Consider the following 72,089-nt stretch of genomic DNA (forward strand, 5'->3'; position numbering starts at 1 on the left):
GTAGTGATCACTGAGGTATGAGGATTACCTATTCATATATATATATATATGAATCACTAAGCTTCCTTCTCCACATCCCAGCTTATGCAATAAGACAAGAATGACATGCTTATAGTAATTACATGACATTCATATAATACAGAAATCAAATTACTTTTGATACATATGATATCCGAATAAAAGATATCAAATTAAAGAAATCAACGAGCAAAATCAACATACTCGATTAAAGTCAATATTGATAATGATCAACTTCAATCAAAATCAATGATTGTAGCAGGACATATTTTACTTAAGAGGATCACAGGGAGTAGTGGTTACTGGTTTTTGTTAGTTTTTTTGTTGGTGGCTCTTTCGTGAAAGTAGGGTAACAGAAGTTATATGACCTTAGCATGAAAGGAAATTGATGAAATATTTATTTATAGATTCTACTCTTCGCTTTGCTCATTTCCCCCTTGAACATATCAAATCACAGATGCTCTTAAAAAGTTGCTTAGAGAAAAAAACAAATGGAGCAAAAGCTACACGTATTCAAAATGATTAGACATATCACAAGACAAGTTAAATTCATGAAGAGAAATAGTGATTGAAATGACAAGAATAGCATTATTTTCAATGAAATAATCCATTATTATGCATGCACCATAACCAAACTCAGGGTCCCATTTCGCACATCAAATCCAAAGTCTCAACTTTATTTTATGCTCCACAACCTATACATTTTTTTAATTTGTAAAAGAAAGAACACGAGTATTGGTGTAAATTGCATATTTCCCCCGAAAATAAAGGCATTGTCTTATCCTAAGATTGGAGTCATTGCCTTGTATTCCTTTGGAATTTTCCACCATTCACCCCCTTCATTCTCTAGGGGTCTTGTCTACCCTTTCTGGATTTATTAGAAATATTTGACAATCATGAGCTTTGCATAAAGTGTTACTGTTCCAAACCCCATTTGCATAATTGCAAGACAAATTAAAGTGGAAACTTGACCATAAACTATACTTTTGTCTGGTGGTTTTTTTACTAGACATGTTTATTAAATGTTTTATCTTCCACCACATTTTATCATTTTGAGGAATTTTATCTCAAACCGTTCAAGAAGTCTAATAACAAATGGTTCATACGATATAACGGATCTAAACATTAGGTCATAGAACGGAGTATTTTGGTACTGTTTTAAGTCCAATCTACGCAATTTTATATCCAACTTAATCACATAATAACCACGTTGTCATTAAATATTCAGACATCCCACGGAAAAAAAAGGAAAAAAGATCTTACCCTATAGTTTTACAAGATAACTGATGAGTAATTCTCTATCTACATCAAAAGAAATGAACCGAAAACCGTCAACTTAATTACTTCTTTTTCAAACGTAAATATCAACTCATTTGTTGCGCATCAACAAGAGATTCTTCTACCCATTCTCTAAAAACGTTTAAAGCATAACAAAAATAATACTTAATTCTTCATGCTTTTGATTTCAGATTATCTGTAAATTCAGGTCCATTGGCATTAAGAGTTATTTATTGACTAGTTGGTTGTCAATGATAGTTGCTGCAAATATTCATGGTTGGTTCATGAATGTTGATGGGATTTTTGGGTTAAATTTAATCTGAACTGTTGTAAGATTGGATAAATACAAGATCGTTCATGCCACCTGTAAAGGAAAAGAAATTCAAATAATCATATAGCCATAGTTGTTTCTTAAATCTGGAGTGGAGTTTTCAATTTTGCGGGTCATTCAGATTCAGAAGATTGATTGAATATATCTGATATTTGTAGTCATGCATTAACTTTACACTGCAGATATACCGTGTTCAATTTTAAAATATGGGTAAATTATAAATTCCACTACTTAACGTTGATTATATTTCTGTTTTAGATGCTAAACTTTAAAACTTTTTAATTTAATCACTTTTTAATTTAATCACTTAATTTTATCAAAATAATTTTTTTTATTTTGTCGTTCATTATTTAACAACATTACCAAGGTCATATATCATTAAAAAAATATGAAAACCAACAATTTATTTAGTTTAAGAAATTACCCTTAAAATCTTCATTCCCAAAATTTTAACTTTATTTTTTAGGGTTCCTTTAATTTTCTAATGTTAGAGCATCTTCTTCCGAATCCTAACATTGGGAAGGTGGAAATTAAAGGAGAAGAACAACATATCTTGATTCTATAATGACGAGAATTATAGATATAATTGTTTTTCTTCGAGGTTTGGGTTGAAGTTATACAAGTTTTAAAAGAGATTTTGGAAAAATCTAAACTGATAAAGTGATACGAGACGATGAGACAAGTTCATCGATGTCTTGAATGATTGGAGAATGACCAGGTAGACAATGATGTGAGATGGGGTGAAACTTAAAGAGGTTGAAAGTTGTTGGGAATATGATTAAATGAAAAAATAAGATGATTTCCACATCAACAGAAGACAACTTAGGTCAGCAATAAAGCATGCCACGTCACCCCTTTTTTATTATTATTTAACACCTTAGTGAAAAAAATAGAATAATTCAAAAGTTAAGTGATTAAATTAATTCTATTAAAATATAATGGCCGAAATAAAAGTATTGTCCAAATTGAGTGATGAAAAATATAAACTACCTTAAAAATTTATGTTCTACGTTTATATCCAATACATATTCAAGTATATGTACGGTGATATGATTTCTATATATATATATATATATGCTAAATTCAAGGAAATCAAACTAATGAACAAATATATATTCATATAGCCGCACATCGATCTCCAGTCGAGTTTCTCAAGTTTATTTAATATATAGCAGATAGATAAGACATTATATCTCTTAATTAAAGTTAAATTTTAATATTATAAATAAAATAAACTGATTTAAAGTTGTCACTTTTATAATAAAATTTTACAAGATTTAATTTTAATTAATCGATCAATAAATTAAATATCAATACTTAAATAAAAAATCAATGTATTTTTCTTTCTTTAATAGTCAAATTCAATTACTACACGACTCGAAGAGCTTCTTGCTTCTCCTATTCTTGGGTGGAACCATGGACGTGTTCCTCCACATTGGAGACAAAGTATGCATAACAAATGTGACACATATAGCAAGAGATATAGTGCTTGCTTTGGTTCTCATTATTGTTTTATTATTATTTCTTGTAATTGATTCAGGGAAGAAAGTGAAGTGCACAGTTCCACTTTGATTTTTTTTTTTTAATTTAGAAACATTTTTCAACACAATATATATTTTTATGAACTGCAAATCTAGTTTTTTATTAATTAATTATAATACCAAAACAGAAACTAAAAGTATTATTAAAAATCTTTCTAATCTTAATAAAGGAAAAGAGTATTCTCAACTCGATGTACAATAAAAAAAAATTCAACAACAAGCCAAAACAAAAATAAAATATCACCAAAATATTATATTTAAAATAGTCAGCATTAGATGAAAACATATAAAACTAAATTATATTTAAAGAAGATAACATTTAACATAGTATGACCATTCTAATTTATCTCCACAATTCTTAAACAATAAAATATTATTCTACCGAACTTAATAATTTATGCAAAAATAAAGCTATAAACCCTCCTCACAACATCGTGTAACTTTTGCACAAATGTTGTAGTCCTGCTAAAGGTCTTCCGCACACATCATTCTTCTACTTCACATCCACAGGAGGAGCTTAAAATATATTTGACTCTCTAACACCAAGGAAACTCCGGAAGACGTCAAGAGAAAAAAGATCTCGACCTAACGTCTCTAAAAAAGTCACAAACCCGATAACATGATCTCTGACAGATTCACGTAATCTACTAGAGCTAGATCCACCGTCACTTAATTGTATCCACTTAGCTTTATAGCTTACGAGTAGTCATGATGACTCTACGACTGACACTAGCACTAAAGACCGCTAAAAAATTCTCGAACAAGACCAAGAGACAAGATGCATTTTGTATGAAACTTTCTCATCCTTATTCGTCTCTATCCGACCCCTGTATAGGGAGAAAGTACTTTGATACCGACCAACAAATTATCCATTAACAATTATAAATCTTCGTCCAAATCAAAAGAGATGAATTGCCTACAACCGTCTCAACTTATTTTATCTCATCAAGGCATTAACAATAAAGAAAGATACAATTTTCTCACGTAAAAATCACCAAGGGACCCTATCTCTTAAATCCATTAATTGTAAAGGTTAAATCTTAATCCCTATTTGTAGGATATATTAAAGAAAACTAAAGTTGTAATACCTAAGAATGTATTGTGAGCCAAGCATGGCTTAAGAAAATTCTTTGAAAGGTACAGCCGACTTATCACTTCCTCGCATAAAGGGCAGTAAATTAATCAATAGTCTTAAAATGGACAATTAATTTTGGAGATGAAAATGGAAAAAAATGGGGCCGTGCCGACAACTTCATCAAATTAATAATTAGTCCTTGTCAGCTTCAATGAAGAGTCATCATCCATTCTGCTGGACATGCATTGCATGTAGCAACTTAAAGGTTTATGCATTTCTGGTGCACACTTGCATAAGCTAGAAGAAAACAATATAGAGCTAAAATCATGAAGAAAAAAATATGCACTTATCCTCTTAAAATCAGACGGTAGCTAGCTAAGAACCCAACGATAAGGATTTGGAGAAGATCTTCAACATGTATATTATAACAGTATATTAATGAATCATGGGCATTCATATTTGTCTGAACAGAAGCAAGTTGAAACATATATATATTATCTTTTGATAAATTCAAATTCTTGTGCCAAATTCATGGAATTGTTCGCTGGGTTGCGTCTTGTTGTTGCATTGATCAAGTTCGTCATACCTATATAGCAAAGAAGTTTGTAATGATTAATCTAATTTGTCAAGTATACCAAACGATTCCTTAATTCTTTACCATTTTTAGGCTTCATAAATTGAATATATATATATATATATAATGTAGGATTTACTTATATAAAAAAATTAGTTTTATATTATTGATTTAGGTCTATTTGATGAATGAAAATCAATGATTATAATACTTTATACATGCTCATTATCCAACTCTTGTTATACGTAAAAATCTCTTAATTGTTAAATATTTAATTCAATCATTGATTTATATTCATCCCATCCAATGATCATAGGTCTATACATAGGGTTAGAGAAGGGACCAGTTCAAGTAATGAAGATTTGGTTAAGTGAATTATCTAATGGGGCATGAGCCAACAAAGTATGGAAAGGGTCCTTGAGTTATCACTTTCATTGAAAGTTTTGCATGAATTCTCAATTGAAAGATATTGTGCCTTGCACTTGTCTGTTGTCTATGTTGGAGAAGGATAAATTTGGGTCTATCATGATTTTAGTCTTTCTACTATACAAAAATTTGAGTTAATTCTCTCGATTTTAATTTAACACTATACTTAAGATTCCTTGTTAATAATCTTCGATGTTTTCCGAAATTAGCTAATTTACCATTTGTTCTTGAGCAAAAGAAGCGCATGATTTTGTCTTTTCGATTAACAACAATAGATAGAAAGGAACAAGATGGTCCAAAATGTGAAGCTGGCTAATCTTTTGGTATTTCCTTAATTTACTAAGAAATATTTGAAAATGTTAAGCTTGAAATAAGATTTTGGAATGTTGAAAAAGAGAAGCATCTTTTTTTTAGATGAAGCAAGAGATCATGTTGAATTGGAATGTGAATTTTTATATGAAATTATTGAATCTAAAATGTGATCCGAAATATACTTGATCTAAAATAATAGAGAGAATAATAAGACAGAAAACTATTACACAAGGAAGTAATTTATATTTTCACTTGCTTAAAATAGTTAATGAGTGTACTAGGAAAAGAAATTCTTCACCAAAATCTTGTAATTATTAAGTTGCATTTCATAAAATATTTTGATAAATCCAATATATTGTGGAATTCCAGTTGCTAAAGGCTGTAATGTGATTGTGATAATAATGATTTATTACATTTTTAAAGTGAAAATTGATATAACTTTGCAATTGAAATTACTCAAAAAAAATCCATTAAAAATGAAAAATGTTTGGGTTTAAGATTTTTATTCACTAGTGTTATAATTAATGTTGTATTTTTCATTCACAAAAAAAAAATGTTTTAATTTAAAAAAAAAATCTATTTCTAAAAAAAGGAAACAAGAGGTACATTAACTTGAACTTTTATATGTTTATATACTGTTATCGTTTTGAGTTTTTTATTTATTTATTTTAGTTATTGTATTTTATAATATATTTTTAACGATATTTATATGGTTTACTTAAAATAATATATGAATAGCGACGGGAGTCGACCATATTCAGGCAATCAAGATTTGTGTCAAATATTTAATTAACATAAAAATTATTGCAAACGAGAAGAGTCACTAAGATCTCATTATATTGGAATTAAATATAATGAAATGCGTATTAAAAAAATAAAATATAATATAAAGACAGACATTAAACTATACTAAAATATTATTTTTAGTCACTAAAATTTTAAAAATTATAAAATAATCATTATACATATCAAATTATTATACGATGACTATTACATGTTACAAAATAATGAATAGCATTGCTGACAACGATTAAAATAGCTTTGGAGATTCTCATCAAGGCCAAGTGGTCAGAGAAAAGTACGCTAAAGGTTATATTGCCCTCAAAGACGGTGTGGAAGTGGTTAGTAGACGTGGAATCAAGGCCGTGGAATCGGTAGCAATGCTTTAATAGAGATCAATTGGTTGGTGAGTTTCATTGAAGATGTCCATTTCTCCGATTTCAACTGGCAACTTATTTGTAACATCCTCAATACCGGGTTAGTGATCAAATTGTAAAGTTTCAGAATTTGATGACTAAAGTAGAAGAAGGAAATAATTCAATGATTATTTGAATATATGATGAAGGTTATTTTGTAATTGTTAAAGGAAATGAAGGGTAAAATGGTCATTTGACCATTTAAGGAATTATATACACGTGAAAAGGGAACTCTCCAGAGTGCTCTTCTCCTTTCTTCTTCTTCATACGTGGGAGAGCAAGCCAAAGGTAAGTTTCTTTGTTTATAAATGAATTGTTGATTTTAAGGTTGAGTTTTGATTATTAGATGATAACTAAGCTTAAGGAAAGCTTAAATCATCTTAAAAACAAAGGATGGAGGGGTTAAGAGATATTAAAGATTTGGAGTTTTTATATGAAATTTTGGAAAGGAATTGATAAGTAGAATTTGAAGTTAAATTTGACTTGTCAATAGTTAAATTAAGAGATTTGAAGTGATATAATTGGATTTAGAACATATAGAAAATTTGGTATGATTCTTGAATTACATATGGAAGATAGGATTTTGAGGTTTAAGATGAAATAAATGATATAGATTGGTTTAAGTATGTACTAGAGTTAAGAATGAAAAGGGGATGATATATGAAGTGTTTGAGAGAAAATGAAGTAATTTTCGGGATGAAAATATGATTTCTGGGCAAGGGGAATCGGTACCCATTCAAGGGGAACCGATACCCCTTCAAACGACAGAATTCCAGAATGTTCAGGGGGTATCGATTCCCCTGGGGGGGTATCGATTCCCCCCTAAATAAAAATATAGAATTTGATTCATTAAACCGGTTTAAGTTATTAACATCAAGTTTAAAGTTTAGGCTTCTGATAGTTATTTTGAAATGATATATTTATGTAGATATTGAGCCTAAACAAGTTCCGGAATAATCAAAGGATTATAATCGAATCAAAGCAAGGCTAAGGTGAGTGCATATTAATTAGTTTATGGTGCTAAATGGAAACAAGACTTGCGACAAGTCTAATTCCTCTGTTAGAATGCATGAATATATGATTATATGTATATGAATGACATGAATTGTATGTATGCATGATTATATGTGTTAACATGCTTTTGAATGTAATGTTATGAGAAGTATATGCTATGTAATGTATATATATGAACATATGTGAAACTGAACTATGTGACTGCATGAGAAAGATATGAGCCATATGACATGATCTATGTGAATATGAGAAAACAAAGTATAAGACAAGATCTATGTGATTACATGCAACATATGATATTAGATATATGTTTACCCATACATGTGGTATGTGACAGAAAAGAAGGAACATGTGATTATGAGATCAATGATTACACGTACATGTGATACGTGACTGAAAAGAAAAGATATGTGTTTATAAGAGAAAGAATATGAATAAGTAATGTGAACTGTTATAAATGATAATGCCCATGTTATGTGATATGAGAGCTAGGGGTATAGTTGGCATGCCAAGGGTCGAGGGTTTACCTATGTTCTTCGGGACATATGGACTGTTTACCTATGTTCTTCGGAACATATGGACTGTTTACCTATGTTCTTCGGAACATATGGACTGTTTACCTATGTCCTTCGGGACATATGGACTGATTACCTAGGTTCTTCGGAATCTATGGACTGGTCCTTCGGGACATTGATCGAGCTGTGGTGACAGCATATGTGTGCACAACCTCAATGTACTCACATACCTTAAGTTCTCACTAGTGTACATGGGCTAATAAGTGATTAAACAAGCATACTGAATGTGATATGTATACGATGGGTTTATAAGTGGTTTGAAATGTGTTCCGTGAACCATATGATGTTGTGTGTGTATAATGTTTGATTGAAAAGGTTAACAATAAAAGTATGTGATTACATGATAAACTGTTAATGATGAATTATGAGTATGTATGTATTTACTGTAATTAATCTGATATGATTTTATATGATACTAAGAATGTATGGAATTGGTATAACATGATAGAACAGAACATGCATGTATTGATATATGTTATGAAATGCATTATAATTCGTTATGCCTCACTAAGTCTTCGACTTAGCGTGTGATTGTTTCACACGTAGGTATGGAAAGCGAAAAGAGAAAGAAATAGGAACAAGACAGGTCAGTTACTTCTTACCGAAGATCAGATCAGAAAAGATCTCTTGAATTAGATGTATTATGTACATCGTAAATAGTTGGCATGTAATTAATGTTTTTGAATTGTATATGCTCTGATCGGTTTTGTCAAAAACATGTAAGCTCTGAATAGTTCTGGAAATATTTTGAATAAGTTACATGTACAAAAGTTTTAAATTACTCACTATTTTTATACGAATAAATGTTTGAAAAGTCAATGTGACACTTCGGACTCGTATCTGGGTCGGATACGGGTTGGGGGTATTACATTTTTTCTTTGGCTCATCATCTGCCAATGGAAGGAATGTATCGGAGTATTATGTTTAAAGCATGGTGGTAACTTATTTGAACGTTGCGGAATCGGGATTGACTTAGAGATCTTTATGCCTTTGGCTTTGGTGATTGTTTGTTCTTTTTTTTATTGCGATGATCTATAGTGATGTCCTGTTTGTAGCAACCTAGTTCTTCACTCTTTTCTGCGTGGGAGGCCTTCTGTGGCTAATGTGTGAACTGTTTTGTTGCATTCTAATGTTATGTAGATAGGGGGTCTTTTCTTCTTTGTTGGCGGGATCGGAGGACTTCATATAGGCTGTTGTGGTTTAGATGGGGATTATATTTCAATGCAGCGTAATGTTAGTAATATTGTGGTGGCTTGCGTGTATCCTAATTTTATGTTTGTATGGCCTCAGGGGATATGGTGTATCTATGTGGCTGAATCTTTGTCGTTGTTTGTTTCTCTGCCCCGAGTCAAGAGTACTCTTTTCCTCCTTTTAGGTTTAGGGAGGTTTTTAAAGAGGCTTTTGACTTAGACTCGATTAATAAAAATCATTTTGCTGAGCAAAAAAAAAATAATAATGAAAAACTTATCAAGGATCATTGTATAACAGTTCGATATATTTTATGACTATTTATAATAGTTTGATAAAGTTTAATAATCATATTGTATCTGTTTGAAAAGTGTAATAATCATTTTATAATTTTTAAAATTTCAGTGACTAAAAATATTATTTTAGAATATTTTAATCACCATTTATCTATTTTACTCTAAAAGATATTATGAATGCTCGACAAAAATCAAGTATATATATATATATATATATATATATATATATATATATATATATAACTGAAATTAGATAAATTAATACTTCTAAAAATAAAAAGAGTAATTTAATTCTTATTTATTCAAAAATGAATAAACAATAACAATTAATGGAAAACGCATGTGTCAATTTTTAATCAAACATGTAAATTATTCTTTTTATTTTTAAAATAATTTATTTATTTAATTTATTTTTGATAAATTTAAAGTGATTACAAAACAATGTATATTTTAAAAAAAATTACTCAATCGTTGGACGTGCACATACTATGCATATATCATTGCTCAAATCTAAGACTTATAAGAAGAAATAATATTTTTTAATACTAAAATCATTTGATGAATTTTCAATTTGTTTAATATCAAATTGAAATGACCAAAAATAAATTATTATTATTATTATTTGTATTGTTTGATGAAAAGAAGCCATCCATGCACATATCATTTTTAATCATCTTAAATTGAAGAGACAAAAAATTTACATCATCAAAATCGTCGTTATTGTTTGCCTTTGCCCCATATAATATGTACAAATCTTTTTAGACCAAATGAATTCTAAAAAGTACATGTCTTTGTTCATTTCATCATTTGTAGGTGGGCAAGTCAACAAAATTTCAATCATCAATATATTTATATAATAATGTCAAACTCAACAATTATATAACGCTTAATATTTGTTTTGTCCTTATACTATAGAAAAAAATTTCAGTTTGGTCCCTCAAGAATTTTCTCCATCAGTTTTTATTGTCATGTTATCTCATCATATTCTCCCGTAAAAAATCATGCGTGACCTAACCCCACGTTATCATGTGTAATAAATATTAAAAAAATAAAATACGAAAAGAAATCTTAAAATTTCTTTATAGACTCGAAAAAATAGTTTCTTTCTTATTTTCAAATATTTTTAAGAATAAAAATTAAATTGATAAAATTAATAAATATTAAGGATTAAGTTTTTAGAATAATGTTGATGATTAAAGTTTTTGTTATATTAATTAAACTTATGTAAAATTGATAGAAAATATTAACCTTTATGTTAAATTGTTATAATTTTCCAAGCGTCCTATTTACTCAACATCAAAATTAAAAGAAACATGAGATGTCCTCATCATATACAATGTATTAGAAGAGGACTAAAAAATATATATTTGTGAACTTATGAAAACTTGCGATTACATCCTCATCATAGTGTGTTCACTTATTTTACAATCTAAAAGAATAGATCTGAATCAAATATACATATGATAAAAAGATGTGAACTTATGAAAACTTGAGATTAAATTGTAAAGAAAAATCCCAAACTGTAACATTTTGTTGTCAAAATACATCGATACAAATACGTGTACGTATCTCCAATGAAGGCCATTATTAACCATTGACTGATTGCGTTTGAAATGTGCATTCCGCAAACGTTTTAGTTGTTTGAATGATGCTGATGGTCATACAAATGGGAACCCACTCAAATTGATGCTCATGCTCGATTATTTATGAAACTATAAAAATACAAAATACAAATTTTATGTTTTATTCATTTTTATAGTTAGATGAGTAGAAATACATATTTGATATAATGATTAAAAAAAACAAAATGTAATTATATTAAAATTGATTTTTTTTTATTTCAATTATTAAATTTAATTAATTAGTTCAACGATTCAAAACCCTTATAAAATTGAAAAAAATTATTCTATGTAACTGGCTCTTAATTAAAGAGAAATAAAATTCAATTACATAAGTAAAATTAAAAAGTTTTTACATTAGTTTATGATAATTAAATGAGCAAGTAACTTTTACGGAAAAATAAATAATTTCAATCATTAATTTATTTTAATAATTTGGGGTGATCACAAGATAATATATGTTCATATTCTTTTTTAGCCATTAACAACGTACACACACCTTGTAGAGACAGTTATTATAACTCAGAGCATTTAGAGAGAATAACTATTACTTTAACTTCTGAAATCGGTAGATAAATTCATTTCAATCATCAATTTATGTTCGTTTAATGTTTTAGATTAGCATGAACCAACTTACTTAGGTGATTAAATGAATAATTGTTGTTGCTAGATGTCATTGATTCGAACATCAATGCCAGTAAGAGTGATTGAGAGCATTTAAAATAGATATTACTTTGTAATCCTTTTAACTCAATAAAAAAATGAAATTAGTATAAAACTTTTTGATTTCCTCATTATATAAATGAATCCTACTATATACAAAGAAAGTAAAATGATAGAAATCCTGGTTCATTTGATCTTGTTGTTCCACTAAAGGTTGGTGGCCTGAATCAACACCAGGGCGGGGCCGACCAATCCCTTGTTCAAAGAACGTAAAAAAGGATTCAACGTCACTGTGTTGGTACCCTCAACAAATAACTTCATTTCCCTTTATTTTTTTCAATAACGAGTTCACCGTCTCTTTTGCTTGTCAACTTCTAACGGGGCACACTTATTTTCTCTTTAAATTAATTAGGCCCATCGGTGTTAGTTTTTAGAGTAAATTACATTATATAACACTGGACTTTAAGTATTATATTGTTTATACCACTAAACCCTCAATTATTTGAATTATAACAATTATATTTCAGTTTTCATTTCAATTATACTACTAAACCGCTAAATTGATAAACCTTGAGATTGTTCCATGACAACCTACTTTTCATCTACAAGGGTTTGGAAGGTTTGATGACATATATGAGTTTGGTGACTGTTCGATCTTCTATATGAGTTTGGATTTTAATCGGTATATTAACATCTATTAATGTAGATTTCATAAACAAAACGATGATGTTGGACAAGTGAAGAATATCATATATGAGAAGTAAATCAAGGTTATGAAAACGGTTACAAGATAATATATATTTTTAAAAAAAATTATTGATAATATATTTTCCTTTATTATTGAATATAACAAATGTAATGAAAGGTGGTTTAAATAAATGGAAGAAAACCGAATTTTTGGCAAATTTATTGAATATGGTTGGTCTTGATCTGTCATCTGCGAGTAAATTCAAGGTTCACTGCAACACAACTCAACTCTCTCGCTCCATTAATTAATCCCCACCCTCTTGGACATAGTGATTAATTAATTAAAATCCATTTTAATATCTCAGAACCAGTGAATCAAAGCAAGTGAAATGCTTCATGGGTTGGTCTTGAACTGTCACACACGTGGCATCCGTCAACCACGAGTCTTATAATACAAAAATTTTATTTATGTAATCTGGTAACGAGTAAATTACACTAATAGAAATAAATTAATTCCGGCATGTGACAAATAAAAAATGGGTTAATGAACCGACCTTTTTGTAAGTACAAGGGATTAGTACTATAAAACAATGGATAATAATTAAAGACCAAACTAAATCTGACGAGACAGTTCAAGATTAGCTAAAACAGTTGAGATTCTTCGCCGACTTTGCTTGGGATTAGGGATGACAACCAATTCAACATTTTAAACTTTTATTTAGTGGGATTCTTAATTTTTCTTTTAATGAAAAGAAATTGATTTGCCACGAATATGGAACCTATTTGAAATTTGTGGATATATAGCTTATGGAATATATTTTTTAAAAAGTTAGTGGAGTAATGAGCATGATTGTAAATATTAGGATAGACAAATCGATTAAAATAAATTTAATTCACTTGTTTTGATTAAATCAGTTTTATTAGATTAATTATTATAATAGTGAGATTTATTAATGTAGTACACTTGGATTATAATTAGTGGCGGGATATGCATTTGGATTCAAATGCATATGTGACAAGGAACTATTGAATCGAGTCAAGTCGAATTTTGATTTATCTAAATTTGATTTGAGTATATTTCTTTTATTTGATTCAATCCGAGTTTAGAAAAGGTTCATTCGACTTGAAATTAGACTCAATTTTTAAGGTAAAATTATGGACCTAATTTGATATAATTATATATATAAATTGCACGAACTAAGCGATCATAATAATTAAAAAATTTGTTGTTATCCTTTGATATCTCAACTTCAAGCACCACATACGCCAGAGGTTTAGACGTTAATTGTCAAATGATTGAGTCTTTAAATATATATTATATTATATTTACCTCATATTTATCAAAAAAATATTATATACATAAATTTCATTTTTATTAGGTGAAATAGAAACTTAATCAGGAAAAAATATAATGAAAGAGGCATTATAGTAATTGTCTTATAAATATATAATGATCAATTGTATTATTATTCTCATGTCAAAATGAATAGAATACTTTTATCCTAAACTCGAAGCAAACTTGATCTTTTTATTCAAAAAAAATCTGACACAACAAAAATGGTCTTATCCTTAAGAAAATTGACAATAAAAGTTAATTATTAAGAATATTAAACCAAAAATTATATATGATAAAAAATATAAATTATTTTATTTTTATACAATTATAAAAATATAGGAAATTATAGTCATAATATTCTTATTTAAAATGTTTATTGCAATTAATTGAGATTTGACTTGAAAGCTCAAGTTGCTTGCCAACTCACCTTATAAAATATTCTTTTGTTCTCCTGTCAAATTAAAAAAATAAATAAAATAATCCATGACTCAAATCTGCCGTATTCATGCACCCAAAAACCCTATATATAGCCGCCTCAAATCCCAAATCCAAAAGCAGTGAAGTGAAAGAGATAACAAAACCCAGAAATTTCGAACAAAAATGCCTTCATCTCCTTTGATTCTGGTCTCAAAAACCATGACTTTTCCAGACCAAAAATCAAACCTTGGAGACCTCAAGCTTTCAATCTCAGATCTCCCCATGTTGTCTTGCCATTACATCCAGAAAGGTTGTCTCTTCACTCGCCCTTCCATCCCCACCAACTCACTCGTTTCTCTCCTCAAACAATCCCTCTCCAAAACGTTGTCGTTTTTCCCTCCTCTCGCCGGCCGTCTTCACACCGACGAAAAGGGTTACATTTACATAACATGCAACGATGATGGAGTCGAGTTCCACCATGCCCAATGCACCTCCCGGTTCATCCGTGACGTCATTGGGCCGGTTCATGTCCCGGAGTTGGTGAAGGAGTTTTTCACCTTTGATAAGACGGTTAGTTATCAGGGACATTACAAGCCCATCATGGCCGTCAAAGTCACCGAGCTGGCCGATGGAGTCTTCATCGGATGCTCGGTTAACCATGCGGTGACTGACGGGACGTCGTTCTGGAATTTCTTCAACACTTTCGCAGAAATTTGCAGAAAAACTAGTAACAACAATAATGAGATTATTGAGAAAATCTCAAGGCGACCGGATTTTTCACGTGACTCGGTTTTGATTTCATCGGCGATTTTGAAAGTCCCCAAAGGTGGCCCCAAAGTTACGTTCAACGAAAACGAGCCGTTAAAGGAGAGGATTTTCAGTTTCAGCAGAGAAGCCATTTTGGAACTCAAAGCCAAAGTTAACAACAGCAACGTTAATGGAGATTTTAACGCCGTTGAAATCATGGGGAAGCTAAGTAACGATAAGTTCCATACTGAAATGGTTCCGGTTTCAAAAACGGCGGAGATTTCATCGTTTCAGTCACTTTCAGCTCTTCTCTGGCGGGCGGCAACGCGTGCTAGGAGGCTTTCGGCTTCCAAAACGACGACGTTTAGAATGGCAGTGAATTGTCGTCACAGGCTGAACCCAAAGATGGATCCTTTATACTTCGGAAACGCAATTCAAAGCATCCCGACGTGTGCATCGGCCGGTGACGTCACATCGCGAAGCATACGTTGGTGTGCTGAGCAGTTGAATGCAAGCGTAAAAGCTCACGACGACGAAACGGTGCGTCGTTTTATTCATAACTGGGAGATGGATCCACGGTGTTTTCCGTTAGGAAACTTTGACGGCGCGTCGATGACGATGGGGAGTTCTCCGAGATTCCCAATGTTCGACAACGATTTCGGTTGGGGACGGCCGTTGGCGGTTAGGAGCGGCGGAGCCAACAAATTCGACGGGAAGATCTCGGCTTTTCCGGGGCGGGAAGGGAACGGTAGCGTTGATTTGGAGGTGGTTTTGGCGCCAGAAACGATGGCCGGAATTGAGTCGGATCACGAGTTCATGCAATATGTTACTGTTTAAAACGGACGGTGTAGATGTATTTTCATTTTATCACGTGTTCTATTTTAAGCTGTTGGATGAGTGATCCTAAGCGAAGGTTGGCCCCAGGATCTTGGTTTGGATGGGTTGTTTCGTAACGGGTATCATCTTGTTATCTAATATATGTGACATACTAATTATTAGTAAATTAAATAATAATCTTGGATTTAAGTATTGTTTTCATGATTTTAAGTTCTAATTTATCAGACGTGTGTGTGTGCGCGCGCTTTTTTACATCCTTCTTTATTCGATAATCACATTAATTTTTAACTATATTTAAAATTAAATTAAACTTTTAAATAAAATAAAACTCTTTTAATGTAATTCTCTTTATCCATAAAACTAAAGCTCATTTTATTATTTAAGAAATTTTTAAATAGGATTAGAATATAAGATTTTAAATTTTTGCATCTTAAAATGGGTTAGAATATAAGATTATGTACAGTTAATATCAAATAAATTTAATCCTAATTCAATTCAGATTAAACTATATCACTAAAATTTAAAAGATCATCAAATTCATACCAAATAGATAAATTTCTGTTAGCATATCGTATCACATTAAAATTCTACTAATAACACTCTAATAAGACAAAACACCTATAGAACAAATGAACAATCGATTTGTATAGAACTATGTTGTGGTACCATTGTACTACTAAATGGACTTCCTTAAATGGTTAATAAGAATGAATATATGATTCGAATTTGACATATTTTTAATATGATTCAATATTATAAGTTTAGTCTTAAAAAGGAAAATCAGATTCAAGCATGATTGAGGTTTTTTGAAGGATCATATCAAATTTAAATTTAGGTTGAAAAAAATATGATACGACTCGAGATAATAGTATAATCATATTTCATATATTCAAGAATTATTGTAATAATACTGACATTTTAATATTGTTTAATTATGTCCCAAATTTTCTAATAAAAATGATATATATATATATATATATATATATAATTATGTTAGGTCAAGTCAGATGTGAGTTTTTATCTTAAAAATTAGATCGAGTTTTGAATGGAATAGAGTCTCTCTAAACATGTATTGAGTTAAGTGCAATAAAAAATATATATTATTTAGATTTGATTTGAATATGCCAAAAAACAGACCTGATACAACTCATAACCATCTTAATTACAACGGCCGCTAGATGGATGATCGAGACTCTCTTTTTACTGACTTTTAATTTCAATATCTCCGATTAATTTATGATTTTAGGGATTAAATTTTTTTAGTTAGCTTTGTGTGTATTATCCAAATAAGTAAGAGTCTGCGACTACAAAACTAGAGTATCCACAAAAAATAAGGACAGCATAAAAAATACCCCATTTTACACAAAATTGACTATTTATACAATCCAATCTATCAATATCCTTACACCTAAGTTTAATTTAGCCAATGTCCCTACCCTAATAATATTTAAAATTTCCTCCTTGCCTTTATATAAACCCTTGAATAGCTTGCTGCTTTTCTCCTCCCATGTACAATAGATATATACGTTCCAAGCTAACTTAAGGATATAGGTAAGAAAAGATTTACCTTTAAGGTATCGAACAACTCATTTCACTTTCTTCTCCTAACACAACACCCTTTTGGATAGATTACACAGTCTGTGGACCGTCTCTCAAATGCTTTTTGAGAGATTGCATTCAAAGAAAAGATGATCTCTGCTGTTCAGCTCATTGTCACAAATGACACATTGTCCATCCACCTCCAAACCCATATGCAATAACCTATCCTTTGTAGGAAGTCTCCCTAAGATAGCCGTCCAGCAAATAATAGCATGCTTTGGAATGTAGAGAAGATGTCATAGAATCTTATGTCATGGTACTTTTCCACCATTACTTGGAATAGAGGACCATATCTAATTAATCTTTACCAACCTTAGATCAACTACTGCAAAAAGAGGTCGAGCTTCCCTCCTTGTTTTTTTAGAATCCAACTAGCGTTTATATTACTTTCCACTTGTCAAAAATTAACACATCTAAAGACATAAGAATTGATCCATGCACCCAAAGTGAACCCTCCCCAACTGAAATATTTCTAATAAGCATACAAGCCTTATTCCATGTGAGTATATCCTTCAAAATCAAGACCACCTTTTGTTTTCAAGGTGCAAATATACTTCCAAGCGGCCCTTCCACTCATGACAACTGAATTACAACCCTTACAAAAGAATCTAGCACAAAGCTACTTAATTCGTCTAATAATAGCTTAAGGCAAAATCGATTCCTTACACCAGTAATTAACAATGCTAAATAAGACAGCTCTAATAAACTATAATCTGCCAGCATAATTAAGATGTCTATTTGTCCACTGACCTAATCTAGATTTAATCCTCTCAATAATAACCATATAATTAATCTCACTCAATTTCCTTATTACATTAGGAACACCAAGATATCGAACAAGAAGCCTACCAAGTGTGAATCTAGAAATTTTTTGAATGGCCTCCCTTTGACTAGCTTCAATCTTCAAGACAAACAACTCACTTTCTGCAACATTGAGTCCACGATCAAACCACCTATAAAAATGATTAAGAACACAATAAAATCCGATAATAGAGTCAAAGGATTCTTTACAAAAAGATCAGAAGATCATCGCCAAGTACAAATTGGTCAAGCTACCTAGGATGAAATCCAGACACACCCTTTACAGCAACTAAATCCAGGAGTTTGGAGAAAACATTCATGAGAAAAACAAATAGATAGGAGGATCCCTTATGCCTTAAGCTCCATTGAAAAATCCCACTAAGCTCTCATTCAGAGAAATAGAATTCACATATTATATGTTCTATGTTAGTATTAAATAAAACTCAAGTACATTTAAATAATAGTATTCGAATTCAAATTATCTTATAAAACCACGACTTGTTTCATTATTAGAACCACACATTAATTTAATAATTACAAATAATTTTTATTTTAACATTTTAAAATTGCCATGAAGAGAAACATTTAAAATTTCTTACATGAACCTTAACTAAAAATTCCAGCAGATACCTGAATGTACCCAGATTTATTGTTCACCGACCAGGGTTGTTATTGAACTGTATTGCCATTAGGTTCACTGCAACAACACTCGCTTACATGCACTGAAACAATAAATTTAACAAAAAAAACCAATTAATTAAAAGAATATAATTCTCCATGGTCTGTATATATATTGAACTGTCATACATGTGGCAAATTATCAGGTCATTTTTGTTTGTAATCAGAATTTAACTAATCTTTAAAATAATATTTCATCTAAGTCAAACAATTAAGTAAGCTACAAACATGCAATTGAACACAAATTAAACAATTATTAAAAAAATTATAATAAAAATATTAAATAATAATCTCAGACGCCGACAAATCAGAAATGTCGGTTTTTAGAGATTCTTTCCTAACTTAACAACCGACTTTCAACGGTATATCAAATAATAATTAGAGTACAAGATATCGTTATTATTAATTTTTTTATTAAAATCAAAGAGACAGTTAATTCAAAACAACTGAGATTCTTAGTGTTTTTGCATGGAAATATTTCTATTTTGCAGTGGAATCTTGAGAAAGTTATTGAGATTGGGTAGAGCTTTATTTTAAGCCAAATTATTTATTTTTTTAATTCAAAAATAAAAGATTCAAATCAATTCTTTTTTTGAAAAATAAAATATATACACACTTGACATTTAATAAAATATTAATGGATTAATTTTAACTAGTGAGAAGAATAATCGGCTCTCTTTTATATTCCGATTGGATGAGTTAGTTTTAAATCGAATTAATCTTAATCTAATTAATTTTAATTTTAAAGTTTTATATTATTTTAAATCTGAGCCAATATAATTTTAATTTTAAGTTATTCTAATGTCAAACTGACTGTACTGAGGCTCATAAACTTATTTCCTCTGTTGGCTCCCATTCTAGTCCAATTGCCCTCGTTCGCACCATCTCTCTAAAAGATGGTGAATCTTGTTCTAATTCGCTGTGAAGCAAATTTTAATTAAATTTAGTTTACTATATTTTTATAATTAAATTATAATTAATTAAATTAATAGTTTAGTTTAAAATTTATATAAGAAATGAACTCATCAAGTGACATCGTGGTTAAAGAGAGTGTTGTTATTCTTAGAGGTTTTGGGTTATAGCAACTATGACGGTAGAATGTGTGTGTTGTCAATAGTTAATTTAAACTCTGAACAAATACGATCTTGTAACCACCTAAGACTAAAAAAAATTGATATAAGATATTATAGAAAGCATATATCAAAGAAATCTGTAAACAAAAGGACAAATAAAAAAGAGATTTGGCGTGTGGATTGGATGGATGGGGGAGAGCATGCAAATCTCGCAGTTGTGGGCTTTTCTTAGGTATAAATCCAAGATTTTCAATGGCTTTGATGGATTCCTGAGATATGAAGTAAAAATATCATCCCTTTACGATATCTAAATTATTTTTGTTTGTTAAAACAAGGACTTAATTAAAAAAATAGAAAGACGAGTATTATAACAATCATCCCTTTAATATATATATATATATATATATATATATATATGAGATTGGAGCCTATTACACTATGTAAAACTATTTTAGTTTTACATAGATTTAAGACCATTGAACGAGTGAAAACATACGGTTGAGATTAACAATAAAAATGAAAATATATTCACTAGAAAGAAAGAAAAAGGAGTTCATCTCAACTATCTATTTACACTCATCAACCATCCATTCATCCATATATATATACTATTATCTCGTGTCAGAGATTTTCACCCTAAATTTAAATTCGACATAATCTCACTTTTTTTTTACAAAATCAGACTCAATGCCGTCAAGCTAAATCAAACTAAAACCTATCAAATTTAGATTAAATTATCATTCCTATCCTTATTCTCAACTTTTAAATTAGTGCTATATTCCTCAACTAGCTAAGCTTACTTAAAATTCCAGAATTCTTTCATTACCCCTAGCATTTCCCACTTGCTTAATTAACATCAAACTTGTACAGTCAATTATTAATCTATTCTCGTGTCAGAGATTTTCACCCTAAATTTAAATTCGACATAATCTCACTTTTTTTTTACAAAATCAGACTCAATGCCGTCAAGCTAAATCAAACTAAAACCTATCAAATTTAGATTAAATTATCATTCCTATCCTTATTCTCAAACTTTTAAAATTAGTGCTATATTCCTCAACTAGCTAAAGCTTACTTAAAATTCCAGAATTCTTTCATTACCCACTAGCATTTCCCACTTGCTTAAATTAACATCAAACTTGTACAGTCAAATTAATTAATTAATTAATTAGCTTAAATTAACAACAACTTGAACATTAAACAAAAGAAGGTAAAGATAATGGAGATTTTTGAGAATTGCATTGCTATCACATCATCAATATATTTGAAATTAATATACAGCCAAAATTTAAATGATTATGTAATAAATATTATGATATATGAAAATAGATTTATAAATTCTTTAATAAATATTGAGTTGAACTTATTTAAGTAGCCCTAATGGTAAAGAGGAATGTTGTTTTTCCGTGAGGTTTTAGGTTCGAATAATTGCATCCACAAAATTTATGTATTGTTAATTGATTAAGAAAATTATAAACATATACTATCTTGTAACCACCTATTAAAAAATATTAATTCATAACTTATTTTAAAATTACAATTATTTTTATAACTATAATCAAAATTAATCATTATAATAGAGAAATAAAATTACAATAATAATCATAATCAATAGATTTATGGGTAAAGTATACAAATGGTCCCCCGATTATATGATATTATTTTATTGAGTCCCCTGACTATTAAAAGTTAGAAAATGATAAAAATTAACAGTTGTCTGAGCTGAACGTTAACATGTTGGCTGAGATATGATAGTCGTTTCAGATTATGAGATTATATTTTATCGTATATCAGTCAGCAGGTTAACGTCCAGCTCTGGCTATCGTTAAATTTTTAATGAAAAATGATGACTTTGGAACATAACGAATGATCGAGTGACCATTTTGTAACTTTTAATAGTCGATAATTTCAATAAAGCAACTCCCAATAATCGAGGTACTATTTTTTAACTTAAATAGTCGGAGGACTCAACAAAGCATTATTCTATAATCAGATGACTATTTGTATACTTTATCCTAGATTTATTAACCACATTAATAATCAATAATTGTAATGTTAAAAGAGTGAATTGATAATCGTAATATATTCAACCCTATATTAGAATATGTTACATGTATTTTAAAAGAATCTCATGCTTGTCAATAATATCTAGAATAAATGGTTAAAAACTATCAGTTGACTCATTCCCTTTCTCTTAAGTTATGAATTCAATATCAATTAGGAACAAAATTCTCATTTCCTTCTCTTATATAAGAATTGTTTATAAAAAAATCTCACACCTATTGTAACCCCCTTGGCTTTTGTTTAAATATAAAAACTAATTATTGAGCTTATAAGAGAAATGATCTCGTGTGTACGATATTTAGGCTTAAAACTATTTTTATCAAAATAAACTTTCTTAAAAGTTGAGTATTCAATTATTTTTATATTTATTTTCTGTTTTCAAAAGAAGTATTTTTTTTTAATTTTGAGAGAAGTATTTTTTCGTAAATATTCTTAAAGATGATATTTAATGTACGTTTCAAAAAATAATATTTTTTGAACTATTAATACATATGAAGCGGAGAAGGTGAAATTTGCTTCTAACAAGTATTAGATCTATAATTTAAGAGAGGAAAGATATCAATTAAAAGCTTTTAATTATTTGTTTTAAAGATTATTGACAAACAAATCTAATATTTAATCTTAATAATGATATAAATAATTAATTAAAAAACAAAATAATAAACGATTGTTGTGTAAGAAGAAGAGAAGAGAAGATAAAGTTGATGTCACATGAGAGTTGTGAAATAGAATAAAGCCAAAGAGGCATTACTTTAATTTAATAAAATAAGATTATAGGCAATCACTTTCTTGAAATGCATGCAACCCCTCATCCCTATAAATATTCTTCCATTTGCCTTCACTTTTCCCTCGCTCTCTCTTCTCCCCAATCAAGATACTTTCTTTGAAGAAAGAGAGTTCATCTCAATTCCCCTCCCAAAAAAACCATGCCTTCGTCTTCTTCTCCTTCAGCCATGTCTGTTAATTTGGTTTCAAAAACCATGGTTTTCCCAGACCAAAAATCAAGCCTTGGAGACCTTAAGCTTTCTGTTTCGGATCTCCCAATGTTGTCATGTCATTACATCCAAAAAGGTTGTCTCTTTAATCGCCCTTCCATTCCCACCAATTCACTCGTTTCTCTCCTCAAACAGTCCCTCTCCAAGACGCTGTCTTTCTTCCCTCCCCTCGCCGGCCGTCTTTACACCGACGAAAAAGGTTACATTTACATCACCTGCAACGATGCCGGCGTTGAATTCCAGCATGCAATGTGTACAACTTCGTTCATTCGTGATGTCATTGGTCCACTCCATGTTCCGCAGTTCGTGAAGGGATTCTTCTGTTTCGACAAGACGGTGAGTTACAATGGCCATTTTAAACCAATCATGGCCGTCCAAGTCACGGAGCTCGGAGACGGTATCTTCATCGGTTGTTCGGTTAACCACGCGGTGACTGACGGTACGTCGTTCTGGAACTTCTTCAACAATTTCGCTGAAATTTGCAGAATAATCAGTGACGATAGTAACATGAGCATCGAAAGAATCGCGAGGCAACCGGATTTTTCGCGGGAATCGGTGTTGATTTCACCGGCGATTCTACAAGCCCCTGAAGGCGGGCCCAAAGTTACGTTTAACGAAAACGAACCATTATCGGAGAGAATTTTCAGTTTCAACAGAGAAGCCATTTTGGAACTCAAAGCCAAAGTTAACAACAGCGTCGTTAATGGCGACTTTAACGCCGTTGAAATTCTCGGGAAACAAAGAAACGACAAGCACTACACTGAAACGGCTCTTGTTTCGAAAACGGCGGAGATTTCATCGTTCCAGTCACTCTCGGCTCTTCTCTGGCGAGCGGTGACGCGTGCTAGGAAGCTGCCGGCTTCCAAAACGACGACGTTTAGAATGGCGGTGAATTGCCGTCACAGGTTGAACCCGAAGCTGGACCCATTGTATTTCGGGAACGCGATTCAAAGCATTCCAACGTACGCATCAGCTGGTGACGTCACGTCACGTGATCTGCGCTGGTGCGCGCAGCAGTTGAACGTGAGCGTGAGGGCCCACGACGATGAAACGGTGCGCCGTTTTGTCCGTAACTGGGAGAAGGATCCGCGGTGTTTCCCTTTGGGGAACTTCGACGGCGCGTCCATGACGATGGGGAGTTCGCCGCGGTTCCCGATGTACGATAACGATTTTGGGTGGGGGCGACCGTTGGCGGTCAGGAGCGGCGGCGCTAACAAATTTGACGGCAAGATATCGGCTTTTCCGGGGCGGGAAGGCAATGGAAGCGTAGATCTGGAAGTTGTTTTGCCGCCTGAAACTATGGCCGCCATTGAATACGATGTTGAATTCATGCAATATGTGGTGAATTAATGGTTTCTTTTTTGGGTATTTTTAATTAATTTTTGTTTGAATAGCCTTCTGTTTTGAAGTTTGAATCAGTAAATTTAAACTATTTCTGTTTCATAAATTTGTCGATAAACTTCGCAGAGAAGTTGCAGTGACAGATAATGTTGAAATATTGGTGAAATGATGCTTTTGGTCCTTCTATATGATTAAAATTCTAGATCCAGTCCTTATATAACTTACTAACTATTTCGGTTCAAAATATTAACTGTGGATTTTATCTTAATGACCAGGGATCAAATAATAAATGGAGAAGAAGAAAAAAAAAACAAAACAATACAAGAATGATATATATTTTATACAGGGGAGGGCCGGAGGGGGAAAGATTTGTTCAAGATTAAAATAAAAAATTTATGTCAATTAAAATTTAATTTTAATAAAAATATTTTATTATATCGCTCAAAATAAGAAAATAATAAATTAAATGGAAAAGTTATACGTTTTACGTATCAACTATCATTTTTATTTTACTTTAGTCATCTAACTATTTTTTTTTCAAAATTATATCTAAAATTATGTTTTGATTTCATTATGATCACCTTATTAAAAAATAACATAATTATTGATGTGACATTTAAAAAAAATAATGATTACGTGATATTATCTTACAGTGACACATCACTGTTAAAATTTTAATAATAGATGAAAAAAATAAAATAAAAATATAACATTAAATATGATTTTAAAATAAAATAATGCACTAATAAAAATAAAATAAAAATAATAATCGAGATATTAAATGCCTTAAATAAGGATTACTAGATGATTGAGTTATATATATCAAAAGTGAAGAAAAGATTTCAAAATTTTAATGATAATAATCCCTAGTTGTGTTCATTGAATCTTAATTCCCAAATCCCAAATTAAAGTTGTTGCATTCATTCATAAAATGGCTTGAAAAATGGAAGCTTGCAATGAAGTCGGCATTTTTGTACCAACAAGTGTCTCATCAAAAGGCACATGACATAATGATTTGATTTAGGCCCACTCGTAATGGCTAACCACCACAAATATTACCAATAATTTCCAAAAAGAATCTTCACTTTATGACACAAACCATTGCCACGTGTGTTATGGACCAAATTGGGTCCTTTGTGATAAGTTTGAATTAATAGAGTTGGGCAACACTTTTGGGCTCAATTGGATGTCCATAATAATCTTTATCTAAAATAATTATAAAACTCTAAAATCTAAACTCCTAAATCCTAAATAAGATATTTATTATTAAAATAATTAATTTTATAAATATTAACGTTTACATTATATATGTAGAGATTATTCTTCATCTGTAATATATATAATTTTTTTTTACTTTATTATTAATGATGATACAAATAAATAAAATAATAATTAATATTTGATTTTAATAAAAATAGGATTAGTAGTTAGTTTTGAAAACTATTAAGGGTGTAGTATTTAAGTATGTAATTAGACTTTTTTTCTTCTTCTTTAGAGTTTGTGTAGTTCTCTATATATCATATCAGAAATGACCATCCAGCTCGGTTGGTAGAGCACAAGGTTCTTAACCTTGAGGTCGTGGGATTGAGTCTCACGGAGGGCATTTCATAATTCGGAGGTCTCTTACAGAAGCTGCTCTCAACCTGGTGTTGGGGGTAGCCTACTATCTTACCTCTCCCTTACCCCAGGAAAAAGGGACAGTCATTCTATATATCATATCAATTTTATTTTAAATTTTGTTTAGTTAACGACAATATCAATTTTGATATTGATCGTTGACTTTCGGTTCTTTTTTCTTTCGGTCGCGATCGTATTTCGTGTGGGCATCGGAATTGGGCTTCGACTGGAGTTGATTGGGTTAGAGTCGCCACCGACCACTTTAAAACGAATTTAGGTGGGTCGGATACTATCTTACCTAATCTGCGTTGTACCAGAAACATGTCGAGTTCGAGAGTCGGTTACGGTCAAGGAAGGATTAGCACCCTTGAACCACCCTTTCGATACCAATTAATTTGTCAGTTGCCTTTAATTGCGAATATTAAAAATTTAAATTTAAATTTATAAATCCGATTCAAATTACTTACCCTTTGATCAGTTGGAATTACGACTGAAAGAATATGTTAAATAAAAATGTTAGATGATAAATAAAAATATCGAGTAAAAATTAACTAAATAGTAAGGAGAAAATAAAATAAATAAAATATAAAAGAAATGAAAAAGGCTAAGGTTTGAAATTAAAAAATGTTAGGAAGAAAAAATAAAAATTAAAAAAGTAAATAAATAAATAAATAAAAGGGCCAAAATGAATTAAATTGGACTTTGTGGACTAAAATTGATACTAAAAAATGAACTGCAAAAAAATAAAATTAGAGGGTTAATTCACAAAGTATAAACAGAGACCAAATTGAAAGAAATAAAAACATAACTCCAGAACTACAAATGAGAAACTCTTAAATGACTTGTGTCCTAATTAACCCAAAAATTATATGAAACCAAATAAAACCCTTGATTTTCACGTGAATTCATTTGGCCTTTTGTTATTTCTCTTCATTTTCAGACACCAAATTCTTATCATGAACTTTTGATGGAAATGACGTAAAGCAAAGCAAAAAAAAACTTAGATCACAGCCATACATTCTCACTAAAAAGCTGAAACATTTTATGAATTGAAACAGCAGCATTGAAGCAGTAAATATAAAAAACAATCCTCCTCAATACAAGCACTCGGTATCAAAGGGCATTATAGGCATTTGTCTGTGAGGGGAGATTAGAGAATTACCCAATTATGAAGCAAATAGACAAAGTAATCAATCATCTCCGCTGAGGACCCGAACTCTTTTCGACCAAGCCGTATAGGACCCGACTTGGGTAAGTCCGACTTGTCCTCAAGAATTTCGTCCTCTACGGACTTTTCCAGCTTCTATATTTTGGTTGCATTATCGGTTTCTTCGCCATTTTCTTCTCTCGCGCGCTTGGATTTGGAGTCACCGTTGGCGTCGGCCTTGGCATTGGAGTTTTGGTCGGATGAATTGATGGTTTCAAGATCCATGTCTTCAATTGGTGGGTTGGGCTCCGACGATGGCTCTTTCTCTGCCATTGAAGAATGCTAAAATCTTCAACCCTAAAAGGTTTGGAGGCAATGAAGCATTTTTTTGGTTTTCCATGGGATTTTGAAGCACCCCTCCTTCCGCGAGAGTGAGAGAGAGCCGAGCCCACCCTCCCCTTTTATAATGTGTGCAAGGACTATAAATGGAGAAGAATTAATGGAATCTAGAGTGAAGCGGGAAAAATGGAAGCATTTTTAGTTAGTGGGGTAATGGTATAGTTGTGATACGTTGGGTTAAACATGGTTGTTGGGTATTGATTGAGTGAGTGAGGTAATGGTGGGGTAGTATATAGGGCCTATAAAAAAATAATAATAATACAATAAAATATTTTTATAGATCCGAACAAAAATGGGTGTCTACACTTTCTTATTTACTTTTTTAATAAAAATAATTATGCTTTTATGGTACGATTTTTTCCTCTTTTTTCTCAATTGTTTGGTTGTCTTTTTTCTTTTATGTTTTCTCATTGTTGAATTTGACGGCGTCATGACTCATCAAGATAACACTTATTTGTAATCATGTTGATATTCTTTACTTTGGACTTTCCGATTGAATTTAGATACGCGGTTTTACATTTCATTGATAGTTTCTCACGATGTTCGGTTATGATTTATGGTTATCGGTGGTCATTGAGCAATTTAATCTCCTTTTATGGTTCATTTGCCGATGTAGCCATATTTGTTTGTATTTATTTTTCATTCGAGTCTTTTGGTTGGGTTTTAATATCTTCAATGTTTGGCCCTTATATGTTCTAAAGTGACTAGTTTCTTGTGTCAATATTATAATAAAATGTTCAAATTATGTATTTAGTTTAGGATGATAGTTGTAAACCCTTATTATAAATTTTCGTTTTTCAATAAGACTGTCAAATTAAAAATAATAATAAAACTATCAAGGGCATATAAGTCATTTTTAATAGTATGACATGACCACAATGTTAGTACATGCTTAGAATTTTTCTTAATTTATTGTACGCACATACCATGCAGGTACAATAGTTATTGAAGCCCAAATCTTTTAGGAAGAACAACATCTCTTTTTACCACTGAGTGTCTCAATGGATTTAATAGTATATACATGTATAATCATATTTTGGTGTATCGTTTGGGATTTATTGTTATTTTTCAAATATTATATATAATATAAATTTACTTCAATTCCACGCTTAAAATATATCTAAACAAAAATATAAATCTTAAAATTATAAATTAAATTCAATAACTTAATTATATGATTATATTATATTTTTAATTCTAAAAAAATAAAATAGTTAAGATAATAAATTTTAAAAATAATTTAAAAAGTTAAAATATCGTATCAATTGATATGGATTGGAATGAGACGACATTGATCGAAACATATTGAGTCGTACCTTAATTTATTTTTATTAGGGTGATCATAAGTTATTATTTGTTTTAAAGATTTCCAACCATTTGAAAATGAAAGCTCACACTACAGCAAAACCGATATATAACGGCGTTTTTAGCGGCGTTTGGAGAGAAAACGCCACAAAAGTTAAACATATAGCAGCGTTTACAATCGTAGCGCCACAAATTGATACTTTAGCGGCGTTTGTTGTAAAAACGCTGCAATATATTTGACATTTAGCGGCGTTTTTACAAAAAAAAATGAAATAAGGTGGTTTAATGCGGCGTTTGTTAAAAAACGCCGCAATAGAGTGGTAAATTAGCGGCGTTTATACCACAAACGCCGCAATAGTTTAACATATAGTGGCGTTTTAGCTAAAACGCAGTAATAGATCGTAAATTAGCGGCGTTTATACCACAAACGCCGTAATAGATTACACATATAGTGGCATTTATTCTTAAAACACCGTAATAGTGATAATAAATAGTGGTGTTTTTAAATAAATGCCGCAATAGTGTTAATCAATAGTGGCGTTTTTAGAAAAACGCCGCAATAGTTTTAATCAATAGTGGCGTTTTTTAACAAACACCACAATAGTGTAATCAATAGTGGCCTTTTTTTTGTATAAACGCCGCAAAATGTTAAATATATAGTCCTCTTTTCCTCCTACCCGAACCCTAAAATCAATTAAACTCTTCTTCCCTCAAAGCTTCTTCTCTGGAACAACAATAGCTCTCAAACAATTCCTACCGACGTCGTCGTTTGTATATCCCGGCGACCAAATCGGGCCTCTCACCGACGAACTATAACACAACTGCACGGTTTAATCCCTCTGATCATTAATGATCTTTTTCATTTTTTTGGTCTTCTGAAAATAGAGAAAACCCAAAAAGCTAACGTATTTGAGAAAAAGAGAGCAAGTGTTGCCTTGAGTAAGAGAAATTATCGTCGAAGGAATGTCTAAGTGGTGTATTTGCTCTGATGATGGATCAAATTATCGTTGGGAGGATATCAGTCCGGTCTCGCCATCGAAACTGGATGATGACCCGAAAGGAACTCCTATTGCTCCATACCCTTCCATGGCCGATCTTCTTATTGAAGGTAATAATCTATGCATCTTTCAGCCGCTATAATTTGTTTTTCTACGCTCAATCAAATTTCATAGATTGTATGCATATAGGATCTTCGAAGCTTATTGAGAATGATGATAGGGGAGTGGATAAATACCCGATGTTTAGAACTGAATTTGGTAACTCTGTGGCGTTAAAAGAATCTTCAATTGCAAAAGCAGTATCTATCCTCAATGAAGATGAAGTTGCCTCTACTGTTACTCCAAGTAAACATTTATATCATCTATTTAAATTTATTTTAATTTTTATTTAGTTCGCAAGCCACCTACAATCAAGTTTCATACTGTAGGTGAAAGGTCGTTATCTGTTTCAAGTGAAGCACTGAAGCGCGCAAGGACTCTTCTTGGTGAACCGGAGGTAGGAGATTTATTTGGTGAAATGGATGAAGAGTTGGTTTACACGGAGGAAAAACTTAACGATACGTCGTCAAACAAGGAAGACAGCTTTCCTACGTCCTTTCCCCACAAATGAGCACAACTAAATTCTACTGAACAATATGGTGAAGTTTGTTTATGCATAACTTTAATGTTTCTAACTTGTAATGTATTTTGTTGCAAAGTATTTTTATGCATAACTTATGTCTTAATTAAAATGTATGGTTGTTGTTAATATGTAAAATCAACTAATGTTTCTCCATATAATGTTTATACATATATCAGTCAATTTAGTTGATGTACATTAGAAATGAAATATGTAAAATCAACTAATATTATCTAAATAAAAGGTAATTAGCGGCATTTGTATCCAGAAACGCCGCTATAGGTACGTACTTTAGTGGTATTTTTATACAAACGCCACTATAGAATCATACGTTAGTGGCATTTTTATACAAACGCCGCTATATACTAGTATTTTAGTGGCATTTTTATACAAACGCCGCTATATACTCATACTTTAGTGGCGTTTTAAATCTAAGCGCTGCTATAAACTCGTACTTTAGTGGCGTTTTGAATGAAAACGCCGCTAAAGACTCGTAATTTAGTAGCGTTTTTATATAAACGCCGCTATAGACTAGTACTTTAGTGGCGTTTTTATACAACGCTGCTATAAACTCGTACCCTTAGTGGCTTTTTTAGATAAACGTCGCAATAGATATAATATTTTGTGGCGTTTTTTAAGATAAACACCGCAATAGATATAATATTTTGCGGCGTTTTTACTATAGGCTAGGGCAGTAACGACTCAGTAGAATTGTCAATTAGCGGTGTTTGGGTTACAAACGCCGTAAAGTATTATAAAAACCCCAAAATCAAATTTCTTGCCCGAGCCCTAATTTCTTTCTCACCATCGTTCAGCCAAGCGTTCTGAATCCCCTTTCAGTGTCATTTCAGTAACTCCGCCTTGCCCTCCATCATCGGTTCATTATCTTTCTTCCGTAGCCACAAACAACCAGAGACCCAGAGCCACCCAAACCATCGCCATTACATTTACACCAGGTACTCTTTAAATCTCTTCTTTGCACCGAAATAAAAATGGGTATTGATTTACCATCTTATGTTTAGGATTTCTCATGCTTTTATGTAATGAAATTTTGAGTTTAAATATGCAATGTTTGGTTCTCCGTTACGGACGTATGGTCCCCATTTATTGTTTTGAATGTATGTTTGAGTATAAACATTTTGACCGATTGTTTCTGGAGATAAATGAATGGACAACCGATTGTTTGAATGATTTTAATTTGTTTCATGATGCCGTTTGGTAGTCAGGAAAGAAATATGTCCATTTTGAGGGTCGATGCTAGGAAATTAGAATTGATTGGACTGTGTTGCATTTAGAATTTTATTTTTCTTAAGTATAACACTATTTAAATATTATTATTATTTGAAACATTCATCGATTCCACGAAACAACTCGATGCAAGCCGAGCCAACCACGTATAACAGTGTATTCATTGTTGACCTCCTTTCGATTTTGGTCACCACATCTTCTGTAGTTAGGTCCTTCACTTGAGAAGTAGTAAGAGAATGTAATCGTTATCACATTTTTGTTTTGTGTACTATATTGGTATACCTTGGTTTTCCTCCAAACTTTAGCGTTTAGGTAGTTCATTTTACAGGGCTGAACTCGTTTAGTTGCCTGCACTGACTGCACTCTGTTAATTTCTTACAATGTTTGATTCATTTTCGAAAACAAACATCATCAAGATAGTATTGTCTCAACTCTCCCCGTAATATATTAATTTACTCATCTTAATTCTACTTAATCTAATAATTTACTCATTTTGGGTAGAAATTAAGACAGCCGCTGCCTCTACCTATTTTTTTGACCTTAGAACACGAAAAGAATAAATAAATAAACATAAGTGGCTGTCATATTTGGTAGTTCGATCCAAGGACTATAAATTGAGCAGAAAAGAACTATAAATTTAAAAATTGAGCTTGCATTTGTGCTAAAAACCAATATACATATAAACGCTACCATAAGAAACTTCCATTGCTCTTACTCACCTTCCGATGAGGAAAAATAATAAGGTTTAGCATTTTGTTTACCAAACAAAATTGTTGCTAAGTGTGTTGAAGGATTCTAGTATGCAAGGAATTCTGTATTTTTTTTATATATGTATTTTGTTCTCCGTATTTCTTGTTTTTCCCAATATTCTGCATCGAATCAGTTGAGTAACCTACAAGCTTTTTTGCAGATAACGGGTGGACTTCCCCTTGTCAATCTCATACTTGTTGAGTGGTTCAAAGTCAATAAAGTCGTAGATAAAAGTGCACTGCATCCAAAGTCTGAAGTTCAGGTATTGTTATGCATCCAAAGTTAACATGAAGTTCACTTTTTAGCTTACTGATTTCATCAAAGTAATATCTTTTTATGATAATGTCACCAACATAAACGGTAAGGATAACATTGTTACCTTTTGATGAAACCTTCTAGAACAATGTGTGATCTAATAGCACTGACCGTATCCGTAGTTAATTACACCTTTGTTAGACCTTTCAAACCATGTACGAAAAGACTGTTTTAGGTCATACAATGACTTATGTTTTAGGTAAATTCCATTTGACCGGATAACTCTGCAAACTATGACTTATTGGCTAGCTAAATTCAAATAGGTTATGAAAGAATTGATCTATTCCAGTAATTGCTATATAATGAATATGAAGCATATACACCTTTGGACTATTGGGTTGGGTGACATTATATTAATAGGATTACGAACCTGTAAATATTAAATAACTGAAGAGAAAGCATAACATGTGAAACCTAACATAAAATAAATGGCATGAACTCAAAAGCCCACATGTAATTATGAACTGAACTTTCCTATTGTTACGAAACAATTTAGTTTATTTCTCGCCAGAGATTATTCATTTTTTCATTTAACCAGTTCCTTTTTAAATGTTATGAACCTAAATTTAAGAAATTTTGGTTTTCATTTAAAGGTTAAAATTAGTTCTTTATTTCTTTATTCATTTATCATTTAACCAGTTCTTTAGTTATTTATTCATTTTTCATCATGTTATCAAGGTTAAAATTAGTTCTTTAATTTTCAATCTCTGAGAATTTTATGTACCCTTTCTGCATAAGTTCAATATATATAAAAGTTACTGGGGAATTGGAGTATAGTGTATAATATTGGCATGTGAAGTAGTAGATTATGTAGCCGCATGAAATGATCGAGCATGAAATGTTAGGAGCAAAAGAGTATTGTTATCAGCTTAAAAAAATGTTTATCAATTTAAAAGTTCTATAATTTAGGAGTCATTAGTTATATACTATGTTTAAGTATTATGGACTATATCTGATAGTTTAATGCTTCTGTTTAGGTTCTAAAGTTATTTATAATATTAGCAATTAACATTTGAATTTGAAACTCCAGAAATACGAAATGGATAAGAGTTGGATGGATTTCTCAATGGTAAGCGTCGAATATCGAAATGGGGTCAAAAAATTTCTAAATTTAGCTTTTCTGAATGCAAGCCAAGAGAATATGATTCTTTGCCCTTGTAAGAACAGTGTTAACATTAACTGGCACATTCGTGAAGTTGTGTACGAGCAGCATCTAGTTATTTTTTGGATTTGTTCGGGGGTATAGAAAATGGATCTTTCATGGAGAGTTTGTATCAGATAGATATGCTTCCACGAGTTATTCGACTTATCCCGCTCCTTCTCACCATCCAACTTTTAGAGAAGATGACATGGAAGGGATGTTACGAGATGCATTTAATATGCACACTCATCAGCCGTATGTTACATAAAATTATTGTCAGAATGATGTTAATGATTTCATTGAGATGGGAAGAATTAGAAGTGTTGAAGAGCCAAATGGAGAAGCGGTAAAGTTTTACAAGTTGCTGAATGAAATGAATGAACAACTTTATGAGGGATCAAAGTTTTCAAAGTTTTCTTTCTGCATTCGTCTTTTCCACTTAAAATGCCTGGGAGGGTGGATTGGTAACTCCTTTACGCAATTATTGGAGTTACTATGAGAAGTGTTTCCTTTTGCAAAAATCCCTCAATCATGCAAATATATGAAGAAAATGATAAAAGATTTGGGTCTTGGATATGACAAAATTCATAGTTGTCCGAATGATTGTATGTTATATTGGGGTGATCGAAAAAATGAGGACTCTTGTCATGTATGTGGAAAATCTCGATGGATGATTAGGGAGGCAGAAAATATTACTGAGGATGAAGCTCAAGCACAATCAAGAAAGAAACCGATTAAGATTCTACGATATTTTCCTCTCATACCCAGGCTACAAAGATTGTTTATGTCCTCCAAGACTGCTGAGTCTATGAGGTGGCAACATGATGGCAGAACCGATGATGGATTATTACGGCATCCAGCAGATTCTTTAGCTTGGAAGTCATTTGACAACAAGTATCCAAGTTTTGCGAGAGATCCTCGAAATGTCAGGCTCGGTCTTGCAACTGATGGGTTTAATCCATTTAAAATCATGAGTACTTCGTATAGTACTTGGCCTGTTGTACTTGTTCCATACAATTTTCCTCCTTGGATTTGCATGAAACAATCATCTTTCATCTTATCCATGATAATCCCTGGCGAGAAAGGCCCCAAAAATGATATTGATATTTACATGCAGCCACTAATTACAGAGTTGAAACAGTTATGGGAAGGGGTCGAAATGTACGATGTGTTGACGAATAAGAACTTTAATTTACGCGCGACTTTATTATGAACAATTAATGATTTTCACGCGTATGTAAATTTATCGGGTTGGAGTACCAAAGGTCGTTACGCTTGTCATTGTTGTGCTGTAGAAACATGTTCGAAGTGGTTGGTTAATGGAAAGAAGTTCTCTTATATGGGACATCGTAGGTGGTTACCTGATAATCATAGATTTAGAAGTCAAAAGAATATGTTTGATGGTGATGAAGAGTTTCGAAATGCTCCTAACCAAACAACCGGCTCTCAAATATTCAGAATGTTGAAAAATATCAATTTTACTTATGGAAAGATGAATCAACCAAGTAGTGCACAATCAAAGAAAAAGGCAAAGAAAGTCAATGAAGAGGTTGAAGTTGACGAACAAACTGATGATGAGTCTGATGAAGAGGATGATCCAAACGAGGTAGACTTGTGGAAAAAGATGAGTATATTTTTCGAGTTGTCTTACTGGAAAAAGCAGATTTTGAGACATAATCTTGATGTAATGCATATTGAAAAGAATGTTTGTGAGAATATTATCGGGACCATTCTGAATGATGGCAGAAAATCTAAAGATAATCTTAAGAGTCGACTTGACTTAGTGGACATGGGAATTAGACATGATCTTCATCCGTAATTACGTCCAAATGGAAGAAATTTCTTGCCGCATTCTATTTTTTCTCTTTCGAAGAAAGAAAAAGAGGTGTTTTGCACGGTGTTGAATGATATAAAAGTCCTTGATGGGTATGCATCAAACATTTCTCAATGTGTCAGTGTTAAAGATCGAAGACTTTATGGTTTAAAGTCACATGATTATCACATATTAATGCAAGATTTACTGCCAGTGGCTGTTCGTGGTTGCATGTCAAGTAAGGTGACATCTTGTATCATTGAAATTTCTAATATAATGAAAGCCATATATGGGAAAGTTCTAATGGTTGAAGAACTTGATAAACTACAAGATCGGGTCGTATTGACTTTATGCAACTTGGAGAAGATATTTCCACCTTCATTCTTCACAATTATGGTGCATCTGCTAATTCATCTTTCTCATGAAGCAAGAGTTGGTGGTTCAGTTTTCTATTGATGGATGTACCCTATAGAGAGGTGTTATTTGAATATCACGTTTCAAATTACTACTAATTATACCTCTCACTCAAATGTATTTACGTAGTATGTTATTTTGTGTATAGGTTCTTGGGCAAGTTGAAGTCTTATTGTCGTAATAAGCGTTATCCGGAAGGATCAATTGCTGAAGGGTATTTGGTAGATGAATGTATGACATTTTGCTCTAGATATTTGGAAGATGTTGAAACAAGATGGAATAGACCAAATCGAAATGATGTGTTAAGTACTGATGACTTACCTCAACATTATTTCTTTGGAAGTTATGGTCAACCATTAGGGAAAGTTGAAATTGCACATTTAGATGACACGTCTTGGGTACAAGCACACCGATATGTTCTTTTCCATCATGATTCAATAGATCTCTTTCGCACGTAAGTCTTTCGGACCCAATCCTAATGAAATCTCTTTATCTTTTATATTTATCAATTTTTAATGACATAATATTCTTTATAGTGAGTTTAAAGAAGTATTGAGATCTCGAGCACGCTCCCGAAGATTAAATCAGCGAGAGCTACATAAGTTATTCACAGAAACTTTTCATGAATGGTTAGGCCAGACGGTAAGCAACTAAATCTTACGGAACACTTATAAATTATATACGTCTTGCTTTTTATATCTACGTCAATGTAAATTAATTCACCATTCATGTGTAATAGGTTTGGAGTGGGAGAGAAGTTAGTGAAGAAGTTAAATGGCTTTCTCAAGGCCCGAGTAGAATAGTTAAAATATATAATGCCTTCCTCATTAATGGGTTCAGGTTCCACACGAAATCTCGTGAAAGATTAAGAAGGACACAAAATTGTGAAGTCGTAGTTACTTTGTCAACTACAAGTTATGCTACTGTAAGGGACAATAATTCGCATAAGGGAGAGGTCGATTATTATGGAAATCTTACGGACATTATTGAGTTAGATTATTATGGAAAACGAAAGGTTGTGTTGTTTCGGTGTGACTGGGTTGATGTAAATAGATGTATAAAAAGAGATAAATTCGGGTTTACAATGGTGAATTTCTCTCGATTAATTCACACGGGTCAACGTTTGATGGATGAACCATATGTATTTTCTTCTCAAGTGAAACAAGTATTTTATTGTCATGATCCAATGGATGATGGTTGGTATGTTGTGCTTTGAAATACTCCCAGAGACTTAATAGACATTGGGGAAGGAAGTAGAGATGACATTGAAACAAGATCAGAAAGTTTACCTCTACTACCACAAAACTTAGATGAAACTATCAGTAATACAACACAATTTCAATGGGTTCGGGAGGATGTTGATGAAGATATTTATGACAACTGGCATTATATAAAACTTTTTTACGATTTTATATCTTCATTTATTTATTTATAATGTTATAACCTTTAACATGTTATCTTTCAATATATTCATTAATTAATTCATTTTTTATTACTCATGTTTGTTTATTATAGATATCATGCCGAGGAGAAAAATAAATAATTTACGGATTGTTCGAGCTTCTGAAGACCATGAAGAAAGAAATAACGAGGAATCGAATGCACCTGAGTCTTTCGAAGTTCCGGAAACTGTTGAAGAATACGTAGAAATTCAAAGTATTCTTCGAAATATTATTTACTACTTTGTTCATTTTCAAAACTAGCATTTAATAATTTCTTATATAGTTGAAAATGCTGGAACGCGCAAGACTCGATGACGTACAACTTTGAAGGAATTATACCAACTTCCTCCTGGGCATCGTGTCAAAGTTTCTAGAAACGATGCCGGTCAACCTATTGGCCCAGAATCACGTCTTCTAGCAGGTTACTTAGGCATAGTTGGACGTAATGCGAATCTGTTACCGATCAATTACGAGTCATGGAGCGAAATGCCTAATAGTAACAAAAATCAAGCGTTGGATTTTGTTAAGGTAATAATGTCATTATAATACATACTCTATAGAAATTCAATACTAATTTATACTTACGGTGCACACTTATATGTTGTATAGGAGAAATTTTTTTAAAGGTCTTTGACGATTATGTGAAGCAAACGTTAGGGAAGAGATGGAGGGATCACAAGAACTCCTTCAAGAAGAAATACTTCAAGAATGATCTCAGCCTTGAAGAGAAGTTGCAAACAGTCCCACCAAGAATGCTCAGGTACCAATGGGAAGATGCAGTCTGATTTTGGAGTTCACAAAAATGACAGGTATGATGTATTTTTCATAAATAATTGTAACGAATTGTAAATCATCATTAAAACTGGTTGTTTGACATTGTAGACCCGAGAGCATATTGGTGTTTCTAGCAGGCAACAACAAAAGTTTACACACACGGCTGGATCGAATTGCTTGTATAGCTCATGAGGAGGTATTATAGATTATTGAAATAGTTTTTTTGTATTCCATGTACATACTAACTCATAGTAATTATATTATGGTACATTGTAGGAAAATACATCCGGTTCTAAAGTTGGTCGAATCCAACTCTTTGACATGACACATACGAAGAAGGATGGCACTCCTATGACTGCTGACGCTGCAGAAATTATGGTACATTTTTTGGGTAGATGTTTTAAATTTACCTGACTTTATTTATATTTGTACCATGACATTTTTTATTTTAATTAATTATTCACCTTATTAGGAAAAATTGAGGGAGAAAAAGACAGAGTATCATGTTACTGCTTCGAGTCAAGGTATTGTTAATGATGATGACATTGAAAACCAAGCTATTAATGACGTTTTGGGTCCTGAAAGATATGGTCGGGTGCGGTGTCAAGGATCATTCGTTACTCCCACCAAATATTTTGGATCCAGTTCATCACAGTACATGTCATCACAGTCTCATTCTTCCCACCAAGAAGTTTGTCGTTTAAAAGAAAAGTTGGCTGAGATGGATCAATAAATGGCTAACTTGAAAGCGGAAAATGAACCAAGGGAAGTAGAGAGAGCAGCAGCAGAAGCAACCAGAGCAGCAGCGGAAGCAGAGAAAGAAGCTGCGACAGCACAGAGAGAAGCAGCAGCAGCACAGAGAGAAGCATCATATCAGTAGAGATATGAAGAATTTGAAAAATGACTCAATGATATGATGCTGATGATTCAGAAAACGCAACCTCAGAATTCATCATCGTAGTCTCATTTATGTTATGAGCATTCTACTGAACCTTCTGTAACTGAACTTATATTACGTTAATGAAAACTTTTATTTATTATATTGGATTTGATGTTGTTTCTTATGAATATAGAGTTTGAAATTATTATTGTTTTGTTTGTTGGATAATGGAGAAATGACCATCCAGCTCAGTTGGTAGAGCACAAGGTTCTTAACCTTGAGGTCGTGGGATCAAGTCCCACGGAGGGCATTTCATAATTCGGAGGTCTCTTACGGAAGCTGCTCTCAACCTGGTGTTGGGGGTAGCCTACTATCTTACCTTCCCCTTACCCTATACATATGGGAAAAAGGGACAGCCATTTTTTTGTTGGATAATGGAACAGGTTGAAAAAATAGTTTTGGGGTAATCAAGCATAATTTTTAGGATTGTTAAATTCTGTGTTATTTAGCGGCGTTTGTAAAAAAATCGCCGCAATATACCATACATTTAGTGGCGTTTTATCCTAGAAACGCTGCTATATACAGACCTGTACCAGCATTTTTAGCAGAAACGCCGTAAAACATCAACACCTACTGCGGCGTTTTAACAAAAAACACCGCTAAACATCATAACATATTGCGGCGTTTGTCTGAGAAACGCTGCTAAATATTAACACCTATTACGGCGTTTTTATGACAAACGCCGCTAAATATCAACACCTTTTGCGGCGTTTTTATAAAAAAAACCACTAAATATCAACACCTATAGCGGCGTTTGTTGAAAAACGCTGCTAAATATCAACACCTATTGCGGCGTTTTTATGACAAACGCCGCTAAATATCAACACCTATTGCAGCGTTTTTATAACAAACGCCACTAAATATCAACACCTATTGCGACGTTTTTCACACAAACGCCGCTAAATATCAATACCTATTGCGGCGTTTTTTTTGTGAAAAAACGCCGCAAACTTTAGCGACACTATTTTCAACGGCAATTTTTGCGACGTTTGTCTTAACGCCGCATGTGTTTTTAGCGGCGCTTATAAACACCGCTAAAAGTAAAAAAAGCCGCAAAAAGCCTATTTTATTGTAGTGTCACACTCTTACAGTCTTTAGTGCTCGAACCTGAAAACTCTAGGAATAAATTACTTTAACTACTGAGGTAACTTAGTTCGTGCGAATGTTACCTTAATTTTGTACGTTGTATATGTATGTCGAAAGAAAACACATTTGATAGTTTCACAATCATAACTTATTTATAAAGATAATGAAGTAAACTATTAGAACATCAAGGACAATGCATGTGTTTATTTATTATTCACACATAAAATTCATAGACTGGAAGCAGAACCAAAGCAGAATCTATTCTCATAGCCTGCACTTTTTTATGGATTTCAAGGAAGAAGACAAACATTTTATATGAGATGAAGCGAATTTCAATTTCCAAGCAATTAATTTAATTGGAAACCAAATCCAACATTGTAAAACATGGAGAGTAATAAAACTAAAATCTTTTTATGAGCATATAGAGGAGGAATGTCGAAGCATAGATATAATTTTCGATATTTAATAAAGTTTTTTTAAGAAAAAAGAAAAGGATAAATCACAATTACAACGTGAAATTTTCAACTACAATACCCTAGTTTCGTCATGGCTAAACCCTACACCTACAGAGAACTTAAACGAAGATCCAGTGGTGGATGATCCATTTCTGGGTTATTGATTGTATAAAATGATGAAGTTTCCCTACGTTCATTTGCATGGAATCTCAACTTTTCCTGCTCGTTTTCGTCAAAGGAATTTAATGGGAACAGTTGTAGAGTCTCGATAACCCTCTGATCTGACTGATATTCCTTAACCTCAAAAGAACCTGCAACAATCAAAGAAGAAAACATCAAATCTGATGAAAGTTTACATGCACACAAAAGCCCTAATTTTTTCAAGACACCTACGTTTTGAAGAAGAAATCTTGCTGTTGATGTTGTCTCTAGAAACGAAGTCATTTTCATCAATCGAGACCTTTCGACGCTTTTGTCTTTCCCTAGCCTTATGATTCTGGAACCAATAAAACACATTCTTGCTTTCGATCTTCCCATAAAAGCTAAGCTGAGTTGAAATCTTCTGGATTTGATCGGTGCTCGGTGTTCGAAGTCCCGATCGGAACAGTTCGGTTAAAACCTTAACCTGTTCGGTCGTAGGGTTCCATCTCCCGCACTTTGTTGCACCGCCTCCATTGTTGTTGTTGTTGTTTCCACTGCCACGAACACTCCCTTTAATGCAGAAACCTGACAACCCTTCATCCATTTTCCAAACCCTGAAATCTCTTTGTTTCTTTTTCTGCAGTTCTGAATCTGAACCTAAAAACACACTAGCTCGTGTGTTACATATATATAGGAAGAAACAGGTGAACCCAGAATATATTAACTAAACAATTTTTTTTTTGTTTTTTTCCACTTGATTTATTCGATTATTTTATAGGAATTGTGCTTTGATTTTAGGGTTCATGAGGTTGATTTTTATGAAAATGTTTGATAAGATCGTCTGGTTTTTTGTGCAAAGAGAGGGACATGCGCAAAAGCTGCCACTGTTCAAACACTGCACGTATAGAAAGAGGCTTTGTTGTGTTTTTCAGTAAAGTATACGCTTTCCGCTATATATATATATATATATATATATATATATATATATATATATATATATATATATATAATTTGTTGTGTTTGTGCATGCTTTTTTGTTAATGGAGATCTCCAAGAATGTAAGTCCAAAACCCATCACGACATGTGAATAATCCAAGATTTGCTTCCAAATTAATTAATTAATCTTTGCCAAAGAATGCAATAATTAATGTTTTGGTTGTTTAAATATTGTTAATATTTCAAGTGATGTAGCTAGGCAAAGTAAATTGTTTTAGTTAGGTAGAGGAAACAAATTAAACTAGTATATCTTATTTATTGATAAGTTAATTCACATTATATATTTGATAAGTTTATTATAGGGGTGATTATTAATTACTATTATTCTTTTTTATTAGAAAATTTTAAAATAACCCTTAATAACATACCCATATTGTTGATATTCTCATGTTCTAAAGTGATTTTATCAGCCACATCAATTTTTTCTTCAAAATTATAAAAAGCTCATATTTTGTTATTTTTTCCACCCAAATTACTTTAAAAATATATCTTGTATAGTTTTTAATATAACACTTAAAATTATATCTCTCTACAACCTTCAAATTAGAGGCCGTTGTATGTTCTCGAAGCTACAACCCTCAAATTATTATTTTTTAAATCATTTTATTAAAAGAAAAACAAACATTCAAAAGGTTTCCATTAATAAACACTCAAATCCACATTCTTTAAATTATAACAACAATGATAATACAAATCAAATTAGATATAATATGCTATTATACAAATTATATATATATATATAATGTAAAACTCTTGATCTATACCATTTCCTTCAAATACTAGCGACCTTAAATTAATCAAATAGTAATATGATATTTTGATTCTTAAAAATTTATAATATAATCAGGATTTCTTAATATAATTTTCTTTTTACTTCATCTCTTCTCTTTTCATCAAAGTCCACATATAGTATTTTAATATCAAACTCAAATTCAACATGCATTTTTTTTAAACTAAAATCAAAAGTAATTACCGTTAATAACAATAATACTACAAAAGTAATTTAATAATGAACCTAAAATCAAACATGCATACTTCTGTCATATGTGTACTTGAAGGATAGTTTTTTTTTTTAACGAGAGACAGGGAATACTGATGTAAGTGAAAGTCAAAGTTGAGATTGTTTGGATGCTGTTTGGAGGGTTGTGAACGAAACCACTGACAAAGATAGACTGAGTTAAGTTGACTCAACGAGTAACACATCTAACTTATCATTCAAAAAAATAAATATATAAAGATGGATTGGTAAATATTTGAAAAAAAAAACCTTCTTTTAATGGAGTGGGAACACAAATTACTAGAAGACAAGTAAGCCTACCAAGATTGAGATTCGAACCGACAGACAACTCAAGACCAGCCAAAAAGTTAACAGCAACTAGGGTTTTTCTTATGTCATTGTGCTTCCTGTCTTTAGGCATCAATTTCCTTTTAAATGAAAGTTCCTTTTGGGATAATAGCAAGAAAAAGTTTGAATAAAAAAATTAATAACTATTATCCTTTAAAATAATTGTATAAATAAATTAAAGTTTTTTAGGACTCAAAAAATGAGTGGTATGATATTTAAATAAAAGTAAACTTAACGGAAGTATGAGTAGATTGAGATTATATGATAAATCATCAATTGATCTAATAGGATGAGATTTTAGGTATTTTAAGTAAAAGTAATTAAAGTTTGAAACTTAATGTTGTGATAGGAGACAACTAAAATAAGATAGCCTTTAGAAATGGGCTTGGGTCAGGTTGACAATTAGATTAAGAGGGTCTACCTGAATCCAAGCCGAATATTACACTTCTTTACTCGTCACCTAACGTAACTTGAATTTAGGGAGGTTACACTTGATTCAAAATTTGATCTGATTTTCAGGGTAAAAACCTGTATCTTTCTTAACCGCACACACACACACACATATATATATATTAGGTAAAATAGAGATTTAATTGAATAAAATATAGGGGAGAATATTATTATAATTATCCTTAAATATATAATAGATAATTATATTATTATCTCAGCTCAGATCATATTAAGTATTTTTTTTACCCAAATCCAACCCGACCTCATCCTTAAAAAAATAATTGACTCGATTTAATTTTCTTTTAAAAAAACAATCCTATAAGATCGGGTAAAGTCAGAACCCATCGGGTTCAGGTGAAATGTTGGTCTCTAATCACTTTTATAATATACTTCTAAAATGATTAAGGTCACGTCTTGTTCGAGCAAATAAATTGAAAGGGAGAAATTGTTTATTGTGTGTTGTGTCTCTTCTTCCCTCTCTACAATTCCCAAAGGTGTTTGATAAAAAAAATTATTTGTCTATTAGCACTTGACAGTGCTGTAACTTCAAGGCATCCTGTTCAAATTAAACAAATAAAACACAAAACATAATATAATTTAGAGTTAGAAACCTAATCCTTTTCTTTGAATTTCCCATCCCTTTACACTTTCCATCAATTTGCTTTGTGCACTGCCGCCAATATCTCGCTCCAGCATTATTTAAACCCTCCTTTTTAGCCTCTTTCATGTCATTACATGTGTTAGATGTATATAAATTTAAATGCTTGGATTTAAATATTATGTTCCTAATGTGATATTAGCTATATATTTATACACTATTCATTAAATATTAAGAGTGTTCAAACGATTGGTTTATTTAACAATTAAACAATATAATGTGTGTGTATGAGTATGATATGGACCATAACTATTTTATGATATGTGTTCGAGATTTGTGATTGTCTTTTTCAATAATATCGTCTCTAACACTTGAATTCAAGTCTTTTTTTTAAAGTGTAATATGTCTCGCCGTTGCACTCAAAATTTATTGGTTATTAATGCATAGTTTTATGCATCATGTTGAAATACCATTACTAAAGATGTAGTATTGAGCCGTAGTATTAGTAATCTCGATTAAACAATTAATTAATTGTAACCAGATTGAATCAACTGAAAATCAAAATTTAAATTTCGATAGTTGATTGGATTTTAGTCCTCGACGAACTGATTATTCAAAAGTTTCATTTTGGTCAAAGAATTTGAGTTTACTTGAAGTTTAAACACCCCTATTGCATAAAATTATTTAACCCTAATTATAATAGAAATAATATTTTAATATTTTATCGAACGTATCACACTACTCTTACAAGAACTCTCACGTTCGAAATGTTTGATTTAACATAAAGAGTTGATGGATCATGATCAAGAACCAAAAAGAAAGATTAAAGAAAAAGAAGTCGGATAAAGGTAAAGAGCAGGCCAAAGGAGTGAGATTGGAAAAAGTGCCTTAATGTATGGTATGGATGTCGGGTTTTGATGTAATCCACGATGTAGATCCTAAGACAAGTGAATCCAACATCCAAAGACAAAAGGGGCTAAAGAAAAAATGTTAATCAGTGAGAAACTAAGGAGAAAACCTTCAAACCCTAAACCCTATATTATGAAGTGTGGGTTTTGAAGATTTTACATATGGAAGAAACAGAAGGAGAGATTGAGGAGCACGCGTGAAATTGACGCCAGACAAAATAGTGATTATCCTACAAGCGCTCCAACAGATGATTCATAAGAGAAAATTCGCCCACAAAAATCCAGAGAAAAAAAAGTCTCTAGGGTTTAATAAAATATTATCAAATCAAACAATGCCAAAATCAGTCCACAAGCCGGACTGTTATAGTCAAAAATCGTCTTTATTCGAATTTTGCCAAAAATAGCAAAATCCTGAAAATCACTCTAAATTGAAATTCGAAATAAAATAAGCAATCTCCAAAAAATCCGGCCTAAATCGGATTTAAATTAACTTCCTAATTGACAATCGAAATATTACCATAAATAGTAAAAAATATCTAAATATAGTGATTCGGAGGGGAAAACGGCAGAATTTGAGGTTGAAAAAAAGGCCACATGGAGCATAGCTCATGTGGAGAGCGTGGGCGTCGAAAAGAACTTTTCGGATTAGGGTCTTATGCGCGATTTTGACACCTGTAGCCAAAGTTATGGCCAAAAGACTGAAACATACTCAAAACGACCCCAATGAGTCACATGTCACAATGTCACAATCAATTCCCGCCTTTGCGCTGATCTACCAATTCATGGTATCTCAGCGCCATCAAGGTGCAATCTGACAGCTCAACATCATCTGTCTCGGATCCCCTGCATCAGAAATCTAGGCCGCCCTCGAACACTCCTTTGTTTTGGCATTTTTTCAATTGTCTCCACTCATCTTTGTCGGCAAATACGTGAATTCCTACTAATATGAGGAGGACGAGTTATTCAATGGAGAAATTGTATGCCTGTTAAATCGATTAATAAAATGTTCGATCTTCTTTAAATAAAATTTTGAGTTTAGATTTTTATGGATGAAAAAAGGTATTAAAGAAGCTTTGGTTTTTTTTGTTTAAAAATATGATTTTACTCGATATTTTTAATTGTATTAGGTATAAGATATTATTTGTTCAAAATCTCTCTTAACTATTGATAATACATACCCTATAGATGCCTGCTTGAACCTAGAACCTTTGTGAAAAACAACACTCTCTTGTTAGATTTAAATATAGAGAAATGTAGTTTAGAAGATGATCCATCAAAACTGAAAAGGCAAATTGTTGAAGACAGAAAAAGGTGGGGAATGTGGGATCATCTGATAACAGGTAGTGTAATCAGGGGCAAAAAGAAACATTTATATATTATTATGATCCAATCATAGAAAGGAAGCATTATGTAAAGTTTAAATGCTGGAAATGTGAGTGTTATGGCGACATACGTAAACATGGGATGCTTATGATTACCTTTTACAAGACAAATCCCCCATGTTTTTTTAGCTCGAGGCCTTGTTTCATGGATTTTTTAAGTGGGTTTCTTTTCTCTTTTCTGGGTGGAGGGTTGGTCATCGAGCACTTGAGGTGAGTAGATAGTTTTGAAATTTTTCTATCTATAATTTTCTTTTATATAAATTATGTTTATTTTGCAATTTAGTTTAAAATTCGTGATTGTTTCTTTTAATAATATCTTTAATAATCAGATCTAGATTCTTCTTTAAAATGCAATATATCTTTTTGTTGGACTTGATAAGTAATTTTCTATCTATAATTGATCAAGTTAATCTTATCGAGTTGTGCTACTTGATGTTGCAATTTCCATTTTTTTCCTTTCAAAATTGATTTGTAATATCAATAATTGTTATCTTATTTTCAAACTAAAATCTAACATTTTATTTATATTTTAAAATTAATAAACAACTATTACTTTTGTTTCATTCTGATTCTAATTTTTTTCCCTTCAAAATCATGTTTAACGTTTAGTTTAGGTTTCAGTTTACTACACTAACATTAAAAAAATTAATAGAACTACTAACGTGATATTTTTCTAATTTTTTAATAATAACGTACCATTAATTTAGGGTCACATGTCAACATCACTGTTAAGTTATTAACAATAGAATATCAAAATGAAAACTAAACTAAAAGTTAAATATAATTTTTAAAAACAAAATTTGAATACCAAAATGAAACACACTTAATAATTTAAGTACTATGCAGTTTACCTTAATATTTATGTATAGTTTCAATCACTCCCTTTGCAAAACCTTAAATTGATTCTCAGAATTTAAGTATTAGATTTTATAGCAAAATGATAAAACATTGTCGAGATCTGAATTTAAAATTTAATGTAAATTAAATTTTTATTTAATAACAATCTTTCAACATCACATCATAAGCATTATTAACGACCATAATTTAATAATTTATGCTACAGAAATTTTAACATTCACGTTACGTTCATATTCTCTGTGTCACGCATTTAATTTTTCCTTTTTGTTATTTTTTTCTATGTATCCATGTAAATGTAATGCCACTTGGTCCCAAACGTCAAGAAATAATGTCTATTGGGCCCAATTACACACGAGATTTCTAAATAAAGGAGAGTTAGAATAGGTGTTAGACTCGCTACGGCAAGGTTATCAGTTAAACATTAGCAACTTAGAAACTAATGGAAATTTAACCGACTCGAAACTGTGATTAAGAGTTACATCAATCTTCTCACAAAAAAAGAAAAAAGAAAAAAAGGCAACGATCCACAATGTATGAATTTTACCTACGCGAAGCTGAGAAACTAACCACTTGGGAGGAGGTTAGTGTTAAAAGTTGGCAGCATTAATCAACATAATGAGGTGATAATTTGGCATCATTAATGGGCGGCTAAATTGGTCAAATATTGGCCACCAAATTGTTGAAAAAGTTAAATGGAATAATCACAATTTAGTCATTGAACTTATAGGTATTTATAAGATTAGTCCTTAAGCTTCAACTATAAATTCCCTACCTCATTTAGCTTCAAAACCATCTCAAAGCATTCTAGCTTTCTTTCAATACTAGAGAGAATTTAGATAGTTTCTTGAGAGTTGTTTTCTCCTTTTTTATCAAAAGAGAATTATCATTGTTTTCTCATTGGTAGATCGAGAGAAGTTGTAATTCTTATTTTCTCATAGTGAAATTCTTCTACCGTTGCCCGTGGTTTTTACCCTATATTATTTAGGAGTTTTCCACGTAAATTTTGTGTCTCTTTTATCTTTATTTTTATTTTCTCAAATTATCAGTTGTGATTTTGCTCTATCCGATAGCCATCTTCCGCAACAATTGGTATCAGAGCTAGATTAGAGTGTGTAATATCTGCTTATTGTCTTTGTGGTTGCCACCAAAAGGTGGATCCTCCAATATAAGAAAGTAAGAAGTTATTACCTATTCTTTGAAGGTTACAGAGAACTATTTACGTTAGTGAAATAGTGGGAGCTATCTGTAAAAGAAGCTATGGCAACGAAATTTGATATTGAAAAATTCAATGGGAGAAATTTCTCATTGTGGAAATTGGAGATGAATGTCATCCCCGAGGAAAGACGGTTGTCTACCAGCTATCAGTGAAAGGCCGGTGGATTTCACAGATGACAACAAATGGATCGAAATGGACATGAATGCTATGTCAAACTTTCATCTAGCATTAACAGATGAAGTATTGTCAAGCATCGAGGAGAAGAAGACAACTAAGGAGATATGAGATCATCTCACCAAATTGTACGAGGCCACATCGCTTCACAATAAAATTTTCCTTAAGAGAAAATTGTACACTCTCCGTATGCCAGAATCTACTTCAGTGACAGAGCACTTAAATACACTGAACACTTTATTTTCTCACCTTACATCCTTAAGCTGTAAAATAGGAGAACAAGAACGTGTTGAACTTCTACTTCAAAGTTTACCGGATTCGTATGATCAACTCATCATCAACTTGACAAATAGTAATGTCACTAGTCTAGTCTTCGATGACGTTGCAGCTGCTGTTCTACAAGAAAAAAATCGGCGCAAGAACAAGGAAGACAGACAAGTAAATCTGCAACAAGCAGAAGCATTGAAAACGATGACAACGATGAGAGGGAGATCAACAGAACGTGGCCAAAGCAACAGTCACAAACATGGTAGATCGAAGTCGAGGAGAAAGAAGAATTTAAAGTGCTACAACTGTGGAAAGAAGGGTATAACACCCCAATTTAGGGACTAAATTTAAGAAATTATAAAGTGATGGATTTAATTGGTATTTTGAAAGAAACAATAGATTAAATTGTAAAATTTCAAAGTTGACAGATTGTTTTAAGAAGTGCAGGAAGTTCAGTGGCTAAACTCATGATTTGACCATTTTTCTTTAGGAGTTAATATAACCCCATTTCCCGTGCATTTTCTGCAGAAAATGCTCATAATTCCTCTCTCGGTCACCAACTTTCAACTCCGAGCTACTCGCCGTCTGACCTCCGATCGACGAGCCGAAACCACCATCGTGTTCGTTGTCGAGCGAGGAATAAAACCCCTCAAACCTTTCGTCATGAATCGTCGCCGTTCGTCGTTAATTTCAGTCGGAAGTATCATCGGTAATAACCCGATTTCAGTTGGTTTTTCATCGATTAACGACGATCCGACCATCGTGTTCCTTGCATCGTTCCGAGTCCGCCGATGTCATCCTTGGTCTCCGACAACGGCGGTGCGTGAGGAGATGAAGCGGTCAAAGTTTCCGATTCGTTGAAATCGAGCTCTCCGCCGTTCAAAAATTTGAACCGAGCTTTGTAAGTATCTCGAAAGCGCTTAAAATAATTTTTAGGAATTTTTTCGGGAATTTAGAATTATTCACGCGCCCCCACACGCCACCACTGCGCGGGGGGAAGAAAAAATGACCGGTTTGACCGGTTTTGCTCTTGTTTTGATCGATTTGACCGGTCATAACTCGACCCGACCCGTTGACCCGACCTGACCCGTTGACCGTTGACCGGCGTTGACCACTGTTGACTAAAACTTTGACCAGTTTTGACCGGGCATTAAACGACCTTTGACTTTGACCGAGTATACCTATCCTGACATTTTTTGACGTTCCAAATCCGATTCCGCAGTTCGTTTTTTGAAATTCAGACCCGAAAGCTCGAAATTGGCAGTCAAACTAGTTGACTTTGATTTTGACCAAAAAATTTAAATTTTTGAAAAGTCATATTTTGTGCTTTCGACGTTCTGAATCCGAATCCGAAGTCCGTTTCGCCAAATTCAAACCCGATAAGCTATTTTTATTTGATTTATCACCTGATTCAATCTGTTTATCGTAATTAAGCTCTATTTTTTTTATCTAATTTATGTTGATATGTATCTGAGAAATTATTGGAAGTTGAATTGAAGATCAAAGGCATTCGAATGGAATTTTTATGGTCGATCAATATTACACGGAAATCGAGGTAATACTTTACTACCTCTTTATGCTTTATGGAACATGTTAATATTGATAAATGCATGAATAAGATAATGTTGGTCACTTTTGTGGAATTGGTTAATTTATACACTCGATATGAATGTGGTAGAAATTCGGTAACTGAATATGGATCGAATGACTAATATAAGAGATTGAAAGATTGTTAGAATTAAATTACAAGTTTGTGATTAGTGATAAAGAAATCAGACATGGATTTGTAAATTATATTTTATATCATCAAAGGTTAAATGTTAAAAGTACTTGGATGGGAAATTATGAGAATATTCTGGTAGGGTAAAATTACGAAAATACCCTTATGTTGTAGGATGACAAGAATTGTCCCTAGAAGTTGGTTAATAACTCTGAAAAGACATATTGATCCGATATAACTACTGATGTGCATAAGAAATGTTAGTTTTATTTGGAAATTATAGATAAACAGTTTTAATCCTAGGAGAGTTTGTGAATGATACTAAAAGTCTGTTAAGAGAACCGTTTCAAGATCAGAGAGTGTTCAAGAAAAAAATTAATCATAGGATCTCTAAATTATATTATTTTCGTTAAGATCTAATATCGAAATTATCTGGTTAAGAAATTATGGAAATGCCCTTAAGAGGTAGAATAGTCTGAGTTGACTCTGAATGAGAAAATACTTAGAGGATTCGTACTTAACTCGATTAAGTACGGATTTAATAGTTAAGATCCTGACTTATTACAGGAAAATTCCTGATATTCCGTTTGTAAAATCTGAGAAGGCACTTGACCTAGAAATATTCGAGACCTAAAGAACAATTTGTCGAGGTTCTTCTGTTGTCAGAATTGTTCGAAATGACTGAAATAAATGATAAGATTGAATTTAATAGTAAGATCAGACGGAAGGAAATGATTGAAATACACTGAATTTGTAAAATGACCAAAATACCCCTGTAATGGAAATGACCCAAGAATATCACCAAGCTCAAGAATGATTGGATATCCTCGAACTCTGAAATGAATGAAATAAAACTAAACACCAAAATAACCTTATGGCCTATATTAAGTAAATGTCTTGGATTAATTAAGGAATCCAAGAAAGCATAGGTATTGGACTACCTTTAAAGGTAATGGAAAACAATTTAAGTGAGTAGATCAACCCGAAAGCTATGTAATACCTGAATGACATAGATATTACTGCAACATGTGTTCATCTTCTCAAGTTTGGCTCGATGATAAATTTTGGAAGTATTCAGCTCAGCTCAACTCTAGATCGTATTCAGTATTAAGAATTGAATGTTTGTTCGACAAATCAACCACGAAGACCAAATTGAATGGAATGGAAGTACAACATGTATCTGAAATTCAGGAACATTTGAATTACTCTGGAAAATCCTGAAGTAACTGGAATGAACATAACTGCTAAATGAACTAGGTAACCTCAATGACTGAGGATTTAGTAAGTGATTTGGATAAGTCTGGAAACTCTTATGAGTTTACGTAGTTTACAATTACAATGGGTTATGAACAAATTAATCAAGTACGCCAGTATTTCATGATATTGTGGAAGTGTGGAAATGAAATAAAGACATTGGAAGATTTATTCAGCGATGATTCCGAAAATGGTCTATGGACAAGAATTTGTGGTATTAAAGAGTAAATACCCTGGAAGAACAATGAATTGACCAATCGACATGCATTAGTTCTGGGAACTATTCATCTAAGAGTTGTCCGATAATCCGATTAATCGACATAGAATATAAATGTCCTGAACCTTTATTTCTTCCTTATCAGTTTAAGTCACATTCTGAATAACTGGTGATTCTGTCAGTTATTGAACTCTTCCAATAGTGATTCTGAATTATGATATTCTATCGGTATACTGAAGATCTGTGTTCCTCTACTTGTTAAGATTATCCAATATCTTTGAATACTATCTGTAAATTCTGGTGTGTTCCCTACTCACATCAATATTTTACCTGATTTTCGATTTGATTTCTGATCTGATACTTGACATGGATTTTGATCTGATATCTGACATGGATTCTGATCTGATACTTGACCTGGATTTTGATATGATACTTGACGTGAATTATGATTTGATTTTTGATATATCCGTTTACGGATGAAACATGTTTTATTTGGGGGTTAATATTGGAGGAAGAATACCTGGAGGTTCCTCGTCTGTGTGCTCAGGGCCTTACTTATCGGTTCCTCGGCTGTGTGCTCAGGGCCTTACTGGACTTGACGGGGTTGTATGGTTCTGGGGAACCTACACATTTTGTATGTGACGGATGGGGGTATATATATATATATATATATGTTTTAAAAAAATATGTATCTTTTTACTGGTTTTATGAGAACACACTAGATAACCTATTCTGATATCCTGAACTCAGTCATCCGAAATATTTCTCTGAACTGAAAGCTCATTGTCCATTACCACCTAAAATATCAGTAGGATCTTTGTTCAGCATAAAAGTCTGTAAATGTTCGGAAACAATAAGGATATATAAATATTTATATGTATCTACACGTTCATCAGCATCATATGGTAGTTATGTATTACTGAGCTTTCCAAAGCTCACACTATTACTCATCTTTTCAGGCTAAAAGAATTGTACCAGTGCAGCTATCGACTTCAGTAAGGGAGTTCTTCCGGTGTTGTTTGCAGAGCACGGTACATGTGATTAGGAGGCATGTAATTGTATTTTGATTTATATACGAGTCTAGAAATCTGTTTTATTTTTAAATAGAGATAACTTTTATTTTGTACTCATAAATGATTTTATGAGTTTACAAGTTTTAAGAAAAGTTTTAAATTTTTCGCTATTTTTACAGTGGGTCGCTCCGGTGGCCCAAATGTGACACCCCGGATCGGATCTGGTTACCTTTATCGGTCTGTGGGGGTTACAAAGGGTCACTTGAAGAAGGATTGTTAGAGTCTAAATAAAAACTTCAATCCACAAGGCAATAGCACAAACACTTCAGATGATGGAGATGCTCTATGTTGTGAAGCGTCAACCACCGTAGAAGGCAGAAAAAGATTTGTAGATATATGACTCATTGATTCAGCAGCAACATATCATATGACCTCAAGAAGAGAATGGTTCCATCATTATGAACCTGTCTTAGGAGGATCTGTGTATAGTTGCAATGATCATGCCTTAGAGATCATTGGCGTGGGAACCATCAAATTGAAGATGTACGATGGAACAATTAAAGTTGTTCGAGATGTGCGGCACGTGAAAGGCCTAAAGAAAAATTTATTATCCTACGGATTGTTGGATAATAATGCAAGCAAGATTGAAACACGAAAAGAAATCATGAAGGCGTTCCATGGAGCGCTTGTGGTGTTGAAAGGTGAAAAGATAGCTACAAACTTGTACATGCTAAAGGGAGAGACTTTGCTAGAAGCATAAGCCTTTGTTGCCTTATGTAGTTCAGATTCTGCAATGCTATGACATCATAAACTTGGACACATGTCAGAACAAGGAATGAAAGTTCTTGTGGAGCAAAAGCTGCTTCCTGGCTTAATAAAGGTAACACTTCCTTTGTGTGAGCATTGCATAACAAGTAAGCATCACCGGTTGAAATTCAACACGTCAAATTTTAGAGGCAAAAGTATTCTAGAATTGGTTCATTTTGACGTATGGCAAGCACCCGTTACATCCCTAGGTGGAGCAAAATATTTTGTCTCATTTATTGATGATTACTCCAGGAGATGTTGGGTGTACCCTATTAAGAAGAAGTTAGATGTGTTTTTAACTTTCAAAAACTTCAAAGTGCGGGTGAAACTTGATTCTGGAAACAAGATCAAGTGTTTCAGAACAGATAATGGAGGAGAATACATAAGCGAAGAATTTGATGACTTTTACATGAAAGAATGTATCAAAAGACAGTTCACAGTGGCGAACACTGCTCAACAAAATCGTGGCAGAGCAGATGAACAGAACCTTGTTAGAAAGAACAAGAGCAATGTTGAGGGATGCAGGCCTAGAAAAATCATTCTGGGCAAAAGCAGTCAATGCCGCCTGTTATTTGGTGAATCAAGCTCCTCAATTGCAATAGAGCTGAAGACACCAATGGATATGTGGACTGGTAAACCAGTTGATTATTCAAACCTCCATGTATTTGGAAATATTGTGTACGTGATGTACAACTCCCATGAAATTTCAAAGCTAGATCCAAAATCCAGGAAATATAAATTCTTGGGGTATACTGATGGTGTAAAGAGGTATCGCTTGTGGGATCCCACTGCCCGCAAAGTGATTATTAGCAGGGATGTTATCTTTGTAGAAGATAAGCTACAAAGAAAAGAAGAAGATGGTAGCGCTGAAAAGTCAGAGACTATACAGATACATGTGGAAAAGGAGTTTGAACAAGGATATTCTTCTGAAGTAGAACCAACACGTTATGAACAAGAACCAGAGAGTTCTGAAGCTCCAACAACTCGTCAATCAGATCGTGTGAGAAGACGTCCCAATTGGCACTCAGATTATGTTATAGAAGGTAATATTGCATACTTCCTTTTAACAGAGGACGGTGAGCCATCAACATACCAGGAGGTAATAAACAGCTCATATGTTTCACTGTGGATGATGGCGATGCAAGAAGAAATCGAAGCCCTTCATAAAAATAATACATGGGACCTTGTGCCACTACCACAAGGAAGAAAGCCAATTGGTAACAAATGGGTCTTCAAAATCAAGCGAAATGGTGATGATCAAGTTGAGTGGTATCGTGCAAGACTGGTCGTCAAATGATATGCTCAAAAAGAATGTATTGATTTCAATGAAATATTTTCTCCTGTGGTTCAACTAACAACAGTTCGAGTAGTTTTGACAATGTGTGCTACATTGAACATACATCTAGAGAAACTAGATGCTAAAATAACTTTTCTTCATGGAAATCTTGAAGAAGATATTTATATGCTTTAGCCTGAAGGTTTTGAAGAAAAAGAAAAGAAGAACTTGGTTTGCAGGTTGAACAAATCTCTGTACGGTCTAAAGCAGATGCCGAGGTGTTGGTATAAGAGATTTGATTCCTTCATTATGTGCCTTGGATACAACAGACTTAATACAGATACTTTTGCTTATTTCAAGAGGTCTGGTGATAACGATTTTGTTATATTGTTGTTGTATGTAGATGACATGTTGGTTGCAGGACCCAACAAAGATCATATTGAAGAATTGAATGCACAACTGGCTAGGGAATTTGAAATAAAGGACTTGGGATCATCAAATAAGATTCTAAGGATGCAAATTCACCGAGACAGAAGTAATAGGAAGATTTGGCTTTCACAAAAGAATTACTTGAAGAAGATCTTGTCACGATTCAGCATGCAAGATTGTAAGCCAATTTCTACCCCTCTTCCTATTAACTTCAAATTATCCTTCAGTATGAGTCCTAGCAATGAAAAAGAGAGGATAGAGATGTCTCGAGTACCGTATGCATCAGCAGTGGGAAGTTTAATATTCGTTATGATATGCACAAGACCAGACATTGCACAAGCAGTGGGAGTGGTTAGTTGGTACATGGAAAATCCAGGCAAAGAGCATTGGAATACAGTAAAGAGGATCCTGAGATACATCAAAGGGACCTCAAATGTTGCATTATGTTACGGAGGATCAAATTTACTAATCAATGGGTATGTAGATTCTGACTATGCAGGGGATTTGGATAAAAACAAATCTACTACAGGATATGTGTTCAAAGTTGCTAGTGGAGCTGTAAGTTGGTTTTCAAAATTACAGTCAGTTGTGGCTACATCCACAACAGAGGCAGAATATGTAGCAGCTACGCAAGCCAGTAAAGAAGCAATTTGGTTGAAGATCCTATTGGAGGAGGTTAGGCACAATCAAGAGTATGTCTCTCTGTTTTGTGACAGTCAAAGCGCCTTGCATCTAGCAAGGAATCTAGCATTTCATTAAAGGACAAAGCACATACGAGTTCAAAACCATTTCATTCGTGAAAATGTGGAAAAAGGGACGGTAGATATGCAGAAGATCCATACAAAAGACAATATAGCAGATTTCATGACGAAGGCAATCAACGCTGATAAATTTAGCTGGTGTCGATCCTCTTGTGGCCTAAAAAAACGTAAGCAACATGATGGTACATGTAGAAAGAATGGTGTGAAGATATGATTGTTCCAATCAAATCTTCAAGTGGGAGATTATTAAAAGTTGGCAGCATTAGTCAACATAATGGGGTGCCAATTTGGCATCATTAATGGGCGGCTAAATTGGTCAAATATTGGCCACCAAATTGTTGAAAAAGTTAAATGAAATAATCACAATTTAGTCATTGAACTTATGGGTATTTATAAGATTAGTCCTTAAGCTTCAACTATAAATACCCTACCTCATTTAGCTTCAAAATCATCCCAAAACATTCAAACTTTCTTCCAATACTAGAGAGAATTTAGAGAGTTTCTTGAGAGTTGTTTTCTCCTTTTTATCAAGAGAGATTTATCATTGTTTTCTCCTTGGTATATCGAGAGAAGTTGTAATTCCTATTTTCTCATAGTGAAATTCTTCTACCGTTGCCTGTGGTTTTTACCCTATTTATCATTGTCTTCCAAACTGTCCTATTTTTATTTTCTCAAATTATCAATTGTGATTTTTCTCTATCCGATAGCCGTCTTCCGTAACAGTTAGAGGATCTGTGCAGCCGTGTTCAACTTCTTGACTAACCCGAGTTGAGTCCTGGTGAGGGATGACAAGTAGCAACAATTGATCCTGCATGAGCAAGAGCCACAAGTATTACAACCTGATGTCATTTCGGGAGCATTAACCATTGGTAGAAGAAGTTAACTTGGAATGAGGACAGACTTTTATCTTACCAGTAGGCTATCGTTCATGAACTTATCAAAAGCTGGAGGCGTCAGTTTAAGTAAGGAAGCTACTGTATATCGTATAGATCTACCTATGTTGTTATCGGCGGGAACTCGTCCTTCCTGAGAATGAAAATAGAAATGTTATGTAAGACGGCAGTTGAGAATAAAATACTAATCTTTATATTATATGTAACTTGTGAAACGATATTCATTAAATTTATTATCATTAATCCTTATACTATGCATAAGTTGTACATTTAATTCATGTTTTCTTATTTATTCAGTTTTAATTCTTGTGTTTGTGTCGTAGATTTAATTCATATTTTCTAACCAAATCTATTGTCTACGTATAGTTTAGGTTAACACTGAAATTTTAAAAGACAATGATTTTTGGAATGTTGATATTCGATCTTCTTATAGTTGGAGCCTAAGGCGAATTTTCAAACTTAAATCTGTGGCTTACCCCATTCTAACTGCTGGAGCAGTGAAAGTGATAGATATATGGGATGCTTTTCGAGATAGAAGACCTCAAGTTTCATGACAGAAAATTATCTGGTTCCCTCTTCATATTCCTAAATACAGTTTAATTACATGGATGACATTACTTGATAGACTTCCAACTAAAGTTAGACTTCACCATATGGGGCTTATCAATGACTGTCAGTGTCCATTCTGTGATGATCCTCGTGCAACAAGGGAACATTTGTTCATCCAATACCCTATGGTTGATCAGTTATGGAATGATGTTTTTTCCTACTCTGGACTGCAATTTAATATTCGCTCTTGGGATGCTCTTATTATGTGGGCAAGATCTACTTGGAAAGGAAAATCTCTACTAACTTCGGTCATGAAACTCACACTTACTGCTCTTATCTATATTCTTTGGGAAACGACTGTTTCAAGGCCGATCCAGGAATTCTCAAGATCTTTTTCATGCCATTAAGGATATAGTTAGATTGCAATTGAGGGATAGAAATATTAATAGGAATGATAGTGTTAATATTACTCTATGTGAGCATTGGAGTATATTATGATCTGATTCTTTTTATATGTAGGTTGATCTTTGTCTCAGAACACTGATTTTTTTGTAACAGGATCTGTTCTTGGGTAATAAAAAATAAATTATCCAAAAACACTGAAATTTTAAATTTTGAAAAATACATTAGTTGTAATTTATGAAATTAGAATATATAAATTAAATCTACTAATTACACTTAATATAAAGCAGGCATGAGGTAGAAGAAATTAAAAGCTTACTTTGGTTTTACCTCTCAAAGCACAACGGCCTCCCCAAATTAAAGTATTTCGATCTTTTAGATCATATGTCCCTTCTTCATCAGTAGAATAGCTAAAGCTTGTGTCTGTAGCAGAATGGTAATCGGTTTCCTCATTACTGGTGTAACTTTCTCCGTCCACGTAAAATACATGAACTCCACATTTCTTCACCTTGATATTTTCTTTTGTATTCTTATACTCGTGGCCATGTTTGATGTAGAATTTAAATGATGCTTTCTCATCATTCTTGTTTTCTCGACACATATCCTTACCACATAGAATCCACACATGATCATCACCCATATAATGCTTTTCCAACTCAATTGGCCAGAAATATAACTCACTTTTGAACTTTTAAAAACCACCACTATCATTGGCGACTGCCAGTTGGTATTCACAAATAAATGTAAGATGGGAAATGCAATGGCAGCCAGTGAGAGCGGCCACAAGGCAGATAGCAAATACCAAGAATCTGCTCTCACTTGGGGCTATATTAAAACTTAACTTAGAATTCATACTTTGATATTCAAATCTATCTATTTCCTGAAATTTTGTTTCTCGGGAAACAACAAATCAATCTTTGAAAGGAATAAGGCTAGAACCCCTGACTATATATTGATGCCCATTTCTTTGATAGGGATTGAATATTGAGCGTGGCATTTACCTCAAGGTTATCAATTAAATATTGATCCAAACTGAAGCAGTTAGAGAAAAACATAAAGAAATCTACTTCACCATCAAAAGAATGGAGATTTTGATCCGCTAAGGATACTTTTTCTAATGATGTGAAGCCATGTACATTCAAGTACTTCAAATTTGATGGAAGCTCTGAGAATAATTTGAGGCTCTTGCAATCAATCATTGTCAACTCTCGAATATTACTTAAAGGATCTGAAGACGAAGACACTCGTTCAATTTGGGTTCCAGATAAGTCTAACAAATATATGCTTCTTGGGATTTTTGGAAATTTGACGATTGAACAATTTCTCAAACTCAATCTTTTAAATGGTATATCACTTTGTAACTGACAAGCAATTTATAATGCAGAGCAACTCAGATTCATCCTGCTTGGTTTTAACTAAAGAACTTCATTTTACTATTATAGGCAATTAACTTTCAAGATGTAAATTTTATTATTAACAATTAACAATGGTAGCATACTCTTTTTTCCATTCAATATGTCTTAGTTGTGTACAGGACCTATGACTGCATATCTTCCTTGACTGCTTCTTTGAGATCTTCCACTTCATCATCAGGACCAACGACATGGATGCCACTAGTGCCAGCAACAACATGCTCAAGGCCCTGAATAATGATATAACAGGAGATTAACAAGTAATTTATTTGTGCAGTTATCAGATGTAATAGAGAAGCAAATGTATTTCTAAGTTCCAATCACCTGTGAAGCGATCTTGATACCATGTGCCGCTTTGATCTCCTTGTGCTGGCATATACTCCCTACAATTATCCAACCAAAAAGTCATCATGCCTGCACCTTCCACAATTATCCAAAAAACAACTGGGCCTCATTGAGGAAAATATCGACAAAATTCTGGACTCGTTTATATTAGAAGAAAGCGATTGCCTGTCATCAGCGTATTAATGAGAAAATTTAGAGTTAGCAATGGAAGTTGTTTCCTAGCCTTATTGTAATATTAATTCAAATCAAGTTGAAAATTTATTATAACAATGGCAGGACAAGAAGTACTAAAAATGAAATGAAAGTAAAAAACCAGCTTACCTATGAATTTGGATGACATTATCGAGAAGTTGCTTCTTCAAAGAAACTAAATTATTTCAGTCTTTTAGATCAACTGTATCTGTCCCCTTCTTCACCACTAGTATTGCTAAAGCTCGTTTCTGTAGCAGAGTGGTCATGAGCTTTCTCAGTATTAGCATCTTCTTGAGAATCAAAATTGTGGTTGGATTTATCACATCTCATCACATTAGTAATGGTGCAACTCTCTGCATCCACGTAAAATACATGAACTCCACATTTCTTCAGCACCCAACAGCGATTGAAATATTTGCTGTAGAATTCAAACGATGCCATCTCATAATTCTTGTCTTCTCTAACCATATCCTTACCACATAGAATCAACACATGATCACCCTACCACTTTTCACTCACCTGACCAGAAAGAGAACTCACTTTCAAACTTTTCTGAGCCACCACTACCACTGGCGGCTTCCAGTTGGTATTCGCAGAAAAAAATCAAGATATGTGGTATCATAGAACTCAACGGGATCGACCACAAGACAAATAGCAAAAACAAAGAATCTGCTCCAACTACTCCCACCTAAGGCTAATTTCAAACTTAACGAACAATTCATGCTCTGATACTCAATCGTATTTGCTGAAATTTTGTTTTCCGGGAAACAACAAATCAATTTTGGCACAGGATCGGACGAGAATTCCTGATCATATCTTCATGCCCATTTCTCTGCTACGGATGAATATTGAGCATGGCATTTGCTTCAATGTTGTCAATTGAATCTTGATTCAGGCTGAAGCAATTAGAGAATATCATATTATAGTCTCCTTCACCATCAAAAGAAGGAAGATTTTGATCGGTGAAGGATACTATTTCTAATGATGTGCAGCCATGTGCATTCAACATCTTTAAATTTGGTGGAAGCTTTGGGAGTAATTTGAGGCTTCTGCAACTAATCATTGACAAATGTTGAAGATTACTTGAAAGATCTGAAGAGAAGGACACTTGTTCAATTTGAGTTCCATATAAGCTTAAGAGACATAGGCTTCTTGGGGTTTTTGGGAATTTGACGATTGGGCAATTTGTCAAATACAATGTTTTAAGTCTGTCCAAATGCTCAATTGAATTAGACACTTCTTCTATTCTAGTGTCTGATAAATCTAACTTAGTAATTTAAGTCTACCACCGAAATTCGGTCCTTGTTGGACTAATCACGTCTATCACCGTTAGCACTATGACAACTTTGAATTTAAGAAGAGCCCAACTCGATTTATGTCTCTTTGAGAATCGAACTCAGTCTTGATTTCCTTTAACGGACCGCCAACCGATCCGACTCCCACACCGCAAGTCAAAACACCTTTCAAATCAATGTTTTTTTGAGTTGAAGATGTCGTAACTTTTAAAGGGATGGTTGATCGCCACTCCTAATATCCAGAGAATTGAACAATACTAGCCGAAGGTATGAAGTGCAAAACTCAAAATCATAATGAGTCGAACAAGATTTGTGTTGAAAGAGATGAAGAAAGTAAATTTGTTGACAAGTTGCATGCAGTAGTACAACTGCCACAAAATCCCAGTTCCAGCACACAATATAAAGCAATCATTCACTCGAACAAATTAAAAGCTTACTTGATGTTCCTAAGATCTGCCATTCCCTCTTCACTCTCTGTTTTTCCATCTACAATCCCTTCATAGTGCAACTCAAAATTCCACATTATGATCTTAATATCGGGAAAATGGTATAGCACTTCATTTTCTTTCATAGCCAATCTATTTACAAGTTGAAAATTCACTACTAACTATGGCAGAAACAGCAGTATGGTAATAAGAAAAACGAAATGAAACCCACTCAGCTATCCATATGGATGACATTATTCAGTAGTTGTATATTCTCAAAAGCAGACCCAAAGATCTAAAGAAATAAAACTATTTCAATCTCTTAGGCTCTGCATCTCCTTCATCACCATCATCGATAAATCTTCTTTTGTCCCCGTGTCTCGTTTCTGTAGAATCACCAGCATGGACTTCCTCAACATTTGCATCTTCTTGGGACTCCAAATTCCTGTTGGATTCATCATTGCTCATCTCATCAGAGTCGAAACTTTCAGTGGATTCAACAACGTCTTCCTCAGTATTAGCATCTTCACTATAGGTATCACTCTCTGCGTCCACGTAAAATACATGAACACCACATTTCTTCACTTTTATATAATTGGTTTCAGTTTCTTCATCCGCACTGAACTTGTAGCTTATGATGTAGAATTCAAATGATGCCTCTTCAAAATCCTTGTTTTCCATAAACATTTCGATACTAGATAGAATCAACACGTGATCACCCGTGCACTTCCGATCCGGCTGAGATTCTCTCAAGTAATATAACCCAGTTTCGAAATTTTCATAACCACAACCACCAGCTGCAGTCAGTTCGTATTCACAAAAGTATTTAAGAGTAAAGAAGTCATGGCAGGGAGTGAGATCGGCCACCAAGCAGACAGCAAAGCCCAAAAATCTGTTCCTACTACTATTAGGGGCTATCTCCAAATTTATCGAAGAATTCAAGCTCTGATATTCGAACTTATTTGACGATATTTTGTTTCCAGGGAAACAACAAATCAAGCTCGGTACGCATTCTGGCGGGAAGTCCAAATCATAACTGAATGCCCATTTCTCTGCTAGGGATCCAATATTAAGCATGGCATTTGACTCAATGTTATCAACTGAATCCTGATTCAAACTGAAACAATTAGAGAATAACATGAAAAACACACCATAACCACCACCATCATCGTCGTCATCATCATCACTTGAAGAATGGTATTGATATAAATTTTGATCCATGAAGGATACATTTTCTAATAATGAGCAGCCATGTGCATCCAATAACCATAGATATGGTGGAAGCTCGGAGAGTAATTTAAGAATCTCACAATGATCCACTGCCAAAGATCCAAGGCTTTTACATCTTAATATTGGCGAGGACACATCAACTGCTATAGAACCAGAGAGGGAGACATTGCATTGTAGCTTTTGAATACTCGAGCTGCTCATATGCAAGTACCGAAGATTACGTAAAGAATAGAAAGACAAGGTCACCTCTGTAATTTGAGTCCCAGATAAGTCTAATTCTGTTAAGCTTCTTGGGATTTCTGGGAATTCGGTGACTGGACAATGACTAAGATCCAGCCAATGGAGGAATTTCAACTTTGAGATATTGCTTGATACATATTTGACCCTTGAGTTCTTCAAAAACAATGTTGCAAGTTCCACAAGATGCTCAATTGAATCAGGCACTTCTTCAATTCCAGTTTTTTCTAATTTTAAATAAACAAAATTATTTGGGAGCTCTGGAAACTTGCTAAGACTATAACATTCCTCAAGCTTAAACCACTGCCAATTAAGAGATGACAAATGATTTAGGCAAGGAAGTTCAATCAAACTTTCGCACCCTTGAAGGTCAAGCTTTTTAAGGTTGATGGCTCTTACTAGACTAGGGATCTTCCTCAATTTCTTGCAATATAGAAGGTCAAGTTCCCTTAAATTAACAAGATCCTGCGTAATAAAAATATAAAATAACTATATTACTTCATAATATCATCTATTATAAGGTTCATACATCAATTATAATCTTTTTTTAAAGAAAAATACTCGTGGATGAAGAAAGTACGAAAGCATATACCAGATGATCATCTTCATTCCAAAGTTGCTCCATGTTGCCACGTTGTAATTTCAACACCACAAGATACTTTGGATTAAATCTTAACGGTAAAGACTTGAAAGGGCAAAACTCCCAACAAAGATACCTTAGCTCGTCTGGAAGAGATACATTATCAACTCCATCTACAAGTAGTTTCTCATTCCAACAGTCTCTCATATGTTGAGGAACACCAAAGATAATATATTTAAGATTATGCATCTTCTCAAAAATGGTAGAATATAACTGTAGGTTATCAATTTGAGTCACGTCTAACTTTATTCCTTCAATGAGATCAGTCCCCTAACACAGAAACAATTTATCAAATATTACCAATTAGAAATTTATGGGCACTTTATTAAATAATTCTTAAACAGAAGAAAAAAAAATTATAACAGAGTAAAAAATATAAATACAATTAACACTTACTTTATTATATTTGAGTACTTGATACACATCTTTAGAAATCCATAACCTACTACGTTGTCCAGGATCTTTAGATTCTCGACGAACAATGTCCTTTCCCATCTCTTCCAGCATATCATGCATTGTAATATAATAAGAATGCAAGGTGTTAAGTAGGCATTTATCTACCAAGTTGTTTATTCCACTCACTGCAACCTTATAACAACAATTAAGAATTTCTTCTACATCTTTCTTGGGTTCCCCTTTAAAGAAGATTGCAATATCAAGGAATATATTCTTTTCTAGCTCATCTAGCCCATCAAAGCTACTCTTCAAAATCTGTGAAAATTTTGGTTCAGCATATCCCTTTAGTTTAGTCACCTCGTCTTCCCACTCTCTTTGAGACTTTGTGTACAGTTTAGAACCCAAAACTTTAAGAGCAAGTGGATTGCCTTGGGCGTATTCCACAAACTTGTTCGATAGATCTCGAAAATCAGCAGCGGGATTTGACTGCTTAAATGCAATTGTAGAAAAAAGTTGCAGAGAGTCGTTCTTATTTAATTTGTCGACCTCGTGTATTTTGTCAGCTCCTCCATTCTTAAGTACTTGTCTGTCCCTAGATGTTAGAATGATTTTACTTCCATCACCAAAATGTCTAACACCCATGAAATCTATGTGGTCTGGGTCACTAACATCATCAAGGACAACAAATACCTTTCTATTGTTCAGCCTCTCTTGGTAAGGGGTTCCTATGGAAAGGGTGTCTATACGAACATCTTTTTGTTCTAATAATTTGGAAAAAAGTTCATTTCGTAAATATTCCCTGCCTTGATTTTCTATTTTCTCTCTAACATTTTGAAGAAAGCAACAGCCTTCAAACTTGGTAGAGACTTCCTTATATATAACATCAGCAAGAGTGGTTTTGCCTATGCCACCTGCTCCCCATAGTCCTATTACCCGACAGTCTCTTTGCTCAATCAGATTCAAAATCATATTTTTCTGATCATCTATTCCAACTAATTCTTCACTTCTAGACTTTCCATTCGTTAACTTTTTTATAACATCACCAATTATAACCTTGATGTACTCAGCTTCAGATCTAAAAGAAAATAATAGAAAAATGAAAGTTGAAACAAAGTTTAAGTTAAATATAAGAAGATGAGAAAAATATAGTTACCGGTCGGATTCGTCTCCTTTTATATGCCAGCCTATTATTTTGCCGACTTCAGTGAAGGCAGCTTTCCATTGCTGCATTTGTTCTAGCCCTTCTGATTCATGGAGATCAAAGGATGTTTTGAAGTTCCCACCAAGATGCCGCACATCGGAGGGATCAACCTTATAAAAGATAGGAACAACAATATGTTCTTGAGTGCGATTGCGGTCCATGATGTCGGAGAGCTCCGCCAGGCATGAATTTGAAGAAGCATAGTCTTTAGACAAAACGATTATCGAGAGATTTGAGGTTGCGATTGCTTGAGAAAGCGCTGGTGAAATACGATCCCCTCGTTCCAGTGTTTCTTCATCGTAGAAGACATCAAGTCCCTTGCCTTTCAAAGCTTCGAGAAGATGACTGGTGAAGTTGAGGCGGGTGTCTCGACCTCTGAAGCTCAGGAAAACTTGATACTTCAGTTGACGAGAAGAGGAAGAAGAAGCCATGAAAGAGTATTGGTTGAGGCAAAAGAGAACAGATACATACAAAAGCCTCTTCTGTTCTCAAACCTTTGGAGAAGATACGTTTAAAATATTCATCATTGTTGAGAGTTTCTTTCTTAGACTGAATCAAAGTCAACGCATAAGTTCATTTTAACTCTTTTTTTTTTTCTCAATTTTTTTTTTAAATAAACCTAAAATTTTACCTGATCTACAAAGCTATTCTAATCAAACTCAAAAAACAAATCCAACTAGGCAATATCAAATCCGTTCATGGTCGTAATCATTCTAAATTAATATTTATATAACTTACAAAATCATTCTAAATTAGTATTTACATAACTTACAACATTCATCGATTGAGCTTCAACGTCATTGGATGAAAGTATTTAAACAAGTTCAAGGTTGTTTACTATTAACAAGTATCGATACAAAAAATAATATGAAAGTATCAAACAACCAGCTTACCAATGGATTTGGATGACATTAACGATAAGTTGCATCTTCCAAGAAATGAAAGTGTTTCAATCGTTTAGACCCTTCTTCACCACCAATATAGCTAGAACTGGTTTCTGTTCTATCTTCTTCAGAATCAAAATTGTGGTTGGATTTATCACATCTCATAACATTAGTAAAGGTGCAACTCTCTGCTTCCACGTAAAATACATGAACTCCACATTTCTTCACCTTGACATTTTCTTCTATATCCTTATTGAATGGCACCATGTAGAATTCAAACGATGCCCCCTCATAATTCTTGTCTTCTCTAGCCATATCCTTACAACCCATGCACTCCTGCTTCTTCCACCGACTTCCAAAAATATAACTCACTTTTGAATTTTTCAAATCCCCCGTCACCATCACTACCACTAGCAGCTGCTAATTGGTATTCACAGATAAATTCAAGATTTCCGACGCCATGACAGTCAGTGAGATCGACCACAAGGCAGATAGCAAAAACCAAGAATCTTTTCACACTACTCTCACTTGGAACCATCTCCAAATTTAACCAAGAATCCATGCTCTGATGCTCAAACTTTTTTGCTGAAATTTGTCTTCTCGGGAAACAACAAATCAATTTTGGTAAGGGAACGGACGAGAACTCTTGATCATATCTTGATGTCCATTTCTCTGCTAGAGATTGAATATTAAGCATGGCATTTGCCTCAATGTTATCAATTGAATCTTGATTTAAGCTGAAGCAATTAGAGAATATCATAAAGAACTCTCTTTCCCCATCAAAAGAATGGGGATTTTGATCGGCGAAGGATAGTTTTTCTAATGATGTGCAATTCAACTCCTTCAGATATGGTGGAAGCTCTGAGAGTAATTTGAGGCTCATGCAATTAATCATTAACAAATCTCGAAGATTACTTAAAGAGTATGAAGACAAGGACATTTTTTCAATTTGAGTTCCAGATAAGCCTAATGAATATACGCTTCTTGGGATTTTTGGGAATTTGATAATCGGACAATTTCTCAAATCTAATTCTTCAACTCTGACCAGATGCTCAATTGAATCAGGCACTTCTTCTATTTTAGTGTCTGGTAAATATAAGCAAGATAATATATTTGGGAACTCAGTAAACTTTTTGAGATTACAACATCCGTCAAATTCTAACTTCTTAAGAGATGTCAAATGATTGAGACAAGGAAGTTCAACCAAACTTTCATAGTATGTACATGCAAGGCTTTTGAGGTTGATGGCTCCTAATAGATTAGGGATTTTCCTTAAATTGTTGCTATAAAAAACGTCAATTTCCTGTGCAAACAACATATAGAATAACTTCAAAAGTGTTTATATATATATATATAAAGAATGAATAAGATAAAAAATAAATATTTTATTTTTAAAATAATTACTAAAAACGATAGTGTTTGATACAATATTCATTGCATAGATTTATATCGTACTATTGAACCATATGAACCACATCTTATTAAACCATACGAAAGGGCAAAAAACTATAAGCAACGCTTACTTTATTATATTTGAACACTTGATACACGTCTTTAGAATTCTATAACCTGCTACGTTTTTCAGGATATTTTGATTCTTGAACAATATCTTTACTCATCTCTTCAAGCATATCATACATAGATATCCCCCCATAAGAATCAATATCAAGTAGCACTAGTCAAACAAGTTAGCTTATTCCACTCATTGCACCCTTATACAAGTAACTTAGAATTTCTTCTGCACCTTCCTTAGAATCCCCTTTAAAAAAGCATGCAATATCAAGGAATATATTCTTCTCTAGCTCATCTAGTCCATCAAAGCTACTCTTCAAGATGTGTGAAATTTTTGCTTAGAATCCTCGTCTAACTTTTTTACCTCATGTATATTATTGCCAGCTCCTCCATTCTTAAGAACTTGTCTATCTCCAGATATTAGAATGATTTTACTTCCATCACCAAAATGTCTAACACCCATAAAATCTATCTGGTCCTAGTCAATAACATCATCAAAGAATTACTCGTTTATTGTTCAGTCTCTCGTTGTAAGGGTATCCTATTGAAGGGGTGTCTACACGAATTTTTCTTTCGTTTAATGATTTGGAAATAAGTTCATCTCGTAATTGAAGGGGTGTCTACACGAATTTTTCTTTCGTTTAATGATTTAGAAATAAGTTCATCTCGTAAAGATTCACTCCCTTGTTTCTCTATTTTCTCCCTAATATTTTGGAGAAAGTAACGATCTTCATACTCTTTAGAGGCTTCCTTATAAACAGCATTAGCAAGGGTAGTTTTGCCTATCCTATTATCCGATTGTATTTTTGCTCAATCAGACTCAAAACTAACTTTTTCTGATCATCTATTCCAAACAATTCTTCAGAAACACTTCTAGATTGGCTACTCAACCTTTTTATAACATAACCAATGACATCTTTAATGTAATCAGGCTCAGATCTAGCAAATAAAGAGAAAATGGCAATCAAAAGAAAGATAAGTCAAATATAAGAAGATGAAAAAAGAAAAGAAAGTTACCTGTCGGATTTGCCTCCTCCTATATGCCACCCTTTTAATTTACCGACTTCAGCAAAGGCAGATTTCCATCGTTGTACTTGGTGTAGCCTTTTTGATTCATGGTCATCAAAAGATTTTTTTGAAACTCCCTCCAAGATTCCGCGCATGAGAATGATCAACATGGTAGAAGATGGGAAGAACAATATGTCCTTGAGTGTCCTTGCGGTGCATGATGTCGGAGAGTTCAGCCAAGCATGATTTGGAAGAAGCATAGTCTGAAGATAAAACGATGATGGAGAGATTCGAGGCTGCAATTCCTTGAGAAAGTGCGGGTGAAAGTAGTTCCCCTTTTTCCAGTGTATCTTCATCGAAGAAGACATCCATTCCCGTGGCTTTCAATTCTTTGCGTAGAAAAGTTGTGAAGGCGTGTATCCTCGCCTCTGAAACTCAATAAAACTTGATGCTTCACTTGACTAGAAGAGGAAGAGGAAGTGGAAGAAATTGCTTGAGGAAGTTGCTCCCCTTCTTCCGGTTCTTCTTCATGGAAGAAGACTTTGATAACGGTGTCTATGAAGACTTTGATAACGGTGTCTATGAAAACTTTGAGTAGACGAGTGATGAAGTTCAGCCATGTGTCTGTTTGTGGAGGTGAGGAGGAAGAAGACGCCATGAAAGAGTATGGATTGTGTGGCTGAGGCAAACACAGAAAAATATATGTTGAAATTTGGATATGATACATTCCGGTTCTTCTTCATGGAAGAAGACTTTGATATCCTTTCTATTAAATGGGAAGGGGTCAACCATGTGCGTGTGGACCCTTGAAATATTTTCTGCATTTTTTTAAACTTTAATCTCACAACTTCATTACTTTCCTGTTGACTGACATAAAAGTGGAACAATGTGAAATATTGGAAAAATAGTATTATAAGTCACCCAAGTATTAACAATGTGAACTATGATTATGAAGTGTGTTCAAATGATACTAATAACTGAAAATAGCAATGCATATTTCCTACTCTTTTAGCAGCATCTATAACTTAAACCATCCAACATACCTACGTGTTTATTATAGTGATTTATGCAATGCGAAAACATGATTAGACATGAAAGAGCAAAGCTAGGTTGGATATTCAAGATTATAAGGTGATAGATAATAGCCTGCAGCTCCATCATGTTCATTCCACAAGTTGTGACGGAAAAAAAAAGTCTGTAACTCATTGATAAATCTGAGGAAAATATGGGCATGAAGAAGCCCAAAATCACAATGAGTAGAATATTAAAAATATCTTATAATACAATCAGATTATGTCACATTATAATAAAGTATTTGAATATTTAATTCGATGATTAATCTATTTGTAAATTAAAATGATTAATTATGTTATCCAAGAAACAAGCGAGTACAAATCTATGCATGTAGTGGGCTTTCCTTACTTTAATCATCAACATTTATAATACAAGTATCATACCTCAGTGCAGCAAATATAATATAGAAAACAGACGCACCAAGCCAACTCAAGTTTTCATAATTTAGAACAGCCAAAGAAGTAGGTTTTGGTCGATGTTATTACGAAAATCACATCTCACAAATCATAACCGTACAAATTACAATGCCAGCTTTGAGATGGGTCCAATTTGCCATCAGCTCCCCCATTGAATTAATATATTACAATAACATCCTTACATTGGGCATACAAACAAAAGGAAAATAGGAAAATTAACAAACTTCAAAGATCATGACCCTTGGTCTTGATCACTTTGATTTGAAAGGAATGGCTCTGATCACAACCACGTGGTAGAGTGCTGCTAGTGCTGCTCCAATCATTGGACCAACCCAGAATATCCACTGCAACCAGACCAGACAAGATAAGAATAAAATGGCATAATGCCAAAATTAATCCCCATATTTATTAAAATGATCATTTTAATTTTTATAAGTATTATGACCTTCAATGTTTCATAGCAATGTAAAAGGTCTTAACGTTTAACTGTACAATTTCGATCCTTATTATTATTTTTTTGAAACATTTCAGCTCTCAATATTTTTTTAGAGTAAAAATGTTACTAATATTTGATTGAATATTTATTTTGATTCTTTAGAATATTTTGATACTCTATATTTCATTATAGGATATAAATAAAAATCATATTTTAAATTATTAACGTTAACTAACGATTTTTATTGATAGAAAGAATTTTCCCCCCAAAATGTAACATTAGTGATTAAAATACTCTAAAGAAAAACAAGAATCAAGCATTAGGAGATTTTTGGTGAGAACGGTGAAAGAATTGACTTACATGGTCATCCCAGCCCTTGTCCTTGTTGAAGATGATGGCTGCACCGAGACTACGAGCCGGGTTGATGCCGGTTCCGGTGATTGGGATGGTTGCTAAGTGTACCAAGAACACTGCGAACCCAATTGGCAACGGTGCCAGGATCTAGCAAACATAAGTTTAAACTGATCAATCCATAGTTTTTTTTTCATAGTTCAACCATTCATAACATGAAATATGAACTTACGGG

The 72,089-nt window shown here is 33.0% G+C and overlaps 6 protein-coding genes across 7 annotated transcripts in view; 2 read left to right on the forward strand and 4 right to left on the reverse strand.

The window, feature by feature from the left end:
- Positions 1-14,689: 14,689 nt before the first annotated feature.
- LOC120138670 (uncharacterized acetyltransferase At3g50280-like) lies at positions 14,690-16,323 on the forward strand. Its single transcript, XM_039154092.1, has 2 exons — positions 14,690-16,192; positions 16,287-16,323. Exon 1 carries the CDS (start codon positions 14,730-14,732, stop codon positions 16,128-16,130), a length of 1,401 nt encoding a protein of 466 aa, XP_039010023.1. The 5' UTR covers positions 14,690-14,729; the 3' UTR covers positions 16,131-16,192; positions 16,287-16,323.
- A 6,914-nt stretch (positions 16,324-23,237) lies between these two features.
- Positions 23,238-24,723, forward strand: LOC120138669 (uncharacterized acetyltransferase At3g50280-like). Its single transcript, XM_039154091.1, has one exon. The coding sequence runs from the start codon at positions 23,272-23,274 to the stop codon at positions 24,688-24,690; it is 1,419 nt and encodes a 472-aa protein (XP_039010022.1). The 5' UTR covers positions 23,238-23,271; the 3' UTR covers positions 24,691-24,723.
- Positions 24,724-41,252: 16,529 nt separating this feature from the next.
- LOC120138659 (WUSCHEL-related homeobox 5-like) lies at positions 41,253-41,889 on the reverse strand. The gene is made up of 2 exons (XM_039154082.1): positions 41,538-41,889; positions 41,253-41,455 (listed from the first exon to the last, which is right to left on the reverse strand). Exons 1-2 carry the CDS (start codon positions 41,887-41,889, stop codon positions 41,253-41,255), a joined length of 555 nt encoding a protein of 184 aa, XP_039010013.1.
- Positions 41,890-62,684: 20,795 nt separating this feature from the next.
- LOC120138657 (disease resistance-like protein DSC1) lies at positions 62,685-69,718 on the reverse strand. 2 transcript variants are annotated; one of them, XM_039154079.1, is made up of 4 exons: positions 69,587-69,702; positions 64,973-65,433; positions 64,529-64,846; positions 62,685-64,401 (listed from the first exon to the last, which is right to left on the reverse strand). In XM_039154079.1, exons 2-4 carry the CDS (start codon positions 65,090-65,092, stop codon positions 62,779-62,781), a joined length of 2,061 nt encoding a protein of 686 aa, XP_039010010.1. In that variant the 5' UTR covers positions 65,093-65,433; positions 69,587-69,702; the 3' UTR covers positions 62,685-62,778. The 2 variants fall into 2 exon arrangements, with proteins under 2 accessions (XP_039010010.1, XP_039010011.1); XM_039154080.1 differs by lacking the exon at positions 64,973-65,433 and having other exon boundaries at positions 62,693-64,401; positions 69,587-69,718.
- Positions 65,191-66,666, reverse strand: LOC120138628 (disease resistance protein RPV1-like). Its single transcript, XM_039154059.1, has 3 exons — positions 66,126-66,666; positions 65,330-66,047; positions 65,191-65,211 (listed from the first exon to the last, which is right to left on the reverse strand). Exons 1-3 carry the CDS (start codon positions 66,602-66,604, stop codon positions 65,191-65,193), a joined length of 1,218 nt encoding a protein of 405 aa, XP_039009990.1. The 5' UTR covers positions 66,605-66,666.
- Positions 69,719-71,132: 1,414 nt separating the features above from the next.
- LOC120138658 (probable aquaporin PIP-type 7a) overlaps positions 71,133-72,089 on the reverse strand; it is a 1,647-nt gene continuing 690 nt past the window's right edge. Inside the window, exons 1-3 of the mRNA XM_039154081.1 lie at positions 72,087-72,089; positions 71,864-72,004; positions 71,133-71,411 (exon numbers count right to left, since the gene is read on the reverse strand). The exon at positions 72,087-72,089 is cut by the window's right edge and continues 690 nt beyond it. Of these exons, the coding sequence (XP_039010012.1) occupies positions 71,319-71,411; positions 71,864-72,004; positions 72,087-72,089 (237 nt within the window). The 3' untranslated portion in view covers positions 71,133-71,318. The remainder of the gene's footprint in view (positions 71,412-71,863; positions 72,005-72,086) is intronic.

Source organism: Hibiscus syriacus, unplaced genomic scaffold, assembly GCF_006381635.1.
Source record: "Hibiscus syriacus cultivar Baekdansim isolate YM2019G1 unplaced genomic scaffold, ASM638163v2 tig00110704_pilon, whole genome shotgun sequence".
In the NCBI taxonomy this organism is placed as follows: domain Eukaryota; kingdom Viridiplantae; phylum Streptophyta; class Magnoliopsida; order Malvales; family Malvaceae; genus Hibiscus; species Hibiscus syriacus.

Bases quoted from the DNA above. Each gene is read 5' to 3' on its own strand.
- LOC120138670 (XM_039154092.1), top strand. From the start codon at position 14,730: ATGCCTTCATCTCCTTTGATTCTGGTCTCAAAAACCATGACTTTTCCA.
- LOC120138669 (XM_039154091.1), top strand. From the start codon at position 23,272: ATGCCTTCGTCTTCTTCTCCTTCAGCCATGTCTGTTAATTTGGTTTCA.
- LOC120138659 (XM_039154082.1), bottom strand. From the start codon at position 41,889: ATGGATGAAGGGTTGTCAGGTTTCTGCATTAAAGGGAGTGTTCGTGGC. The intron at 41,456-41,537 runs GTAGGTGTCTTG...TGATTGTTGCAG, and splicing joins CAAGATTTCTTCTTCAAAAC to GTTCTTTTGAGGTTAAGGAA.
- LOC120138657 (XM_039154079.1), bottom strand. From the start codon at position 65,092: ATGCATGATATGCTGGAAGAGATGGGAAAGGACATTGTTCGTCGAGAA. The intron at 64,847-64,972 runs GTAAGTGTTAAT...TTTCTGTGTTAG, and splicing joins AAGTACTCAAATATAATAAA to GGGACTGATCTCATTGAAGG. The intron at 64,402-64,528 runs GTATATGCTTTC...TTTATTACGCAG, and splicing joins GGAATGAAGATGATCATCTG to GATCTTGTTAATTTAAGGGA.
- LOC120138628 (XM_039154059.1), bottom strand. From the start codon at position 66,604: ATGGCTTCTTCTTCCTCTTCTCGTCAACTGAAGTATCAAGTTTTCCTG. The intron at 66,048-66,125 runs GTAACTATATTT...ATTTTCTTTTAG, and splicing joins AAAGGAGACGAATCCGACCG to ATCTGAAGCTGAGTACATCA. The intron at 65,212-65,329 runs GTGACTAAACTA...TCTTCTTTAAAG, and splicing joins AAAGAGAGTGGGAAGACGAG to GGGAACCCAAGAAAGATGTA.